We start from the raw sequence: 72,089 nt of genomic DNA, 5'->3' as shown, positions 1-72,089 counted from the left end.
GTGCCACTGCCAGTGTGACTAGTGACCAGTGACCTGACCACCAGTATATAATATTAGTAGTATACTATCTCTTTATCAACCAGTCTATATTAGCAGCAGACACAGTACAGTGCGGTAGTTCACGGCTGTGGCTACCTCTGTGTCGGCACTCGGCAGCCCTTCCATAATTGTATATACCACCTAACCGTGGTTTTTTTTTCTTTCTTTATACATACATACTAGTTACGAGTATACTATCTCTTTATCAACCAGTCTATATATTAGCAGCAGACACAGTACAGTGCGGTAGTTCACGGCTGTGGCTACCTCTGTGTCGGCACTCGGCAGCCCGTCCATAATTGTATATACCACCTAACCGTGGTTTTTTTTTCTTTCTTTATACATACATACTAGTTACGAGTATACTATCTCTTTATCAACCAGTCTATATATTAGCAGCAGACACAGTACAGTGCGGTAGTTCACGGCTGTGGCTACCTCTGTGTCGGCACTCGGCAGCCCGTCCATAATTGTATATACCACCTAACCGTGGTTTTTTTTTTTTCTTTATACATACATACTAGTTACGAGTATACTATCTCTTTATCAACCAGTCTATATATTAGCAGCAGACACAGTACAGTGCGGTAGTTCACGGCTGTGGCTACCTCTGTGTCGGCACTCGGCAGCCCGTCCATAATTGTATATACCACCTAACCGTGGTTTTTTTTTCTTTCTTTATACATACATACTAGTTACGAGTATACTATCTCTTTATCAACCAGTCTATATATTAGCAGCAGACACAGTACAGTGCGGTAGTTCACGGCTGTGGCTACCTCTGTGTCGGCACTCGGCAGCCCGTCCATAATTGTATATACCACCTAACCGTGGTTTTTTTTTCTTTCTTTATACATACATACTAGTTACGAGTATACTATCTCTTTATCAACCAGTCTATATATTAGCAGCAGACACAGTACAGTGCGGTAGTTCACGGCTGTGGCTACCTCTGTGTCGGCACTCGGCAGCCCGTCCATAATTGTATATACCACCTAACCGTGGTTTTTTTTTCTTTCTTTATACATACATACTAGTTACGAGTATACTATCTCTTTATCAACCAGTCTATATATTAGCAGCAGACACAGTACAGTGCGGTAGTTCACGGCTGTGGCTACCTCTGTGTCGGCACTCGGCAGCCCGTCCATAATTGTATATACCACCTAACCGTGGTTTTTTTTTCTTTCTTTATACATACATACTAGTTACGAGTATACTATCTCTTTATCAACCAGTCTATATATTAGCAGCAGACACAGTACAGTGCGGTAGTTCACGGCTGTGGCTACCTCTGTGTCGGCACTCGGCAGCCCGTCCATAATTGTATATACCACCTAACCGTGGTTTTTTTTTTTTTCTTTATACATACATACTAGTTACGAGTATACTATCTCTTTATCAACCAGTCTATATATTAGCAGCAGACACAGTACAGTGCGGTAGTTCACGGCTGTGGCTACCTCTGTGTCGGCACTCGGCAGCCCGTCCATAATTGTATATACCACCTAACCGTGGGTTTTTTTTCTTTCTTTATACATACATACTAGTTACGAGTATACTATCTCTTTATCAACCAGTCTATATATTAGCAGCAGACACAGTACAGTGCGGTAGTTCACGGCTGTGGCTACCTCTGTGTCGGCACTCGGCAGCCCGTCCATAATTGTATATACCACCTAACCGTGGTTTTTTTTTCTTTCTTTATACATACATACTAGTTACGAGTATACTATCTCTTTATCAACCAGTCTATATATTAGCAGCAGACACAGTACAGTGCGGTAGTTCACGGCTGTGGCTACCTCTGTGTCGGCACTCGGCAGCCCGTCCATAATTGTATACTAGTATCCAATCCATCTCCATTGTTTACCTGAGGTGCCTTTTAGTTGTGCCTATTAAAATATGGAGAACAAAAATGTTGAGGTTCCAAAATTAGGGAAAGATCAAGATCCACTTCCACCTCGTGCTGAAGCTGCTGCCACTAGTCATGGCCGAGACGATGAAATGCCAGCAACGTCGTCTGCCAAGGCCGATGCCCAATGGCATAGTACAGAGCATGTCAAAACCAAAACACCAAATATCAGTAAAAAAAGGACTCCAAAACCTAAAATAAAATTGTCGGAGGAGAAGCGTAAACTTGCCAATATGCCATTTACCACACGGAGTGGCAAGGAACGGCTGAGGCCCTGGCCTATGTTCATGGCTAGTGGTTCAGCTTCACATGAGGATGGAAGCACTCAGCCTCTCGCTAGAAAACTGAAAAGACTCAAGCTGGCAAAAGCACCGCAAAGAACTGTGCGTTCTTTGAAATCCCAAATCCACAAGGAGAGTCCAATTGTGTCGGTTGCGATGCCTGACCTTCCCAACACTGGACGTGAAGAGCATGCGCCTTCCACCATTTGCACGCCCCCTGCAAGTGCTGGAAGGAGCACCCGCAGTCCAGTTCCTGATAGTCAGATTGAAGATGTCAGTGTTGAAGTACACCAGGATGAGGAGGATATGGGTGTTGCTGGCGCTGGGGAGGAAATTGACCAGGAGGATTCTGATAATGAGGTGGTTTGTTTAAGTCAGGCACCCGGGGAGACACCTGTTGTCCGTGGGAGGAATATGGCCGTTGACATGCCAGGTGAAAATACCAAAAAAATCAGCTCTTCGGTGTGGAGGTATTTCACCAGAAATGCGGACAACAGGTGTCAAGCCGTGTGTTCCCTTTGTCAAGCTGTAATAAGTAGGGGTAAGGACGTTAACCACCTCGGAACATCCTCCCTTATACGTCACCTGCAGCGCATTCATAATAAGTCAGTGACAAGTTCAAAAACTTTGGGTGACAGCGGAAGCAGTCCACTGACCAGTAAATCCCTTCCTCTTGTAACCAAGCTCACGCAAACCACCCCACCAACTCCCTCAGTGTCAATTTCCTCCTTCCCCAGGAATGCCAATAGTCCTGCAGGCCATGTCACTGGCAATTCTGACGAGTCCTCTCCTGCCTGGGATTCCTCCGATGCATCCTTGCGTGTAACGCCTACTGCTGCTGGCGCTGCTGTTGTTGCCGCTGGGAGTCGATGGTCATCCCAGAGGGGAAGTCGTAAGCCCACTTGTACTACTTCCAGTAAGCAATTGACTGTTCAACAGTCCTTTGCGAGGAAGATGAAATATCACAGCAGTCATCCTACTGCAAAGCGGATAACTGAGTCCTTGACAATTATGTTGGTGTTAGACGTGCGTCCGGTATCCGCCGTTAGTTCACAGGGAACTAGACAATTTATTGAGGCAGTGTGCCCCCGTTACCAAATACCATCTAGGTTCCACTTCTCTAGGCAGGCGATACCGAGAATGTACACGGACGTCAGAAAAAGACTCACCAGTGTCCTAAAAAATGCAGTTGTACCCAATGTCCACTTAACCACGGACATGTGGACAAGTGGAGCAGGGCAGGGTCAGGACTATATGACTGTGACAGCCCACTGGGTAGATGTATGGACTCCCGCCGCAAGAACAGCAGCGGCGGCACCAGTAGCAGCATCTCGCAAACGCCAACTCTTTCCTAGGCAGGCTACGCTTTGTATCACCGCTTTCCAGAATACGCACACAGCTGAAAACCTCTTACGGCAACTGAGGAAGATCATCGCGGAATGGCTTACCCCAATTGGACTCTCCTGTGGATTTGTGGCATCGGACAACGCCAGCAATATTGTGTGTGCATTAAATATGGGCAAATTCCAGCACGTCCCATGTTTTGCACATACCTTGAATTTGGTGGTGCAGAATTTTTTAAAAAACGACAGGGGCGTGCAAGAGATGCTGTCGGTGGCCAGAAAAATTGCGGGACACTTTCGGCGTACAGGCACCACGTACAGAAGACTGGAGCACCACCAAAAACTACTGAACCTGCCCTGCCATCATCTGAAGCAAGAAGTGGTAACGAGGTGGAATTCAACCCTCTATATGCTTCAGAGGTTGGAGGAGCAGCAAAAGGCCATTCAAGCCTATACAATTGAGCACGATATAGGAGATGGAATGCACCTGTCTCAAGTGCAGTGGAGAATGATTTCAACGTTGTGCAAGGTTCTGATGCCCTTTGAACTTGCCACACGTGAAGTCAGTTCAGACACTGCCAGCCTGAGTCAGGTCATTCCCCTCATCAGGCTTTTGCAGAAGAAGCTGGAGGCATTGAAGAAGGAGCTAAAAGGGAGCGATTCCGCTAGGCATGTGGGACTTGTGGATGCAGCCCTTAATTCGCTTAACAAGGATTCACGGGTGGTCAATCTGTTGAAATCAGAGCACTACATTTTGGCCACCGTGCTCGATCCTAGATTTAAAGCCTACCTTGGATCTCTCTTTCCGGCAGACACAGGTCTGCTGGGGTTGAAAGACCTGCTGGTGACAAAATTGTCAAGTCAAGCGGAACGCGACCTGTCAACATCTCCTCCTTCACATTCTCCCGCAACTGGGGGTGCGAGGAAAAGGCTCAGAATTCCGAGCCCACCCGCTGGCGGTGATGCAGGGCAGTCTGGAGCGACTGCTGATGCTGACATCTGGTCCGGACTGAAGGACCTGACAACGATTACGGACATGTCGTCTACTGTCACTGCATATGATTCTCTCAACATTGATAGAATGGTGGAGGATTATATGAGTGACCGCATCCAAGTAGGCACGTCACACAGTCCGTACTTATACTGGCAGGAAAAAGAGGCAATTTGGAGGCCCTTGCACAAACTGGCTTTATTCTACCTAAGTTGCCCTCACACAAGTGTGTACTCCGAAAGAGTGTTTAGTGCCGCCGCTCACCTTGTCAGCAATCGGCGTACGAGGTTACATCCAGAAAATGTGGAGAAGATGATGTTCATTAAAATGAATTATAATCAATTCCTCCGCGGAGACATTGACCAGCAGCAATTGCCTCCACAAAGTACACAGGGAGCTGAGATGGTGGATTCCAGTGGGGACGAATTGATAATCTGTGAGGAGGGGGATGTACACGGTGATATATCGGAGGGTGAAGATGAGGTGGACATCTTGCCTCTGTAGAGCCAGTTTGTGCAAGGAGAGATTAATTGCTTCTTTTTTGGGGGGGGTCCAAACCAACCCGTCATATCAGTCACAGTCGTGTGGCAGACCCTGTCACTGAAATGATGGGTTGGTTAAAGTGTGCATGTCCTGTTTTGTTTATACAACATAAGGGTGGGTGGGAGGGCCCAAGGACAATTCCATCTTGCACCTCTTTTTTCTTTTCTTTTTCTTTGCATCATGTGCTGATTGGGGAGGGTTTTTTTGGAAGGGACATCCTGCGTGACACTGCAGTGCCACTCCTAGATGGGCCCGGTGTTTGTGTCGGCCACTAGGGTCGCTAATCTTACTCACACAGTCAGCTACCTCATTGCGCCTCTTTTTTTCTTTGCGTCATGTGCTGTTTGGGGAGGGTTTTTTGGAAGGGACATCCTGCGTGACACTGCAGTGCCACTCCTAGATGGGCCCGGTGTTTGTGTCGGCCACTAGGGTCGCTAATCTTACTCACACAGCTACCTCATTGCGCCTCTTTTTTTCTTTGCGTCATGTGCTGTTTGGGGAGGGTTTTTTGGAAGGGACATCCTGCGTGACACTGCAGTGCCACTCCTAGATGGGCCCGGTGTTTGTGTCGGCCACTAGGGTCGCTAATCTTACTCACACAGCTACCTCATTGCGCCTCTTTTTTTCTTTGCGTCATGTGCTGTTTGGGGAGGGTTTTTTGGAAGGGACATCCTGCGTGACACTGCAGTGCCACTCCTAGATGGGCCCGGTGTTTGTGTCGGCCACTAGGGTCGCTAATCTTACTCACACAGCTACCTCATTGCGCCTCTTTTTTTCTTTGCGTCATGTGCTGTTTGGGGAGGGTTTTTTGGAAGGGCCATCCTGCGTGACACTGCAGTGCCACTCCTAGATGGGCCCGGTGTTTGTGTCGGCCACTAGGGTCGCTAATCTTACTCACACAGCTACCTCATTGCGCCTCTTTTTTTCTTTGCGTCATGTGCTGTTTGGGGAGGGTTTTTTGGAAGGGCCATCCTGCGTGACACTGCAGTGCCACTCCTAGATGGGCCCGGTGTTTGTGTCGGCCACTAGGGTCGCTAATCTTACTCACACAGCTACCTCATTGCGCCTCTTTTTTTCTTTGCGTCATGTGCTGTTTGGGGAGGGTTTTTTGGAAGGGACATCCTGCGTGACACTGCAGTGCCACTCCTAGATGGGCCCGGTGTTTGTGTCGGCCACTAGGGTCGCTTATCTTACTCACACAGCGACCTCGGTGCAAATTTTAGGACTAAAAATAATATTGTGAGGTGTGAGGTATTCAGAATAGACTGAAAATGAGTGTAAATTATGGTTTTTGAGGTTAATAATACTTTGGGATCAAAATGAACCCCAAATTCTATGATTTAAGCTGTTTTTTAGTGTTTTTTGAAAAAAACACCCGAATCCAAAACACACCCGAATCCGACAAAAAAAATTCGGTGAGGTTTTGCCAAAACGCGGTCGAACCCAAAACACGGCCGCGGAACCGAACCCAAAACCAAAACACAAAACCCGAAAAATTTCAGGCGCTCATCTCTATTTGAAACTAGACAATTTGTGTTCCTATAGGGTGGGGGTGGGGAACGTCCAGCCTGCGGGCCGTATAAGGCCCGCAAAGCCACTTGATCGGGCCCGGCCAGGCTCACCTAACTGAGGGAGATGCTGGGCGCCCGCTGAGATTGTGTTTCCAGCGGGTACCGACGCCTTCCCTCAGCAGCAGCCGAAACCGGGCTTCCGGCTCTTACAGTGTGTGGCTGTGCTCTATGAGAGAGATGTAATGACATCTCTCCCATAGTTCCGAGGAGCGGGCAGTCAGGCGGTGTGCAGTGGTCCGGAAGCAGGAGCAAGGATATTGAGTATTGTGTTTTTTTTAAATGTGTGTGTGTGTAAGCTGTGCTACTATAGGGGGCACATCTAATGGGGCATAACAAGTGACTGGGGCGTATCTAATGGGGCATAACAAGTGACTGGGGGAATATCTAATGGGGCATAACATGTCACTGGGGGCATATCTAATGGGGAATAAAAAGTGACTGGGGGCATATCTAATGGGGCATAACAAGTGACTAGGGTCATATCTAATTGGGCATAACAACTGACTGGGGGCATATCTAATGGGGCATAACAACTGACTGGGGGCATATGTACTGGAGACGTCTCTACTGGGGCATAACAACTGACTGGGGGCATATGTACTGGGGGCATATCTACTGGGGGCACATGTACTGGGGGAATATGTACTGGGGCATAACTACAGGGGCATATGTACTGGATGCAAAACTACTGACTGGGGGCATAACTACTGGGGGCAGGCTATTTTTTTAGTTCATAATTTTTGTATGGCCCCTGAAGGATTTTATAAATATCCAAATGGCCCTTGGTAGAAAAAAGGTTCCCCACCCCTGCTATAGGGTGTCACACACCAGAGGCGGCGTTCGCCGCGCTTACCACTGCATGTCTGCTGGTCGCTGTTGCGGCTTCTGCCTTTGGTGGGCCACGGGCTCCGGCGTCTGGTTGGCACGGCTACCGGCGGCTCTCCGAGGCATGGGCGCCGCCATGACACATGGCGTTGCGTGGACGGGGGGCGGGTGACGTCATCAGACTGCTCTGCCAATCCGGGGCTGGCGGAAGATTCAAAGTCAGACGCCAGACAGAGCTTCAGTGCCTGAGTATCATCTTCCCTGACGTAGATGCCAGTGCTCCTGTTTCCGGCAAGGATTCCTGCAGTCGTACCCCAGTGCCTCCGGCATTTCCAGCTGCCAGATCACTGCTTCAGCTTCGGTGTATTCAGCGGCCGGAAACCTTCCTGCGTTCCAGTCATCCGTGCTCCTAGGAATCAGCGTCTCAAGTCTCTGTTCACAAGTTCCATACTCCCACAGCGTCTCAAACCCCTGCACTTCAATTCCTCACTTCATCAGCGTCTCAGTCTCCGTTCTCAAGTTCTACAGGTCCACAGCGTCAGAAACCCCTGCACTTCAATTCCTCACTTCATCAGCATCTCAGTCTCCGCTCCCAAGTTCTACAGATCCACAGCGTCTAAAACCCCTGCACTCCAACTCCTCACATCCACAGCGTCTCAGTCTCCATTCTCAAGGTCTACAAATTCAAAGCGTCTAAAACCCCTGCACTCCAACTCCTCACATCCACAGCGTCTCAGTCTCCATTCACAAGGACTACAAATTCAAAGCATCTAAAACCCCTGCACTTCAGTTTCTCACATCATCAGCGTCTCTGTCACCATTTACAAGTTCTTCAACCATCCGTGCTAATAATCATCACTCATAAGGTCCACAGATTATCCGTGACTTTCAACTTCACCCACAGTTCTTCAATTACCAGCATCCCCATTACTGCTCACTTAACCCTCCATTGGGTCTGGACTTTCCCTTCATTTATTTCGTTGACATTTGACTTTAAGTTGTTCTCTTTCGCAATAAAGCGCTTTCTTATTTCATCAAATTCCACTGTCAGTGTCCTGTATGAGGAGATCCTATATCAGGCCCTCTCTTTTCCAACTCAGTCGTGGTTCCTCTTCCCAACCATCGGAAGAATCCCTGAGTTCACAACACTCTCAGTCTAGGCCAGTGACAGTATACTCAGGCCACATGGACCCGGGGAATCGGAACCCATAGGCAAGCGCCATGCAGGACCTAGTTTCCCGAGTGCAGAGTCAGGAGGCAGCACAGAATCAGGTGATGCATTATCTCCAGGAGTTGTCTGTTCGGCTGGATCAAATTCAGACTTCACTAGCTTCAGTGGTTCCAGCTCCAGTTCCAGTATCCGCTCCAGTAGTTGTCTCTGGCAAAGTCTCCTCCTTGTCTGGAACCAGGTCACGCCTTCAGCTTCCCACTCCTCCTCGTTATAATGGGAATCCAAAGAATTGCCGTGGATTCCTTAATCAGTGTGAGGTACATTTCGAACTCCTCTCACACAACTTCCCTACTGATCGGTCTAAAGTGGCATATATTATCTCATTACTTGAAGGTTCAGCGTTGGAGTGGGTGTCACCGTTGTGGGAGCGTTCTGATCCGTTAGTTTCCAGCTATACCAACTTCCTGGCCTCGTTCCGAAGGATCTTTGGTGAGCCTGGCAGGACAACTGCTGCCTCAGCTGACTTGCTCCGAGTTCGACAAGGCTCTCGTACTGTGGGACAGTATGTAATTCACTTTCAAACTATAGCTTCTGAACTGAGCTGGAATAATGATGCCCTTCGGGCTGCTTTTTGGAACGGGCTCTCGGATCGTTTAAAAGACGAATTGATTACTAGAGATTTGCCAGATTCCTTGGAACAGTTGATCTCACTCTGTGTAAAGGTGGATCTTCGTATGCAGGAACGAGCTGGTGAACGTAGTCGGTCTGACCGGTCGAGGCTCCGATCTCTTCCTTCTAAGCAGACAGTTAATTCCAGTCCAGACGAACCCATGCAGATTAATCGGTCTCGGCTATCCCCAGAAGAGCGTCAACGTCGGCGTGAGGGTAGACTTTGCCGCTATTGTGGAGCCGCGGATCATTTCCTCAAGTCTTGCAAGTCTCGCCCGGGAAACGGGCAGTCCTAGCCTGTTCCGGAGAAGTCAAGCTAGAAGTGGTTTCTCAATCTTCTCCTGCAGTGGATTGTTTACTTACAGTGTCTTTGTTTTCTGAATCAGGAGTCAAAACCGTTAAGGCTCTGTTGGACTCAGGAGCTGCGGGGAATTTTATTTCCCTTAACTGCGCCCAGAATTTGGGCTTGAAGTTACAGTCGATCGAACGACCTATTACGATAACTGCTATTAATGGTGTCCAAATTCCTAATGCTTTGATTACAAGTCAGACTATGCCAATTAAGCTGCAAGTGGGAGCTTTGCACCAAGAACAACTGGAGTACCTTGTGATTCAGGAGATGTCTCACGATCTCGTCCTTGGTCTTCCCTGGCTCAAGCTTCACAACCCTCATGTCGACTGGAGGTCGACTCAGATAATTTCTTGGAGTCCTTTCTGTCACTCGAATTGTCTTACTCCTGTCTTCCCACTTCGTGCATCAGCTAAATCGGATGTGGAGTCTATTCCAGAGGCTTACCGAGAATTTACAGATGTCTTCTCGGAACAGGCGGCCAATAAATTACCTCCGCATAGACCCTGGGACTATCCTATTGAGCTTATTCTGGGGAAAATGCCACCTCGAGGTCGTACCTATCCTTTGTCAGTTCCTGAGACACAAGCCATGTCAGAATATATCAAGTCTAATCTGCAGAAGGGATTCATCCATCCCTCCACTTCCCCAGCGGGAGCAGGCTTCTTCTTCGTGAAAAAAAAAGTTGGAGGCCTGAGGCCATGTATCGATTATCGTGGTCTAAATGAAGTCACCATAAAGAACAAGTATCCTCTGCCGCTCATCACAGAGCTTTTTGATAGAGTTCGTGGAGCTCGAGTCTTTACTAAGCTCGACTTAAGAGGAGCATATAATCTAATACGTATCCGACAAGCAGACGAATGGAAGACGGCCTTCAATACTAGGGATGGGCATTATGAGTGCCTGGTAATGCCGTTTGGCCTCAGCAACGCCCCCGCCGTCTTCCAGGGAGTCATTAATGAAGTTTTCCGGGACTTGTTGTACCTAAATGTGGTGGTATATTTGGACGACATCCTGATATTTTCGAAGAATCTCTCTGAGCACAGATTACAAGTTAAGGAAGTACTCCTTCGGTTGCAAGAGAACCATCTTTATGGCAAAATTTCCAAGTGCACCTTTGAGGTCCCTTCTATTCCATTTTTGGGCTACATTATTTCAGGAACAGAGTTGCGTATGGATCCGGAGAAACTTTCTTCCATTCCGGACTGGACTCAGCCTCTTACCCTGAAAGCAGTGCAACGATTTCTAGGATTCGCAAATTACTACCGGAAATTTATAAGGGGTTTCTCTACTATTGTGGCGCCTATTACTGCCCTAACCAGGAAAGGGGCTGACCCAAGCCTTTGGTCCTCTGAAGCAGTAGCAGCGTTCGCACAGTTGAAAGCAGCCTTTATGTCCGCCCCGGTACTTCAGCAGCCAGATTTCCTAAAACCATTTTTCCTGGAGGTGGATGCTTCTACGGTAGGCATAGGTGCCGTACTTTCGCAGTACGCCCCAGATGGGAAGTTACATCCGTGTGGTTTCCATTCTCGCAAGTTCTCCCCTGCTGAATTTAATTACTCCATTGGAGACAAAGAGCTGCTGGCAATTAAATCTGCCTTAGAAGAATGGAGATATCTTCTGGAGGGTGCTAAACACTTAATTACAATTTTTACGGATCACAAGAATTTACTGTATCTCAAGACGGCCCAGTGCTTGAATCCCCGTCAAGCAAGATGGGCACTCTTCTTTGCTAGATTTTCGTTTATCATTAAGTACCGAGCTGGAACTCTTAGAACCAAGGCGGATGCCCTATCCCGTTCCGTAATGGCTTCGGATGAGGAGAATACGGTCGAAAAAGCATTAATTCTCAGTCCCGTCTCTATCTCTGCGGCTCCCACTGAGTTGGGTCCTCCTCCTGGAAGAATGTCTGTGCCAGCTAAATTTCGACCAAGACTGTTGCAGTGGGCTCACATTTCTAAGTTTTCTGGTCATCCGGGAGTTCAAAAGATGTGGGAATTTCTGCGAAGATCTTACTGGTGGGACACTATGAAGAAGGACGTCCAAGAGTATGTCAACTGGTGTCCTCAATGTGCTCAGCACAAAACTCCACGTCTGCCGCCTGCGGGATTGTTGCATCCACTGTCCATTCCTAAAAGGCCTTGGACCCATATCTCTATGGACTTTGTTACTGATCTACCTCCCTCTAAGGGTCATAACACCGTCTGGGTGATTATTGACCGATTCTCTAAGATGGCACATTTTGTTCCGTTGACCGGATTACCATCAGCTTCTAAATTGGCTTTGTTATTCATTCAGGAGCATTTCCGCCTGCACGGGTTACCTCTAGAAATAGTCTCGGATCGAGGAGTACAGTTCACGGCGAGGTTCTGGAGAGCCCTCTGCTCGGCTCTACAAATAAAACTCAAGTTTTCATCTGCCTATCATCCGCAGACCAATGGGCAAACTGAACGCGTCAATCAAGATTTAGAGACTTTTCTCCGTGTTTACCTCTCTCCCTCACAAGATAACTAGGTGGAGTTGTTGCCTTGGGCCGAGTTCGCCCATAACCATCTATATCACTCTTCGTCTGGTGAGTCTCCATTTTTTATTAATTACGGATTTCATCCCCAAGTTCCGGAATTACTCATTTGTCCTCCAGAAGAAGTTCCTGCTGCAGCCTCTACTCTCCGGCATTTCAGCCAAATCTGGAGTCGAGTTCATGCCAATCTCAAGAGAGTTTCCGGTCGCTATAAGTTCTTTGCGGATAGGAAGCGACAGGCAGCTCCTCAATACAAGGTTGGTGACAGGGTATGGCTCTCTACCCGCAATCTTCGTTTAAAGGTGCCCACTATGAAGTTCGCTCCAAGGTTCATCGGTCCTTATCCCGTGTTACAAGTCTTGAATCCGGTTGTCTGCAAATTGGGATTGCCTTCCCATCTCCGGATACCAAATGCCTTCCATGTCTCTCTTCTTCGGCCTCTTGTTTTGAACCGGTTTCATTCCAAGTCCCCGAGGCCAACCTCTGCAGAGGCTGAGGGGGGTACGGACTTCGAGATCAAAGCTATTCTTGATTCCCGCTATCTTCACAAGAATCTACAATATTTGGTGGAATGGAAAGGTTTTGGCCCCGAGGAAAGGAGCTGGGTCAAAGCTACCGAAGTTTCGGCTCCTCGACTGGTGCGGATGTTCCATTCCAGACATCCAACAAAACCTGGAAAGTGTCCAGGGGCCACTCTTGGAGGAGGGGGTACTGTCACACACCAGAGGCGGCATTCGCCGCGCTTACCCCTGCGTGTCTGCTGGTCGCTGTTGCGGCCTCTGCCTTCGGTGGGCCACGGGCTCCGGCGTCTGGTTGGCGCGGCTACCGGCGGCTCTCCGAGGCATGGGCGCCGCCATGACACCCGGCGTCGCGTGGACGGGGGGCGGGTGACGTCATCAGACTGCTCTGCCAATCCAGGGCTGGCGGGAGATTCAAAGTCAGATGCCAGACAGAGCTTCAGTGCCTGAGTATCGTCTTCCCTGACGTAGATGCCAGTGCTCCTGTTTCCGGCAAGGATTCCTGCAGTCGTACCCCAGTGCCTCCGGCATTTCCAGCTGCCAGATCACTGCTCCAGCTTCGGTGTATTCAGCGGCCGGAAACCTTCCTGCGTTCCAGTCATCCGTGCTCCTAGGAATCAGCGTCTCAAGTCTCTGTTCACAAATTCCATACTCCCACAGCGTCTCAAACCCCTGCACTTCAGTTCTTCACTTCATCAGCGTCTCAGTCTCCGTTCTCAAGTTCTACAGATCCACAGCGTCTAAAACCCCTGCACTCCAACTCCTCATATCCACAGCGTCTCAGTCTCCATTCACAAGGACTACAAATTCAAAGCATCTAAAACCCCTGCACTTCAGTTTCTCACATCATCAGTGTCTCTGTCACCATTTACAAGTTCTTCAACCATCCGTGCTAATAATCATCACTCATAAGGTCCACAGATTATCAGTGACTTTCAACTTCACCCACAGTTCTTCAATTACCAGCATCCCCATTACTGCTCACTTAACCCTCCATTGGGTCTGGACTTTCCCTTCATTTATTTCGTTGACATTTGACTTTAAGTTGTTCTCTTTCGCAATAAAGCGCTTTCTTATTTCATCAAATTCCACTGTCAGTGTCCTGTATGAGGAGATCCTATATCAGGCCCTCTCTTTTCCAACTCAGTCGTGGTTCCTCTTCCCAACCATCGGAAGAATCCCTGAGTTCACAACACTCTCAGTCTAGGCCAGTGACAGTATACTCAGGCCACATGGACCCGGGGAATCGGAACCCAGAGGCAAGCGCCATGCAGGACCTAGTTTCCCGAGTGCAGAGTCAGGAGGCAGCACAGAATCAGGTGATGCATTATCTCCAGGAGTTGTCTGTTCGGCTGGATCAAATTCAGACTTCACTAGCTTCAGTGGTTCCAGCTCCAGTTCCAGTATCCGCTCCAGTAGTTGTCTCTGGCAAAGTCTCCTCCTTGTCTGGAACCAGGTCACGCCTTCAGCTTCCCACTCCTCCTCGTTATAATGGGAATCCAAAGAATTGCCGTGGATTCCTTAATCAGTGTGAGGTACATTTCGAACTCCTCTCACACAACTTCCCTACTGATCGGTCTAAAGTGGCATATATTATCTCATTACTTGAAGGTTCAGCGTTGGAGTGGGTGTCACCGTTGTGGGAGCGTTCTGATCCGTTAGTTTCCAGCTATACCAACTTCCTGGCCTCGTTCCGAAGGATCTTTGGTGAGCCTGGCAGGACAACTGCTGCCTCAGCTGACTTGCTCCGAGTTCGACAAGGCTCTCGTACTGTGGGACAGTATGTAATTCACTTTCAAACTATAGCTTCTGAACTGAGCTGGAATAATGATGCCCTTCGGGCTGCTTTTTGGAACGGGCTCTCGGATCGTTTAAAAGACGAATTGATTACTAGAGATTTGCCAGATTCCTTGGAACAGTTGATCTCACTCTGTGTAAAGGTGGATCTTCGTATGCAGGAACGAGCTGGTGAACGTAGTCGGTCTGACCGGTCGAGGCTCCGATCTCTTCCTTCTAAGCAGACAGTTAATTCCAGTCCAGACGAACCCATGCAGATTAATCGGTCTCGGCTATCCCCAGAAGAGCGTCAACGTCGGCGTGAGGGTAGACTTTGCCGCTATTGTGGAGCCGCGGATCATTTCCTCAAGTCTTGCAAGTCTCGCCCGGGAAACGGGCAGTCCTAGCCTGTTCCGGAGAAGTCAAGCTAGAAGTGGTTTCTCAATCTTCTCCTGCAGTGGATTGTTTACTTACAGTGTCTTTGTTTTCTGAATCAGAAGTCAAAACCGTTAAGGCTCTGTTGGACTCAGGAGCTGCGGGGAATTTTATTTCCCTTAACTGCGCCCAGAATTTGGGCTTGAAGTTACAGTCGATCGAACGACCTATTACGATAACTGCTATTAATGGTGTCCAAATTCCTAATGCTTTGATTACAAGTCAGACTATGCCAATTAAGCTGCAAGTGGGAGCTTTGCACCAAGAACAACTGGAGTACCTTGTGATTCAGGAGATGTCTCACGATCTCGTCCTTGGTCTTCCCTGGCTCAAGCTTCACAACCCTCATGTCGACTGGAGGTCGACTCAGATAATTTCTTGGAGTCCTTTCTGTCACTCGAATTGTCTTACTCCTGTCTTCCCACTTCGTGCATCAGCTAAATCGGATGTGGAGTCTATTCCAGAGGCTTACCGAGAATTTACAGATGTCTTCTCGGAACAGGCGGCCGATAAATTACCTCCGCATAGACCCTGGGACTATCCTATTGAGCTTATTCTGGGGAAAATGCCACCTCGAGGTCGTACCTATCCTTTGTCAGTTCCTGAGACACAAGCCATGTCAGAATATATCAAGTCTAATCTGCAGAAGGGATTCATCCATCCCTCCACTTCCCCAGCGGGAGCAGGCTTCTTCTTCGTGAAAAAAAAAGTTGGAGGCCTGAGGCCATGTATCGATTATCGTGGTCTAAATGAAGTCACCATAAAGAACAAGTATCCTCTGCCGCTCATCACAGAGCTTTTTGATAGAGTTCGTGGAGCTCGAGTCTTTACTAAGCTCGACTTAAGAGGAGCATATAATCTAATACGTATCCGACAAGCAGACGAATGGAAGACGGCCTTCAATACTAGGGATGGGCATTATGAGTGCCTGGTAATGCCGTTTGGCCTCAGCAACGCCCCCGCCGTCTTCCAGGGAGTCATTAATGAAGTTTTCCGGGACTTGTTGTACCTAAATGTGGTGGTATATTTGGACGACATCCTGATATTTTCGAAGAATCTCTCTGAGCACAGATTACAAGTTAAGGAAGTACTCCTTCGGTTGCAAGAGAACCATCTTTATGGCAAAATTTCCAAGTGCACCTTTGAGGTCCCTTCTATTCCATTTTTGGGCTACATTATTTCAGGAACAGAGTTGCGTATGGATCCGGAGAAACTTTCTTCCATTCCGGACTGGACTCAGCCTCTTACCCTGAAAGCAGTGCAACGATTTCTAGGATTCGCAAATTACTACCGGAAATTTATAAGGGGTTTCTCTACTATTGTGGCGCCTATTACTGCCCTAACCAGGAAAGGGGCTGACCCAAGCCTTTGGTCCTCTGAAGCAGTAGCAGCGTTCGCACAGTTGAAAGCAGCCTTTATGTCCGCCCCGGTACTTCAGCAGCCAGATTTCCTAAAACCATTTTTCCTGGAGGTGGATGCTTCTACGGTAGGCATAGGTGCCGTACTTTCGCAGTACGCCCCAGATGGGAAGTTACATCCGTGTGGTTTCCATTCTCGCAAGTTCTCCCCTGCTGAATTTAATTACTCCATTGGAGACAAAGAGCTGCTGGCAATTAAATCTGCCTTAGAAGAATGGAGATATCTTCTGGAGGGTGCTAAACACTTAATTACAATTTTTACGGATCACAAGAATTTACTGTATCTCAAGACGGCCCAGTGCTTGAATCCCCGTCAAGCAAGATGGGCACTCTTCTTTGCTAGATTTTCGTTTATCATTAAGTACCGAGCTGGAACTCTTAGAACCAAGGCGGATGCCCTATCCCGTTCCGTAATGGCTTCGGATGAGGAGAATACGGTCGAAAAAGCATTAATTCTCAGTCCCGTCTCTATCTCTGCGGCTCCCACTGAGTTGGGTCCTCCTCCTGGAAGAATGTCTGTGCCAGCTAAATTTCGACCAAGACTGTTGCAGTGGGCTCACATTTCTAAGTTTTCTGGTCATCCGGGAGTTCAAAAGATGTGGGAATTTCTGCGAAGATCTTACTGGTGGGACACTATGAAGAAGGACGTCCAAGAGTATGTCAACTGGTGTCCTCAATGTGCTCAGCACAAAACTCCACGTCTGCCGCCTGCGGGATTGTTGCATCCACTGTCCATTCCTAAAAGGCCTTGGACCCATATCTCTATGGACTTTGTTACTGATCTACCTCCCTCTAAGGGTCATAACACCGTCTGGGTGATTATTGACCGATTCTCTAAGATGGCACATTTTGTTCCGTTGACCGGATTACCATCAGCTTCTAAATTGGCTTTGTTATTCATTCAGGAGCATTTCCGCCTGCACGGGTTACCTCTAGAAATAGTCTCGGATCGAGGAGTACAGTTCACGGCGAGGTTCTGGAGAGCCCTCTGCTCGGCTCTACAAATAAAACTCAAGTTTTCATCTGCCTATCATCCGCAGACCAATGGGCAAACTGAACGCGTCAATCAAGATTTAGAGACTTTTCTCCGTGTTTACCTCTCTCCCTCACAAGATAACTAGGTGGAGTTGTTGCCTTGGGCCGAGTTCGCCCATAACCATCTATATCACTCTTCGTCTGGTGAGTCTCCATTTTTTATTAATTACGGATTTCATCCCCAAGTTCCGGAATTACTCATTTGTCCTCCAGAAGAAGTTCCTGCTGCAGCCTCTACTCTCCGGCATTTCAGCCAAATCTGGAGTCGAGTTCATGCCAATCTCAAGAGAGTTTCCGGTCGCTATAAGTTCTTTGCGGATAGGAAGCGACAGGCAGCTCCTCAATACAAGGTTGGTGACAGGGTATGGCTCTCTACCCGCAATCTTCGTTTAAAGGTGCCCACTATGAAGTTCGCTCCAAGGTTCATCGGTCCTTATCCCGTGTTACAAGTCTTGAATCCGGTTGTCTGCAAATTGGGATTGCCTTCCCATCTCCGGATACCAAATGCCTTCCATGTCTCTCTTCTTCGGCCTCTTGTTTTGAACCGGTTTCATTCCAAGTCCCCGAGGCCAACCTCTGCAGAGGCTGAGGGGGGTACGGACTTCGAGATCAAAGCTATTCTTGATTCCCGCTATCTTCACAAGAATCTACAATATTTGGTGGAATGGAAAGGTTTTGGCCCCGAGGAAAGGAGCTGGGTCAAAGCTACCGAAGTTTCGGCTCCTCGACTGGTGCGGATGTTCCATTCCAGACATCCAACAAAACCTGGAAAGTGTCCAGGGGCCACTCTTGGAGGAGGGGGTACTGTCACACACCAGAGGCGGCATTCGCCGCGCTTACCCCTGCGTGTCTGCTGGTCGCTGTTGCGGCCTCTGCCTTCGGTGGGCCACGGGCTCCGGCGTCTGGTTGGCGCGGCTACCGGCGGCTCTCCGAGGCATGGGCGCCGCCATGACACCCGGCGTCGCGTGGACGGGGGGCGGGTGACGTCATCAGACTGCTCTGCCAATCCAGGGCTGGCGGGAGATTCAAAGTCAGATGCCAGACAGAGCTTCAGTGCCTGAGTATCGTCTTCCCTGACGTAGATGCCAGTGCTCCTGTTTCCGGCAAGGATTCCTGCAGTCGTACCCCAGTGCCTCCGGCATTTCCAGCTGCCAGATCACTGCTCCAGCTTCGGTGTATTCAGCGGCCGGAAACCTTCCTGCGTTCCAGTCATCCGTGCTCCTAGGAATCAGCGTCTCAAGTCTCTGTTCACAAATTCCATACTCCCACAGCGTCTCAAACCCCTGCACTTCAGTTCTTCACTTCATCAGCGTCTAAGTCTCCGTTCTCAAGTTCTACAGATCCACAGCGTCTAAAACCCCTGCACTCCAACTCCTCACATCCACAGCGTCTCAGTCTCCATTCTCAAGGTCTACAATTTCAAAGCGTCTAAAACCCCTGCACTCCAACTCCTCACATCCACAGCGTCTCAGTCTCCATTCACAAGGTCTACAAATTCAAAGCGTCTAAAACCCCTGCACTTCAGTTTCTCACATCATCAGTGTCTCTGTCACCATTTACAAGTTCTTCAACCATCCGTGCTAATAATCATCACTCATAAGGTCCACAGATTATCAGTGACTTTCAACTTCACCCACAGTTCTTCAATTACCAGCATCCCCATTACTGCTCACTTAACCCTCCATTGGGTCTGGACTTTCCCTTCATTTATTTCGTTGACATTTGACTTTAAGTTGTTCTCTTTCGCAATAAAGCTCTTTCTTATTTCATCAAATTCCACTGTCAGTGTCCTGTATGAGGAGATCCTATATCAGGCCCTCTCTTTTCCAACTCAGTCGTGGTTCCTCTTCCCAACCATCGGAAGAATCCCCGAGTTCACAACACTCTCAGTCTAGGCCAGTGACATAGGGGCTGCTTCAGTAAGGCTTAGCACTGGTTTTGCCTATTATATTGACCATAAATAATTTGAATTGGTCCTAGACCACCAACCCAGGACACCACTACAAGTGCCTAGAGACAACCCAGTTTGGGAACCACTGAGGGAATAGATGTTTGTATGAAGCTCATTTTGCAATAATCCTTCTGCTGTTCCAGGACGTTAGCGCTGATTTATTTTTTGGTCCAGTCATGTGCTGCGGCTCTCAGGACTCTGCAGGTCAGTCGTTGGCAAGTCCTTGGAAGCAGGTCAGATTCTGTACTGCATATCACATCCAGCACTGCTTCATCTCTTTTTCTTTATTGATACTGGTTTTTAAGTGAAAATAGATTAAAACTGTATGATATTATCTCCACTGTAGTTGTTTAGGTGGTCTCATAGCACTTGTATTTGTCTATTTGTCTATTTGTCTATTTTGCACAGAAACAAAGTCTGTGTCATTGGAACCCTTACCGCAGCCCAAAGTTATCACATCCCTCCTGAGGTGTCAGTAATCCTTGTGGGCTTCATATAAATATTTTATGCAATTAACAATATGAGCTTACTATCTTCGGAGTGTTAGATAATTAATATAACTTTTTATTTTTTTCTTATTTTTTGGTCAGATAATTATAATTTTTTGTAAATTATTTCAAAATCTAACTGGACCCTTTTTTGTTATTTTCCCCTTAGCTCACTTTCAAATTTTACTAAAGGAGAACATTTTCTAAAAGCAATTACAGAGTAAGACCATTTTCCTTACTATGTAAGCTGCAGCTCTAGGTGTCCTGTTAGTTGCTTTTCTTTGTACCCTTGTATGCTTTACTGCCATGTTTTGCTAATCGCACAGTGTAACCTATGTACTGTGCCCAACATGGCTGCCTCGCCTGGTACTCTCTTGTGTAGGATAAACATTACATGGTTCTGAACTCTCCTAATATTTTTGTCTCCCCAAATATGTGTAATTTCTTCACCTTTTGAGAGGATTTATTAATAAAATAAAGACAACTTCAAGCAAAATATATTTAAAAAATAAATGTCTATTTTTATTTTTATTGAAATGCTGCCTGTTTTTTTCTTCTTCTACTACTTCTTCTTCGTCTTCTTATTATTACTATTATTATTTGTAATTATTATTTACTCTGCATAATAGAATAAGAATTTTCGGACTAAGATTGGTCCAGTAATCTTACAAACTTGTCCTATAAGAGGAACAAGATGGTGGAAGCCTCATGACTCATGAAGAGTCATCCTTTAGCACTCAGGAGAGGAAAAACCCCCTTGTGGAGGAAACCTCTGGAGACCCATGGCTGAAGGACTGCCCGTCCCTCTAGGCATTACGAGACTATGCAGAGTTTGCCCAGACCACCCACCTATCCACCCACTAACCTTGCTTAACCCAGTTATCCCTTCTGTCACCTCAAATCTGCTACTTTGACCTTTTACCCGGCCCGCAGAAGAACGCACCTACACGTCAATGGTGAGAGAGTGAAAAAAGAGAGCAAGAGATAAATGGGAGTGAGGGGGGTGGGAGGGGGACAGTCATAACCACCATAGCATTCATTTCCGACGCTAACAGGGATTACAACTGTACAAATGTAGCCATTCTCAACGTGGTTACATCATATCGCGATTGCGCCTTATTAGGTGCGACTGCACCGCATACGTCTGGATGTCTAAGACGTGTGTGCCCCATACACATGGATGGGAGTGGCAAATGCCGCGGCTCAGCACAGCTAGGCACAGGTGCGCATAGCCGAATTGAGGGTGCACGTTTACCTCAGATGTAGCCATGACCAGCATGGCTACATCTGTATATAGTATTGGATAAAAAGTAATGATTAAAGCACAATATAATTCTCTTACACCTCTGCACATTAATAATAATGGATCAGCCTACAATACTGGCACACTGGGATTTAGGCAGGCAGAGAGAGAGTAAAGGATTTAATTTGCAACATTGTAGGCTCACCAAACAACTCCAAGGAGATGTCATAGGTGCGGCTGCACATAAAGAATTTACCTGTAATTAGGAACATTATAGGTCCATCTAGACAGCACGCTTCAAATTTCTCCAATGGCCCATTTGCAGGTGCTTGTGGTCGTTAAGTATCGGTGCTGTCCCAGTAGGTGTGAGATTTTATTTTAATCCAATACTATGCTATCCCCAAGGTCATAAGTCATATATTATAATAGTCATGCTAAAAGTCTGCAGACGATTCAAACTAAGCTGCCCTTATCTTTGTCCAGTCACTAACCTTCTGCCAGTGTGCTATGCCATCTCAGGCCTCTGAAGGCATATGTGTGATAATGCTGATTATCTAACAGGAATGAAAAGCTATACCTTCTATACACTCTAAACACACTTTAAACCTTTAGCCGCTGCGGCCGCTATACTTGGTACACACGCTACGTACTTTTTACGCTAATAGCGTACAAAGTCCCGTACAATGTACGGACTCTGTGTACAAACGCCACGCTGACGGTACAATGCACCTGCAGCACATACACACCCAATGAATACGCTTTAACCTTATACAGCAATGCAATGCGTTACTAATACACTTTTAAACCTTAGCGGGGAAAGGAAGACACAACACCGATTTGTAGTTAAATCACTGGGTTCCGACACCACAGCGTAATATTGCTGAAAGGGGGTTACAATATATACAATACAATATAAGACAATATAACAGAATAATGGCTACAGTCAATGGTACATACCTGAGTGGACAAGCTTGCGCAACACGGCCGGTCCCCGGTCATCTGATAGATAACTTTGTGAGTCTTGTGTCTGACCAGGCCAGAAGCAGGCTCTCTTTATACACTTCTTCCAAAAGCAATACAATAGATACTGTAATCCCTTTGTCCATTGGACACAGGAATACACTTTTACAGTACAGGAGAGGTCATAGGTCTGTTTGAATAGGTGGGCGGTGTCTATTTTCACTGCTCTTGTGGGTTGTCTCCTCTGGATTCCCGCCGCATACATAATGTACAGTAAATACAGTTTATATCTATATTCTGCTCCTGCACATAACTATCTGCAGGAACATGCGATCTTCCTCAAACCAACACCGGAATGTTTCCCTTAAAATACCCTACAGCTGGATACCAAACACCACCTTATGACCTTGTTCTGTCCCCTCCTATTCTGTAAAGGTGAATCCCTTTGTTCTGAAACCATTTAAACTGTTGTTATTTTCTGGTGTGGTGCAGGGGGACTATGTGTACATTGTGCACTATTTGGATTAAATATGTAATGTGTTTTGATAGCTCTCCATGCGTTCACAAACTCTACCGTAAATACCCATACCACACACTGATGCGCACGACCGCGGGAGCGACCATATGCAAATTGCGAATATGTGCACGCACGGCAGAACAAGTACATGCGTGGAGGCCATCTGTGTGTAGTTCGTATGTGATTTATGTACTGCAATATTTTTCGACTTTGACAGTCCACCCTTTGGCAGTCACCAATAACTGCCACTATCTAATCACTAAACAGAAAAATATCTACACAATATCTACAGAAGTTTTGGATGGTCGGGGGAGAGTGGTAGGTAGGAAATGTATGACCTAGTGCAGCATTTTTCAACCGCTGTGCCGCCAGCGGTTCTGAGATGTGCCGCCAGAGATGCCCGCTGCATAACCCTGCCGCTGCCTCACTTGAAATCATATTGTCCGATGTCGGGCTCGGGCAGCGCTGGGCTCTTCCGGGTAGCCCAGACGCAGCCTGGCCTGTAACCTGTATGGAGCAGTAGCGTGACTCAGCGTGCTCCTCCACATCACCTGCGCGCCCAGTGCTCCTCCACGTCACCTGCCGGCCGAATGCTGCTCCTGTGTCCTCGCTCCTCGCTCCTCACCGCTGGCTGCAACGCTGGCTGCAACGCTGGAGGGAGACAGTAAACCGCTCCTGCCTCCTCCACAGCTACAGAACTAACCTACTCAAGTACAGTAGGTTCCTGTAAATTTTTATTTATTGTTACTGCGGTGGCCAATGTGTGGTGTAACTAATATAGGGGCAAGTATGTTCTGCATTTACCATGCAGGCCAATTTGTGCAGCAATTACCGTGGGGGCCAATGTGTCCTGCAATTACAGTGGGGGGCCATTGTGTGCTGCAATTACCATGGGGGGCAATATTTTCTGCAACTATTGTGGGGGCCAGTGTGTGCTGCAATTACTGTGGGGGCCAATGTGTTTAAATGGCTGAGGGGGCCAATATGTGTTTTGTTCCTGTTTAGGTCAATGTGTGTTGACCCTCCCCCCCCCAAAGTCCCCCCCCCCTTCCCCATAGTGGTTGTGGGGAACTGATGGTGTGCCTTGGCAATTTAAAAATCCTGTTCGGTGTGCCATAAGTTGAAAATGGTTGAAAATCACTGACCTAGTGGGATAGTAAAAAGCATGTATGTATGAAATCCATGTCTGAGGGGCATGTATCATTGTGCTGTATATGTTCTAAATAAGCTTCAAGGTATTGCGAAGTATACATTAAATCATTCTCATCCCGTATTAAGGGTCTGTAAATGGGCCAACAAACACTACCGAGCTCTTTTCGGCTTCTTGTTCCAACAAATGGGGGTGCACATTTAGTTGATGATACATGGAGGGTGTCACACACCAGAGGCGGCGTTCGCAGCGCTTACCCCTGCGTGTCTGCTGGTCGCTGTTGCGGCCTCTGCCTTCGGTGGGCCACGGGCTCCGGCGTCTGGTTGGCGCGGCTACCGGCGGCTCTCCGAGGCATGGGCGCCGCCATGACACCCGGCGTCGCGTGGACGGGGGGCGGGTGACGTCATCAGACTGCTCTGCCAATCCAGGGCTGGCGGGAGATTCAAAGTCAGACGCCAGACAGTGCTTCAGTGCCTGAGTATCGTCTTCCCTGACGTAGATGCCAGTGCTCCTGTTTCCGGCAAGGATTCCTGCAGTCGTTCCCCAGTGCCTCCGGCATTTCCAGCTGCCAGTTCACTGCTCCAGCTTCGGTGTATTCAGCGGCTGGGAACCTTCCTGCGTTCCAGTCATCCGTGCTCCTAGGAATCAGCATCTCAAGTCTCTGTTCACAAGTTCCATACTCTCACAGCGTCTCAAACCCCTGCACTTCAATTCCTCACTTCATCAGCGTCTCAGTCTCCGTTCTCAAGTTCTACAGATCCACAGCGTCAGAAACCCCTGCACTTCTGTTCTTCACTTCATCAGCGTCTCAGTCTCAGTTCCCAAGTTCTTCAGATCCACAGCGTCTAAAACCCCTGCACTCCAACTCCTCACGTCCACAGCGTCTCAGTCTCCGTTCTCAAGTTCTACAGATCCACAGCGTCAGAAAACCCCTGCACTTCAGTTCTTCACTTCATCAGCGTCTCAGTCTCCGTTCCCAAGTTCTACAGATCCACAGCGTCTAAAACCCCTGCACTTCAACTCCTCACATCCACAGCGTCTCAGTCTCCATTCACAAGGTCTACAAATTCAAAGCGTCTAAAACCCCTGCACTTCAGTTTCTCACATCATCAGCGTCTCTGTCACCATTTACAAGTTCTTCAACCATCCGTGCTAATAATCATCAATCATAAGGTCCACAGGTTATCAGTGACTTTCAACATCATCCACAGTTCTTCAATTACCAGCATCCCCATTACTGCTCACTTAACCCTCCATTGGGTCTGGACTTTACCTTCTTTTATTTCGTTGACATTTGACTTTAAGTTGTTCTCTTTCGCAATAAAGCTCTTTCTTATTTCATCAAATTCCACTGTCAGTGTCCTGTATGAGGAGATCCTATATCAGGCCCTCCCTTCTCCAACTCAGTCATGGTTCCTCTTCCCAACCATCGGAAGAATCCCCGAGTTCACAACACTCTCAGTCTAGGCCAGTGACAGTATACTCAGGCCACATGGACCCGGGGAATCGGAACCCAGAGGCAAGCGCCATGCAGGACCTAGTTTCCCGAGTGCAGAGTCAGGAGGCAGCACAGAATCAGGTGATGCATTATCTCCAGGAGTTGTCTGGTCGGCTGGATCAAATTCAGACTTCACTAGCTTCAGTGGTTCCAGCTCCAGCTCCAGTATCCGCTCCAGTAGTTGTCTCTGGCAATGTCTCCTCCTTGTCTGGAACCAGGTCACGCCTTCAGCTTCCCACTCCTCCTCGTTATAATGGGAATCCAAAGAATTGCCGTGGATTCCTTAATCAGTGTGAGGTACATTTCGAACTCCTCTCACACAACTTCCCCACTGATCGGTCTAAAGTGGCATATATTATCTCATTACTTGAAGGTTCAGCGTTGGAGTGGGTGTCACCGTTGTGGGAGCGTTCTGATCCGTTAGTTTCCAGTTATACCAACTTCCTGGCCTCGTTCCGAAGGATCTTTGACGAGCCTGGCAGGACGACTGCTGCCTCAGCTGACTTGCTCCGAGTTCGACAAGGCTCTCGTACTGTGGGACAGTATGTAATTCACTTTCAAACTATAGCTTCTGAACTGAGCTGGAATAATGATGCCCTTCGGGCTGCTTTTTGGAACGAGCTTTCGGATCGTTTAAAAGACGAATTGATTACTAGAGATTTGCCAGATTCCTTGGAACAGTTGATCTCACTATGTGTAAGGGTGGATCTTCGTATGCAGGAACGAGCTGGTGAACGTAGTCGGTCTGACCGGTCGAGGCTCCGATCTCTTCCTTCTAAGCAGACAGTTAATTCCAGTCCAGACGAACCCATGCAGATTAATCGGTCTCAGCTATCCCCAGAAGAGCGTCAACGTCGGCGTGAGGGTAGACTTTGCCTCTACTGTGGAGCCGCAGATCATTTCCTCAAGTCTTGCAAGTCTCGCCCGGGAAACGGGCAGTCCTAGCCTGTTCCGGAGAAGTCAAGCTAGGAGTGGTTTCTCAATCTTCTCCTGCAGTGGATTGTTTACTTACAGTGTCTTTGTTTTCTGAATCAGAAGTCAAAACCGTTAAGGCTCTGTTGGACTCAGGAGCTGCGGGGAATTTTGTTTCCCTTTCCTGCGCCCAGAATTTGGGCTTGAAGTTACAGTTGGTCGAACGACCTATTACGATAACTGCTATTAATGGTGTCCAAATTCCTAATGCTTTGATTACAAGTCAGACTATGCCAATTAAGCTGCAAGTGGGAGCTTTGCACCAAGAACAACTGGAGTTCCTTGTGATTCAGGAGATGTCTCACGATCTCGTCCTTGGTCTTCCCTGGCTCAAGCTTCACAACCCTCATGTCGACTGGAGGTCGACTCAGATAATTTCTTGGAGTCCTTTCTGTCACTCGAATTGTCTTACTCCTGTCTTCCCACTTCGTGCATCAGCTAAATCGGACGTGGAGTCTATTCCAGAGGCTTACCGAGAATTTACAGATGTCTTCTCGGAACAGGCGGCCGATAAATTACCTCCGCATAGACCCTGGGACTGTCCTATTGAGCTTATTCCGGGGAAAATGCCACCTCGAGGTCGTACCTATCCTTTGTCAGTTCCTGAGACACAAGCCATGTCAGAATATATCAAGTCTAATCTGCAGAAGGGATTCATCCGTGCCTCCACTTCCCCAGCGGGAGCAGGCTTCTTCTTCGTGAAAAAAAAAGATGGAGGCCTGAGGCCATGTATCGATTATCGTGGTCTAAATGAAGTCACCATAAAGAGCAAGTATCCTCTGCCGCTCATCACAGAGCTTTTTGATAGAGTTCGTGGAGCTCGAGTCTTTACTAAGCTCGACTTAAGAGGAGCATATAATCTAATACGTATCCGACAAGGGGACGAATGGAAGACGGCCTTCAATACTAGAGACGGGCATTATGAGTACCTGGTAATGCCGTTTGGCCTCAGCAACGCCCCCGCCGTCTTCCAGGGATTTATTAATGAAGTTTTCCGGGACATGTTGTACCTAAATGTGGTGGTATATTTGGACGACATCCTGATATTTTCGAAGAATCTCCCTGAGCACAGATTACAAGTTAAGGAAGTACTCCTTCGGTTGCGAGAGAACCATCTTTATGGCAAAATTTCCAAGTGCACCTTTGAGGTCCCTTCTATTCCATTTTTGGGCTACATTATTTCAGAAACAGAGTTGCGTATGGATCCGGAGAAACTTTCTTCCATTCGGGACTGGACTCAGCCTCTTACCCTGAAAGCAGTGCAACGATTTCTAGGATTCGCAAATTACTACCGGAAAATTTACAAGGGGTTTCTCTACTATTGTGGCGCCAATTACTGCCCTAACCAGGAAAGGGGCTGACCCAAGCCTTTGGTCCTCTGAAGCAGTAGCAGCGTTCGCACAGTTGAAAGCAGCCTTTATGTCCGCCCCGGTACTTCAGCAGCCAGATTTACTAAAACCATTCTTCCTGGAGGTGGATGCTTCTACGGTAGGCATAGGTGCCGTACTTTCGCAGTACGCCCCAGATGGGAAGTTACATCCGTGTGGTTTCCATTCTCGCAAGTTCTCCACTGCTGAATTTAATTACTCCATTGGTGACAAAGAGCTGCTGGCAATTAAATCTGCCTTAGAAGAATGGAGATATCTTCTGGAGGGTGCTAAACACAATTACAATTTTTACGGATCACAAGAATTTACTGTATCTCAAGACGGACCAGTGCTTGAATCCCCGTCAAGCAAGATGGGCACTCTTCTTTGCTAGATTTTCGTTTACCATTAAGTACCGAGCTGGAACTCTTAACACCAAGGCGGATGCCCTATCCCGTTCCGTAATGGCTTCGGATGAGGAGAATACGGTCGAAAAAGCATTATTTCTCAGTCCCGTCTCTATCTCTGCGGCTCCCACTGAGTTGGGTCCTCCTCCTGGAAGAATGTCGGTGCCAGCTAAATTTCGACCAAGACTGTTGCAGTGGGCTCACATTTCTAAGTTTTCTGGTCATCCGGGAGTTCAAAAGATGTGGGAATTTCTGCGAAGATCTTACTGGTGGGACACTATGAAGAAGGACGTCCAAGAGTATGTCAACTGGTGTCCTCAATGTGCTCAGCACAAAACTCCACGTCTGCCGCCTGCGGGATTGTTGCATCCACTGTCCATTCCTAAAAGACCTTGGACCCATGTCTCTATGGATTTTGTTACTGATCTACCTCCCTCTAAGGGTCATAACACCGTCTGGGTGATTATTGACCGATTCTCTAAGATGGCACATTTTGTTCCATTGACCGGATTACCATCAGCTCCTAAATTGGCTTTGTTATTCATTCGGGAGCACTTCCGCCTGCACGGGTTACCTCTGGAAATAGTCTCGGATCGAGGAGTACAGTTTACGGCGAGGTTCTGGAGAGCCCTCTGCTCGGCTCTACAAATAAAACTCAAGTTTTCATCTGCCTATCATCCGCAGACCAATGGGCAAACTGAACGCGTCAATCAAGATTTAGAGACTTTTCTCCGTGTTTACCTCTCTCCCTCACAAGATAACTGGGTGGAGTTGTTGCCTTGGGCCGAGTTCGCCCATAACCATCTACTGTATATCACTCTTCGTCTGGTGAGTCTCCATTTTTTATTAATTACGGATCTCATCCCCAAGTTCCGGAATTACCCATTTGTCCTCCAGAAGAAGTTCCAGCTGCAGCCTCTACTCTCTGGCATTTCAGCCAAATCTGGAGTCGAGTTCATGCCAATCTCAAGAGAGTTTCCGGTCGCTATAAGTTCTTTGCGGATAGGAAGCGACGGGCAGCTCCTCAATACAAGGTTGGTGACAGGGTATGGCTCTCTACCCGCAATCTTCGTTTAAAGGTGCCCACTATGAAGTTCGCTCCAAGGTTCATCGGTCCTTATCCCATGTTACAAGTCTTGAATCCGGTTGTCTGCAAATTGGGATTGCCTTCCCATCTCCGGATACCAAATGCCTTCCATGTCTCTCTTCTTCGGCCTCTTGTTTTGAACCGGTTTCATTCCAAGTCCCCGAGGCCAACCTCTGCAGAGGCTGAGGAGGGTACGGACTTCGAGATCAAAGCTATTCTTGATTCCCGCTATCTTCACAAGAATCTACAATATTTGGTGGAATGGAAAGGTTTTGGCCCCGAGGAAAGGAGCTGGGTCAAAGCTACCGAAGTTTCGGCTCCTCGACTGGTGCGGATGTTCCATTCCAGACATCCAACAAAACCTGGAAAGTGTCCAGGGGCCACTCCTGGAGGAGGGGGTACTGTCACACACCAGAGGCGGCGTTCGCCGCGCTTACCCCTGCGTGTCTGCTGGTCGCTGTTGCGGCCTCTGCCTTCGGTGGGCCACGGGCTCCGGCGTCTGGTTGGCACGGCTACCGGCGGCTCTCCGAGGCATGGGCGCCGCCATGACACCCGGCGCCGCGTGGACGGGGGGCGGGTGACGTCATCAGACTGCTCTGCCAATCCAGGGCTGGCGGGAGATTCAAAGTCAGACGCCAGACAGTGCTTCAGTGCCTGAGTATCGTCTTCCCTGACGTAGATGCCAGTGCTCCTGTTTCCGGCAAGGATTCCTGCAGTCGTTCCCCAGTGCCTCCGGCATTTCCAGCTGCCAGTTCACTGCTCCAGCTTCGGTGTATTCAGCGGCTGGGAACCTTCCTGCGTTCCAGTCATCCGTGCTCCTAGGAATCAGCATCTCAAGTCTCTGTTCACAAGTTCCATACTCTCACAGCTTCTCAAACCCCTGCACTTCAATTCCTCACTTCATCAGCGTCTCAGTCTCCGTTCTCAAGTTCTACAGATCCACAGCGTCAGAAACCCCTGCACTTCTGTTCTTCACTTCATCAGCGTCTCAGTCTCTCCGTTCCCAAGTTCTTCAGATCCACAGCGTCTAAAACCCCTGCACTCCAACTCCTCACGTCCACAGCGTCTCAGTCTCCGTTCTCAAGTTCTACAGATCTACAGCGTCAGAAAACCCCTGCACTTCAGTTCTTCACTTCATCAGCGTCTCAGTCTCCGTTCCCAAGTTCTACAGATCCACAGTGTCTAAAACCCCTGCACTCCAACTCCTCACATCCACAGCGTCTCAGTCTCCATTCACAAGGTCTACAAATTCAAAGCGTCTAAAACCCCTGCACTTCAGTTTCTCACATCGTCAGCGTCTCTGTCACCATTTACAAGTTCTTCAACCGTCCGTGCTAATAATCATCAATCATAAGGTCCACAGGTTATCAGTGACTTTCAACATCATCCACAGTTCTTCAATTACCAGCATCTCCATTACTGCTCACTTAACCCTCCATTGGGTCTGGACATTCCCTTCTTTTATTTCGTTGACATTTGACTTTAAGTTGTTCTCTTTCGCAATAAAGCTCTTTCTTATTTCATCAAATTCCACTGTCAGTGTCCTGTATGAGGAGATCCTATATCAGGCCCTCTCTTTTCCAACTCAGTCGTGGTTCCTCTTCCCAACCATCGGAAGAATCCCCGAGTTCACAACACTCTCAGTCTAGGCCAGTGACAGAGGGGGAACATATGTGAGTGTTAGTATATGTGGATATCACCTGTTGACTATGTGTGTCGTTAACTGAAGGTTGTAGAGATGAAGATAAGACACATATCTAAAATACATTCACATAAACATTTACATAAACATTCTTGGGTAGGGCTGATGTCTTTTCCGAATGGGTGTATCTGGGTAGAGGGGGAGACAAAAGAAAAACAGGTGAACGAAACAGGCCATGAAATTCATTTGCAATCCTTATCATATCACTGTCTCTATGGAAGGGTCATGAATGAAATCTGCTGCTATAACAGCGCCCTTGCTCCTGAGACTCATCAACTTTGTGCCGTGCTTGCGCCGCGTCAGAATTCGAACACACCTAAATATCAAACCAATAATTATGACGACTCCCAGGATACAAAGGAGAAACTTCCCTACACTCATAATGACATTTTGAGCCCACTTTCCTATACCTGAGAACCAATTGCGTGGTATCAGTTCCTGCTTGTAAGCTTGTAACTCCCTTCCCGTATACCTGAAGGTGTCGTCATACATCTCAGTGATATTATCTATCAAGTTTGCTAGCGCATGGATATACCTATAATTTATAATTCCTCTGGCAGTACGGGTGATGTCTAATGCGAGAAGGAATTGAATCCTGGTGGATTCGTGGATCAAATCAGAGGCTGCGTGCTCTGTCCTATCTATGAGGTGTCTCTTGACGATGTGTTCATAGTGAGTATGAGTATAAGGAGCCTGAGCACTGCGGTGAACGTCTTTCATCTTATCATGGGTTATGGTCATGACCTCTGGCAGTACTCTCCCAATATAACACAATCCCTCTGAGCTCGGGGCAAGCCACTTGTACGCCTTCCTCCCACATATGAAATAGGCATCATCTGGGAGAACATAGGGGACAGAATATTACATTACCATATTACAAACTTTCCAAGTGAAAAACCCAATCCCTAGTTCTCCCATCTGCTCAGTACAAGTATCAGGATGGATGATATGAGCACAATACCCTGGCGATACTTTTCCAACGCACATGGTCTTGCTTCCACGAGTATACCTATATCGAAAATACCTCCCACTGTTTGCTATTTGGCGTACAAGTTCAGAGTCTATGGGTATCCTATCAGCTCTGTGTGAAAAAGTCATTGGTTATTCCACGTCACTTCCCAATTTCCCGGTTTTCGGTAATTGGAAATATTAAAACACAATAAGGACCTCTCTACATGATACTGGTGGAGCTTCAAACTAGGGGACCTAGAGATATTGAATTTCTTGTCCACCGGTCTCCCACCCCGCAATTCAAGTACCTCATCTATTGCTAAAGGGTACGGTACTAATCCTGACTTGCTCTGACCTTGAGGTACTTGTGAGCACACCCAGCATTCTGTCTGGTTTAAGACCTTACCCACTAGTGAGTGGTAATCACTCAACGGATGACGGTCCATGTCGATATTAAGGTTGGACTGACATCTCTGGATGCACCCATCCTCAACTATATTCTCATAATTCCTACAAATACAATATTCATCAGACAATAACCCCTCACTGTGCCTCCGAGCTCCCTGACTACCAGAGTGCTTACTGATGCTAGCCTTTACTTGAGCGATGTGCCGCTCCTGAGATTCTACAAATTCATACTAGTCATCAGAACCCATTCCAGATCCCTGCTCGACCTCTCTGGGACCCTCACCAAAACAAACTGTCTTGATCAAAACCAGAATTACTAATAGAACCCTAAACGCAGTCTCTTGTGATCGATCCATTTCGTTTAGGGAAAGGAGGAAAATAAGAAGGGGAAAAGACAGGAAAATGCAGGGGGAGGTGATAACAAAGAATGATACTACAACCGTTCTAGATCTGTGCTCGGATGCCCTTCAACAGTCCTGCCTCTCAACCTTCCCGGAACAGACGCTCCAGTGATACGAGGTTCTCTACACTCTGCTCTTTGTCACGAGTTCTCTCCGGGTCAGCGGCCTTTCTGTAGGGAACATAAATCTTGCATTTCAATGTGTTTAACTGTTGTGTATTATCAGTTGTGTGAAGTAAACCATCTGTGGAAAGTGAAAAGAGAAAGGAAATAATAAAAAGAAAATTTTTCAGATTTGCGTTCACCATCAGGCTGTCACGCCATCATGCATATCGGTGTCTATGCACAGTCTCCCTTCACCAGTATTCTCATTCTCCACCCTTTGTGCATGACCAGGCACACTGCGTTAATACTGGTGTCCCTATGCTGGTGAGATATACTGGATTTGGGCAGAACTCTGAAAGACCGAGTAGGCCTGTGGCGTCTGAATTGTAACCCTGTCGGTGGACGTAAGAGATGAAGAGGAAGCTTTGAAGACAAATCACATAGAGTTTAGTAACAGATAAGTTGGTAGAGGCAAAGAAGATTTTACAAAGTTTGACATCTGGATTGGGCACTAAGGGGAATGATTCTCTACTCGGTCTGCTCGCCCCCCCAAAAAAAAAAATCTATGTGTGTTATATCTCTACTGGGACTATCCCAGCCATCAATCCAGTGTCCTGTCCATTCTAAATTCATAGGGAACCCGGTATATTTGAGATAATTTCCTCTACCTGTGATGGACATGTATCTAGAACAGTGAAATGCAACCTTAGTCTTCGTGGGTATCCCACATAATTCGTACTTCCTGGGCGGGAGCACGCTATATGTATACCATCTCTAACAAAACTTCTGCTAAATTAATTAGAGGTTATTTCTGCTAGAGAAAGAAGCAGAAGTTTAGAGACCTCCTCCTAACCCCAGTAAGTTCTGTCAAAAGGGTAAAGTTGCATTTATTCCATTCTTCCCATTAACGGAATCTGTGTTTTCTATATGGCTCGTGACTCCTTACTATACGTCCCTTGATCCCGTCTATGTGTTTAATAACGTGGCTTGTTTTCTCTGTCTAGGGGTCTATATTGGCTATGTGCTCTACTACTCTTGCAATCTCTAGCAAAATGTTCTTTATTTTTATTTTTTTACAAATGTAACAATTTCTCGGTCTTTTCTTACCACCAGGGTTTTTGGGGTTTAGGCTGATGAGACTCTGGTGTAAGAGCCTGTGTACTTTCAATCCCCAGCCTCTCCTCCTGCAGTTCTCTACGCCTAGCAATATTCTTATGGTGTTCAATCGCGCACTCTCTACGACAAGCTATCCAATCAGGCAAAAAATGTTTGTACCCTGTCCCTTACTGTCTGATTGAGTCCGTCCATTAATACAAAAACAGCTACCTCCCTGTAATTCGCATTGTTCCCTGTATCTGATACCCCCATGTATCTATCTATTATTTGCAGGTCCTGATGGAAGTATTCAGATGTCATTTCATTTTCCCTCTGTTTTATGGAGAATTTTTTTTTTTTTCTCCACTTAACAGTTGTGGGGAAATACAACTCTAGTTGCATGTTAATTTGCTCTAAGTTCTCCTGATTGTGTTTTGTCAGTCATAAGACTATCCGACTCTAATCTACAATCAGTGATACATTTTTGGGTGTCAATATTAGGAGGTAGGCACGCTTTCAAAAATATCCGCCAGTGTTTGTTTGTCGGTTCATACGCATTACCCAGATCTCTGAAAACATTTCTGACATCTGGCTAAATTCTTCCGAGGGTCGGGGAATTCTGAAATGATTGATCGCAGCTCATCTCTGGGCCACGGGCAATACATTGCATTATTCCTGGTGAGGATTATTCCCTGACTATCGGTTCCCCCATTGGGGGTTACTATTTCCAAGACAGGGTGTAATCCTACTATTCCGTTCCTAATCTGTTTACAAATCGGTGCTGTGTCTTCCTTTCCCCGCTAAGGTTTAAAAGTGTATTAGTAATGCATTGCATTGCTTTATAAGGTTTAAAGCGTATTCATTGGGTGTGTACGCGCTGCGGGTGCATTGTACCGTCAGCGCGGCATTTGTACACAGAGTCCGTACATCGTACGGGACTTTGTACGCTATTAGAGTAAAAAGTACGTAGCGTGTGTACCAAGTATAGCGGCAGCAGCGGCTAAAGGTTTAAAGTGTGTTTAGAGTGTATAGAAGGTATAGCTTTTCGTTCCTGTTAGATAATCAGCATTATCAATTGGGGGCTCTCAGGTTTTCCACATACTTACTACCTAACAGGTCACAGCAGACGTACTCTATCAGAAAAGGGTGGGAAGTTATCCTACGTATCCTTTTCTTAGTCGATGTGTGTAGTTCATACGTGATGTGTGTACTGCAATATTTTTTGACTTTGACATGTGAGAGACAGCAACATCACAGCTCTGATATAGGCAGTTGTCATTATGACATCAGCATGACCTCACACACCCCACCAGACCGACCAAGACTGGTTATTTCTGGTTTGAGGCCCCTGTTATCTTTCACTTGACTGACCTAATAATGACCTAATATCTTGTTTAATAATGAATGTTATTCATTATTAAACAATCATTGGGGGGAATTCAAATGTTTGAAAAGTCGGTTGGGTGTCTGTTTTTTCCTGTCTATGAGATAGGAAAAAACAGACACCCAACTGACTTTTCAAACAATTGAATCTCCCCCATTGTATCACAGTATTGGAATGGTATCATCAATTTAGCGGCCTAAGATCTGTATGTTATATTTATATTTATTAGAGATGTGCACCGGAAATTTTTCGGGTTTTGTGTTTTGGTTTTGGATTCAGTTCCGCGGCCGTGTTTTGGATTTGGACGCATTTTGGCAAAACCCTCCCTGAAAATTTTTGTCGGATTCGGGTGTTTTTTTTTTCTCAAAAACCTCAAAAACAGCTTAAATCATAGAATTTGGGGGTCATTTTGATCCTATAGTATTATTAACCTCAATAACCACAATTTCCACTCATTTCCAGTCTATTCTGAACACCTCACAATACTATTTTTAGTCCTAAAATTTGCACCGAGGTCATTGGATGACTAAGCAAAGTGACCCAAGAGGGCGGTACAAACACCTGGCCCATCTAGGAGTGGCACTGCAGTGTCAGACAGGATGGCACTTAAAAAAATTGGCCCCAAACAGCACATGATGCAAAGAAAAGAGAAAAAGAGGTGCACTGTGGTTGCTGGACGGCTAAGCTAAGCGACACAAACACCTCAATATCACAGGAATTATTCGTTCTAATCAATGGTATTATTGGTCCAAATCACTAGAAGAAAATGACAAAATCACTGGAATTATTTGTTCTAATCAATGGTATTATTGGTCCAAATCACTGGAAGAAAATGACAAAATCACTGGAATTATTCGTTCTAATCAATGGTATTATTGGGTATGATTGGTCCAACTCACTGGAAGAAAATGGAATGGATGGATACAGAGCTGCAAGATACAGCAATGGCCTACTGTACACAACTATATACTGTTGGGTCACCAAAATGCTGCACTGTAATTAGAGATGAGCGCCTGAAATTTTTCGGGTTTTGTGTTTTGGTTTTGGGTTCGGTTCCGCGGCCGTGTTTTGGGTTCGAACGCGTTTTGGCAAAACCTCACCGAATTTTTTTTGTCGGATTCGGGTGTGTTTTGGATTCGGGTGTTTTTTTCAAAAAACACTAAAAAACAGCTTAAATCATAGAATTTGGGGGTCATTTTGATCCCAAAGTATTATTAACCTCAAAAACCATAATTTACACTCATTTTCAGTCTATTCTGAATACCTCACACCTCACAATATTATTTTTAGTCCTAAAATTTGCACCGAGGTCGCTGTGTGAGTAAGATAAGCGACCCTAGTGGCCGACACAAACACCGGGCCCATCTAGGAGTGGCACTGCAGTGTCACGCAGGATGTCCCTTCCAAAAAACCCTCCCCAAACAGCACATGACGCAAAGAAAAAAAGAGGCGCAATGAGGTAGCTGTGTGAGTAAGATTAGCGACCCTAGTGGCCGACACAAACACCGGGCCCATCTAGGAGTGGCACTGCAGTGTCACGCAGGATGGCCCTTCCAAAGAATGCACAGTTCTTTGCTGTGCTGCTTTTGCCAGCTTGAGTCTTTTCATTTTTCTAGCGAGAGGCTGAGTGCTTCCATCCTCATGTGAAGCTGAACCACTAGCCATGAACATAGGCCAGGGCCTCAGCCGTTCCTTGCCACTCCGTGTCGTAAATGGCATATTGGCAAGTTTACGCTTCTCCTCCGACAATTTTATTTTAGGTTTTGGAGTCCTTTTTTTTCTGATATTTGGTGTTTTGGATTTGACATGCTCTGTACTATGACATTGGGCATCGGCCTTGGCAGACGACGTTGCTGGCATTTCATCGTCTCGGCCATGGCTAGTGGCAGCAGCTTCAGCACGAGGTGGAAGTGGATCTTGATCTTTCCCTAATTTTAGAACCTCAACATTTTTGTTCTCCATATTTTAATAGGCACAACTAAAAGGCACCTCAGGTAAACAATGGAGATGGATACTAGTATACAATTATGGACTGCCTGCCGAGTGCAGACACAGAGGTAGCCACAGCCGTGAACTACCGTACTGTACTGTGTCTGCTGCTAATATAGACTGGTTGATAAAGAGATGTCTATGTAACTATGTATGTATAAAGAAGAAAGAAAAAAAAACCACGGTTAGGTGGTATACAATTATGGACGGACTGCCTGCCGAGTGCAGACACAGAGGTAGCCACAGCCGTGAACTACCGTACTGTACTGTGTCTGCTGCTAATATAGACTGGTTGATAAAGAGATGTCGTAGTAGTATGTATGTATAAAGAAGAAAAAAAAACCACGGTTAGGTGGTATACAATTATGGACGGACTGCCTGCCGAGTGCAGACACAGAGGTAGCCACAGCCGTGAACTACCGTACTGTGTCTGCTGCGACTGGATGATAAATGATATAAAAAATATATATATATCACTACTGCAGCCGGACAGGTATATATTATATATTATATAATGACGGACCTGCTGGACGCTGTCTGTCAGCAGAATGAGTTTTATTTTTATAGAATAAAAAAAACAACAACACACAAGTGAAGTCACACGACGAGTGTTTAACTTTTTCAGGCAATCACAATATAAGTATACTACTAACTATACTGGTGGTCAGTGTGGTCAGGTCACTGGTCAGTCACACTGGCAGTGGCACTCCTGCAGCAAAAGTGTGCACTGTTTAATTTTAATATAATATTATGTACTCCTGGCTCCTGCTATAACCTATAACTGGCACTGCAGTGCTCCCCAGTCTCCCCCACAATTATAAGCTGTGTGAGCTGAGCAGTCAGACAGATATATAATATATATAGATGATGCAGCACACTGGGCTGAGCCTGAGCAGTGCACACAGATATGGTATGTGACTGAGTCACTGTGTGTATCGCTTTTTTCAGGCAGAGAACGGATATATTAAATAAACTGCACTGTCTGGTGGTCACTCACTATATAATATTATGTACTCCTGGCTCCTGCTATAACCTATAACTGGCACTGCAGTGCTCCCCAGTCTCCCCCACAATTATAAGCTGTGTGAGCTGAGCAGTCAGACAGATATATAATATATATAGATGATGCAGCACACTGGGCTGAGCCTGAGCAGTGCACACAGATATGGTATGTGACTGAGTCACTGTGTGTATCGCTTTTTTCAGGCAGAGAACGGATATATTAAATAAACTGCACTGTCTGGTGGTCACTCACTAGTAAACTCTCTGCACTCTCTACACTTCTACAGTACTCCTCCTAGTCCTAAGCTCCAGTAAATCTCTCTCTCTTATAATCTAAATGGAGAGGACGCCAGCCACGTCCTCTCCCTATCAATCTCAATGCACGTGTGAAAATGGCGGCGACGCGCGGCTCCTTATATAGAATCCGAGTCTCGCGAGAATCCGACAGCGTCATGATGACGTTCGGGCGCGCTCGGGTTAACCGAGCAAGGCGGGAGGATCCGAGTCTGCTCGGACCCGTGAAAAAAACCATGAAGTTCGGGCGGGTTCGGATTCAGAGAAACCGAACCCGCTCATCTCTAACTGTAATACTATATATACTGCTCACAAAAATGCTGCACAGATATGGAATGGATACTTGCAGTGACACATAGCTGCATGATACAGCAATGGCCTACTGTACACAACTATATACTGTTGGGCCACCAAAATGCTGCACTGTAATACTATATATACTGCTCACAAAAATGCTGCACAGATATGGAATGGATACTTGCAGTGACACAGAGCTGCAAGATACAGCAATGGCCTACTGTACACAACTATATACTGTTGGGTCACCAAAATGCTGCACTGTAATACTATATATACTGCTGACAAAAATGCTGCACAGACGGAATGGATACTTGCAGTGACACAGAGCTGCAAGATACAGCAATGGCCTACTGTACTGTAAGTATAATTATATACTGGTGGTCCTCAGTCCCCACAATGCAGCACACTGAGCACAGATATTTGAAGCACATTGAGCACAGATATGGAGCGTTTTCAGGCAGAGAACGTAGATATTTTCAGCACACTGAGCACAGATATTTGCAGCACACTGAGCACAGATATTTGCAGCACACTGAGCACAGATTACGGAGCTTTTCAGGGAGAGAACGCAGCCACGTCCTCTCCGTTCAATCTCCAATGCACGAGTGAAAATGGCGGCGACGCGCGGCTTTTTTTTTATTTTTTTTTATAATTCTCTTTATTAGACAGCCATAAAGTCACATCATAAGTTACAAGGGATCAATTTACAAAAACATTCAGCAGTGACAGATAATCAAGTTCAAAATGCATCAAATGCAGAATATTGAAGGCTGTGCAATTTTTTTTCAGGAAGAGAAGAAAGAAAGATAGAAATATTTCACATCAAGTAATACAAACACAGCTGTCTAGCAACAATAGAAAGGGGCATAAGTCACCTAGGTGCATTACTGCCCCAAACAATAAAAACAACAATTATAGAAAATAAACCAAGCATCACAGCTAATAGGGAAAAGGAGAGACAGGAAAAGAAAGAAATAAAGATAGAAAGAAAAGAAACAGAAATAGTATAGAGATACAATGAATAGATGGAATATATTGCCGGGGGGGGGGGGGGGGGGGGTCAAACATACATTCTGGAGGAGAAAATTAAATTGTGGTTTTGGATTGAACGCAGTAGTATGCAGTGTCAGGAAGTAGAGAGCCGATGCTATAAGAAAGGTCTACAGAACAAACCAACACCTCAGATCACAAAAAGTCAATTAATAGTTCCCGCCATACAGTTAGTCAAAAACCACGTTGTATCCCGAAAAACCTTCCAGATACAGTCACGTCTGTCCAGGGGTAAACTATCTATATAGGTTCCGGTTCCCCACTTTTTATGGAAAAGTATCACCCCAGTTTCAATTTGGAAAGTGGCCATTCGCCTCTCACAAAATAGTACGTCTAATAAAGCTGATTCCCATTCTCCTACCGATGGGGCTGTTTTGTATATCCAATGTCGCAGTATCACCTGCTTCGCTACCGTGGCCATCACAGTCAGCAAAGGAATCACAGGAGCGAGGTCAGACCGCAACATCCAGGGCGAGAAGTCCGCGAGCAGCAACGGGCCCACTACTCTAGGAAGAGTTAATTTGAGTAAACGGGATACATACTGGAGGATCTTACACCAAAACCGTTTAATTTTCCCACAGAACCAGAGATTATGTGCAAGAGAAGCTCCACTCACTCCACATTTAGGACAAATTCCCGATTCACCAGGGCGGAAATGTTGTCTTTGGGAGGGGGATACATACATCCTGTTCATAATCCGTAAATTTATTTCTTGTAGTGTAGCGGATTTTAGAGCCTTCAAGACCAACTCGGTGTTCGCAGAAATCTCGTCCATCGTGGGCGCCTCTGGGAGTTCCCGCTGCCATGAAGCAGAGAGTGGGGACCAAGAGGGGGCTGACACTTCAATCAGGTCATTGTAAAGATAACGAATCTTGAACGGATTATATCTACAAAACGTGAGAGTGTCGAGTATTGCTCGAGTAGAGGCCGTCTTACCCAAGGGGTCACCAAGGGAGTTAATATAATGGCGCGCTTGGAGGTACATAAAGAAATTGGAGTGGGGTAAAGAAAACCTGTCCCGTAGTTGCGTAAAGGAGAGCATCTGTCCACCAGGATCAAAGACGTCCTTGATTGTGTGTATTCCCTTACATTTCCATGTATAAAAATGACGAGTATCTAAAGAAGAGGGGAAATTGGGGTTACCCCACAAGGGTATATATGGTGACTCAGAAGGATCAGTACGAAACATCTTATGAATGGAGATCCAGGCCCTATAAGTATCCCAAAATAAAATATTAGTCCTAAATTCCTGGGGAAGTTTAGACAGTGGGGTGTGAAGCAATGCTGCTGGGGAGTAAGGGAAAAATAGTGCCTCCTCCAGTTCCAGGTTCGTAAATAAATCTGACCGAAGCAGCCAGTCTGAGGCAAACTTAAATAATGCAGATCTAGCAAACATCGTCACATTAGGCATACTCAGTCCACCCTTTCGTTTGTTAACATAAGTTCGGGCTTTGGGCATGCGAGGCTTAGCATTTTTCCAAATAAATTTTGAAAATATTTGCGAGCAGAGTAGGGAATCCTGTTTAGTGATCGTGACGGGGAGCATTTGAAGCAAATAAGCCAGTTTGGGGAAGATAACAGCCTTTATCACTGCTATCCTGCCCAACAGAGAAAGTTTGAGGTCCTTCCAAGTTTCTAAACGTGTTTTAATTTGTTGAATAATGGGGGTATAATTAAATAGATATAACCGAGAGAGTTCCGAAGGAATATAAATACCTAAATATTTTAGCTTAGTAGGGGTCAGTGTAAATTGGGAAGAGAAATCAGCATAGAGAAGGGGGTCATTTATGTTAGTCAAAGGGAGTAATTCGGATTTATGGGCATTTATGCGATAACCAGCGAAGGTGCTAAAACAGTGTATAGTGTCAAAAATAGCCGGAATCGATGTACGGGGATTGGAAACAAATAAAATCATATCGTCAGCAAATAGTCCAAGTTTGACCACCCTCCCTCCCACTGGGAGCCCTGAAAAAGCCGGCAACTGTCTTAGTGCTATAGCCAGTGGCTCTAAAGCTGCCGCAAAAAGCAAAGGGGATAAGGGGCAACCCTGCCTAGTCCCCCTATGAATCATTAAGGGTTGAGATAGAAATCGATTAGTGAAAATTTGTGTAGACGCATTATGATATATGGTGTGTATTATGGCCACAAATCGGTCGGGAAATCCAAAACGTCAGAGTGTCTCAAACAGGTGATCCCACGTCACCAAATCAAACGCCTTTTCAGCATCTAGTGATAATAGGAAAGTGGGATCACCTGCCTCCACACCCCCCAAGGACTGGAGGACTGTCAGAACTTTACGGATATTAGTCACCGAGTGTCTGCCTGAGATAAAACCGGTTTGATCCTCGTGGATTATTTCAGGCAAGATAAATTTCAACCGGTCCACCAGCAATTTAGTAAACAATTTGTAGTCCACATTAAGCAAGGAGATATGGCAGTAAGATGATGGGAGGAGAGGGTCCTTACCAGGTTTGGGTAGAACCCGAATCAGAGCCGAGTTAAAGTAATGTGGGATAGTAAGATTAGAAAAAATAGAATTAAAGAAGGCTGTTAGGGAGTCCACTATTTTAGGGGAGAGCAATTCAAAGAATTCCCCAGATAAGCCATCAGGGCCCGGGGTCTTCAGAGGTTTAAGGGCTTTAATAGCCTCTGTCACTTCAGTGACAGTAACAGGAGCAGTAAGGGAATCCGATTGAGCAGAGGAGATCCGAGTCAATTGTGATGTCTCCCAGAAGGAGCTTTTGTTAAGCTGGTCAACATCGCTATGTGAATAAAGATCGCTAAAAAAGGAGTAAAAAATATCAGTTACCGCTTTCCCCTCAGATTGTACAGTAGAGGCAGAGTCCTTCAGAGCCGTCACATGTTGGGGGCCCTTATCGGATTTAAGTAAATTGGAAAGCATTCGGCTAGGCTTATCTCCATACTGAAAGAATTTATATTTACCCGCAATAAGGAATCTATTATCCATATGTGTTAGAGTATGTTCAAATTGGGTCTTAGCATCCCTATAGTTCTGCTTGTTAGCTAACGTAGGTAAGGATATAAAATTTGGAAATGAGGAGGTAAGTGTAGATTGTTCCGCCCTATATGCGGCATCTTGGTCCCGTCTATATTTCGACATGTATGCAATTATGTCCCCTCGCAAAACAGCTTTAGCAGTCTGCCAAAACAAGGCAGGGTCAGATATATGGCCAGAGTTGTTAAGAAAATAAGAGTCCCAGGAAGCCAGCAGCATAGACTTAAAGTCTGGAGAAGCCGCCATTTTTGGCAGGGAATCTCCAATGTGAACTAGTACCCAACGTGAATCTACCCTGTAGTACAATCGATATAGGGGCATGGTCCGAAATAGTTATGGGGTTAATAGCTGCCTCAATGATCCTGGGGGACAGATCGGTGGATACAAAAAAATAATCAATACGGGAGAAAGAATTATGAGTTGAAGAGTAATAAGTATATTCCAATTCCACAGGGTTGTGTAGACGCCATACATCCACCAGGCCCAGCTGTGTAGATACGTAATCCAGATTGATCTTGGGAAGTCAGGTCCTTTGAGATGAAGTACCCTTCCTATCCAAAACCAAAGAGGACACCAAATTCATATCCTCTCCAACAATAAGAGAGGCATGAGCAGGGCTGTTTCTAGCCAATTTGGCTCCCAGTGCGAGATTTAAAAATGCGCCCCCCCATGACATAAACAAATGTGCACCCCCACACACACACACACACCTAGATGGGGGAAAAAAATGTGCGCGCGCACCCTGCAAGGGGGCGTGGCCTCGTCTAAATAAGTGTGGCCTCATTTAAATGGGCATGGCCTCGTCTGAAAAGACTACCTCACAATACAGTTTTTGACCCTGCTCCAACAGATCACGACCACCACAAGAAAAAAAAATTCTACCATATTAAGCCCCACACAGTAATGCCCCCTGCACCATATTATGCCACACACCGCAATGCCCTTGATACATTAAATCCCCACACTACGGCAGGCAAGAGTCCCCATTTCACGCATTACGGCAGGTGTCCCCATTTTACACATAGAGAGAGAGAATACTTACAGAGGCAATTACCGCTCTTCGGACCACCTCACCAGTCGCTCCTCGCGACGGCCTTTCCCTCTTCCTAACTTGGATCCCCCTCTGTACTCCGCTCGGGGGGGAGTTTCGCGGAGTGACGGGGTTGCGTCGTGACATAACGTCGCAGCAATGTCATTCCGTGAAACTCCGCACCCCAAGCGGGTGACTCGGGGAGAAATAGGAGGGGGATGCAGGGAGCCACAGTTAGTGCCGCGGCGGGTGCCCAGTGCAGTTGCACTGCTCGCCTGCCCCAAGAAACGGCCCTGGGCATGAGAATAAGGTTGGAGAAGATTCGTTATCTCCAAATAAAACGATTTATCATAAACAGCCGGGGCATAGACATTACATAAGGTTAATCTGGTTCCCTCCAAGGTGACGTCTAAAACAATGTATCTACCTAAGGGATCAATAATCTGATGATGAATGTCAATCTTAACCCCCTTATGGATGAGGATCGCAACCCCCCTCACCTTAGAAGAAAATGAAGAAAAAGCTACAACCTCTTGTTTAAGCATGGTAAGTTTAACATGTTCAGCAGGGGTCAGGTGTGTTTCCTGGAGCATAGAGATATCCGCTTTTATCTTATTTAAATAGGTAAGGATACGTCTTCGTTTGATAGGAGAATTGATACCCCTAACATTCCACGAAATTATATTAAGGTGTGACATCTATACCATCAGCGGGGGAATACGAAGAGAAAGTAACAGGTCTCGAAATGGGAAACATTAGTAGATAAGTAATCCAGGGTATCAAAAACATAAACAATCCCCACCCCATCTGGCTAGGCAGCTGCAAGTAAGAAGGAATAGAGAAGAAAGCAGAAAAAGTCAGAAAAGAGAAAGGAAAGTAGAAACAAAAACAAAGACAAAAACAGTATATGAGAACATCTACAACAGTATACATCAATATAGACATTCAGCATGGTCCAGCTGCAATGTAGAACAAAAGGAAACGAAACAACAGGCAATACCAAGATAATGAACTCAAGAAAACAACACAATGACCCTTACATAAAGAGAATGAAGCGCCATCAAAACTATCATGTTAGGAGTTAAACCAAACCCACCCCGCAATAAAGAAGAAATATTAGCAATATCAACCAGCAGGAGAATAAGGGCTAAGTCCCGGTATCAGGTGTCAATCATTATCAGCCCTGGATGGAGAGGACGGATGTGAAGCCGAGGGCGACCGCATGGGTCCCCCGAGCCCCGTTACAAAGTCCTTAGCAGAGTCCACTGAAGTGAAATCCTTCGGACCTTGTGGAGTGAAGATGCGCAGCCACGCAGGGTAAAGGAGAGCAAATCGGGTATCGCTTTTCACCAGCTGAGAGCATATTGGAGACAATTCCCTTCTGGCCCTAGAGACTTCTGCGGAATAATCTTGGAAGAGAAACAGCCGTTGGCCATCCCATTGAAGAGGACATTTGTTCCGAGCCGCAGACCATATCAGTTCTTTGTGTCTGAAGTTTAAGCATTTGAAGATAACCGGGTGGGGTCTAGATTGGTTAGAGTCACGTGGCGGACCCAGTCTATGAGTCCGCTCAATTTCCAACGAAGAGAGCTCTTCAGGGATACCCAGGAGATCTGGCAAGTCGGAGAGGAGAAATTTTAGAAGGTCGGGGCCTTTCAGCGATTCTTTAAGGCCCACAATTCTCAGGTTTTCAAGGTCGTCCATCTTCATCATCATATGATGGCGTGAAGATGTTAAGGATACAACCTGTTCTCTAAGATCTTCAATTTCCTTGAAGTTAACTCCAATCCTATTCTCATTCACTGAGATTCTGCGCGACATAGACCCAAGTTCCGATTTCAGGTCCGATTCTGCAGTCATGAATTTATCCGCCTGAGCTTGTAACAGAGGTTCCACAGTTTCCTTAATCGCTTTCACTATTTCCGAATAGGAAGGAGAAGCGGGAGGAGCCTTTGGAGGCATGATAGGCGATGAGTCAACCGCGGTGTCCAGGCAGTCAGGATTAGATGACGGTGGCGGGGATTCAGGGCTTGGTTCACCACGTTTACTACCACTTCTAAATCTTTGAGGTTTCGGTGTAGAAGAACTTAAGAATTTGTCAATAATAATAATTATGAGCTCATGGGGGTCGAGCAGATGAGACGGTATGCCGTTAGTTATAAAAGCAGGAAGAACTTTACATCACAGCTGCGGGTGGTGAGAATTCACATAACGCTGTCAAAAGTGTTCATTTAGGGAAAACTGAGAGCAGGCATAGTCCACCAAGTCGTCAGAAGGATGCAACTGTGTTCACCAGGTATAATAATAACACCGCCAGTATATATGGGAGAGTAATCAGTGAGATTTAGAGAGCGTGGTAAACAGTAACGGTAGTGCAGTATTTCAATGACCTCGGCAATCAGACCAGCGGCATCGCCGTGCAAGCACGCCAACTGAAGACAAATTAATAGGTATTGAGATAATCACACTCACCTCCCACACATGTGGTGACGGGGAAGGGGGGTAGGAGATATTATTCACTTTGTGGCAACGGACTGAAGAAAAAGTCACTGGCCCTGGGGATCAACAATAAGGGAATTGGGGATGCCCAGTCCCACAATATTACGGTCCAGGAAATATCCAGTGTAGGGCAAAGAATTAATCAACAAGAGGTAAAGAGAGGAAGGATTCAGTATGTCTGTGGAGCCCCTGTAGATGGTCTTATGCAAGATACCAGGAGTGTCGGTTGATCACCCTTATTCCCTCATATAATTATAGTACCTGCATTCTTCCTCACCTCCAGGTCCTTCTCCCTCTTCCCCCAGCTCCAGTATATGATATATTCAGGGGGAGAGAGGTGCAGGGAAGGTGCAGCCGTTTCAGAGGGAGTCCGTGACAGGCAGAGCTGTGCTGGTGCAGTGCCGGAAGTGCGGTCCCGCGGCTTTCCCCGGCTGCGACCGCCGGGTCCTGATTCCTGCTCCACGGGGCACCAGCGACGGTGCAGGGGGGGTCCCAGAGGTCACTCAGCAAGCCCTGAGGTGGGCGAGGGGGCTCCAGCAATCGTGGGCGGCTCCGGTGTCAGCGCGCCCCACGGAGCTTCTCGGCGGGCCGGATGTGTAAATTTAGCCCGCGGCTCCGGCTCCCGGCGCAGGCCACAACTTGCAGAGGCCGAACAAACGGTCTCCCGGCTCCGTGGACAAGCACACAGGCACCCAGAGCCACAGGGGGTACAGTATGGGCAACAAGGGGCTAATTTCTCCAGCGGCAGCTGTTGTGTGAATGTTAAGGAGCAGGAGCCCTGAACTCCTGCATCCAGCTGCTTCTCCAGTCAGGCCACGCCCCGACGCGCGGCTCTTTATAGAGAATACAAATCTCGCGAGAATCCGACAGTGGGATGATGACGTTCGGGCGCGTTCGGGTTAACCGAGCAAGGCGGGAAGATCCGAGGCTGCCTCGGAACCGTGTAAAATGGGTGAAGTTCGGGGGGGGGGGGGGGGGGGTTCAGATCTCGGAGAACCGAACCCGCTCATCTCTAATATTTATATACATATATAGCATATATATATTTATATATGTATATATATATTTATATACAGTGTCGGACTGGAGCGCATGAAGGGCCCACCAGGGAATGTTTGGGGGTGTGACCAGTCTTCAGTGGGGCGTGACCAGCTGCCACAAAGTTTTGGCTGATCATTAGAGAGTAAATAGTATAGTAAAGTATAGTAAATACTGCTAGTGCATGCATGATAATGTACCAGATTAATAATGGCAATGCACTGTAGAAAATACACCATAGTCCTGTGCAATATGAGGTAACATATGTATAATGTATAATACAAGTGCACAGTATGGAACCTGATCCCTAGAAAAGGAGGTGGGGCCTCAGGCAGCGGGGCCTACCAGGGGTTTCCCGTGTACCCCTGCGGGCCAGTTCAACGCTGCACTTTAGTAGATATACCCATTGGACAGAGATAAAGTGGACAGAGATAAAGTATAAGCCAATCAGCTCCTAACTGCCATGATACAGGCTGTGTTTTAAAAATGACAGTTAGGAGCTGTTTGGTTGGTACTTTATCTCCGTCCACTTGATCTCTACATAGACCCTCACAGTCACAATCATATAGGGATTGCCCCATGATATTGGGATGATAGGAAGGTTATAGAGTAAGGGGGAGATTTATGAAACATTCTACAGTGGACAAGTGGAGAAGTTCCCTATAGCAACCAAGCAACCCATCAATGAGCTTCTGGCTATAATTTATCTAATTCATTCAATAAATGATAGCTAGTATCTGATTTGTTTTTATGGGCGGGTTAGGGCTGAAATGCTGGTGGTCATAATACTGACCGCGGCATCTTGTTGTTTAGAATCCTAACAGCCTGACGCTAACCCCCCTTCCCGCAGCCTAACCCTTACCCCCCCTTCCCGCAGCCTAACCCTTACCCCCCCTTTCCGCAGCCTAACCCTAACCCTCTGCCCGCAGCCTAATCCTAACCTCCCACCCCACCGTGGCTTACCTCTCCAACATCTCGGCAGTCAGTCGATCGGGATCCCGACTGTTAAGATGCCAGCATCAGAATTGGGATCCTATTCGGGATGCTGGCGCCGGTATTCTGATCAGTGTCAGCGTCTGTCTCTTGACAGCCGGGATCCTATTCGGATCCCCTATGGACAACTTGTAAACTTTTCCACTTTAGAAGGTTAGCTTATCTCCCCCTAAAAGTGGTATAGAAAGGGCAACAAAGAATGGTGTAATGGTTGATCTGGTGTATTGGAGTTGCCAGTGTTTTATAGGTCTGGCCAATAAAAATGGGGCTCAGTGGCAATTAGGAAGTAAAAAGAGAAACAAAAATTGGAAGTTTCCATTATTTCCTTTCCCAAGAAGATGGTACTTTATACCTGACCCTCTTGGTGCCCCTGCTATGGGACCTATTTAATATTGTGGTGCAATCGGAGCAAAAAGACGGTAACACATAGCAAATGATCACTTGGTAAGTTTAATTTTCAAAACCCTGCTTGATAAAGTGCAGCTATAATCTGATTTATTTTGGTACCATATGCTGCCTTTTTATCTTTTTTTCTTTTGTAAATATTTCCCTTTTTTTAATATATGTAATTTGTATTGTTTTGTATCATAATATTAACATAACATTTGTTCCACATTTTCTTACCTAATCCCAAGCGCACTGGACATGGGGCCCTATTCAGACCAGATGGCTGCTGTGCGTTTTTGCACAGCGGGCGATCAGGTAATAATTGTCCATGCGTATGCACCGCAACTCACCCGCGCGTCAGCAAACAACAGGCATAACCGGTCAGCGGCAGGCTGATGTGAAAATTCTAATAGCTCCGCCATTCGCCATGCTGATTGACAGGAAGAGGCCGTTTCTGGGTGGTAACTGACCCTTTTCTGGGAGTGTCAGGGAAAACGCAGGCGTTCCCAAGCATTTTCAGGGAGGGTGTGTGATGTCAGCTCCGGCCCCGATCAGCCTGTTCTCATCGCACTGTAGGAGTAAGTCCTTGGCTGCGTGCACCACACCCAGTTAGATTTGGGTGTGGTGTGTTCAATCTGCAATCTAATTTGCAGTGTAAAAATAAAGCAGCCAGTATTTACCCTGCACAGAAACAATATAATCCACCCGAATCTAACTCTCTCTGCACATGTTATATCTGCCCCCCCTGCAGTGCAAATGGTTTTGCCCAACTGCTAAACAATTTCCTTCTGCGATCAACTTGGAATTACCCCCGTTATGCATAACTTCAAAGCCTATTTCCTTAGTGATAATTATCAAAGCTACCTTATAGTCACCCAGAAACACCCACTTCCTGTCAATCACTCACCGATCAGCAGTACGACTGAAAAGTGCAGCACGAACACCAGCAAATCTACTACGTTTTGTGTTAAATAACTTAGCGCATGCGCGCTGCATACCATGCGCATGCGCATTTTCCACCTAATTGCTGCATTGCGAAAAACGGCAACGAGCAACTAACTCAGAATGACCACCCATGTACAATGCAGGGGGGGGGGGGGGGGGCAGATATAACATGTGCAGAGAGAGTTAGATTTGGGTGAGGTGTGTTCAAGCTGAAATCTAAATTGCAGTGTAAAAATAAAGCAGCCAGTATTTACCCTGCACAGAAACAATATAACCCACCCAAATCTAACTCTCTCTGCAAATGTTATATCTGCCCCCCCTGCAGTGCACATGGGCCCTCATTTTCGAGTTGATCGCTCGCTAGCTATATTTTTGCAGAGCAGCGATCAGATAGTCGCCGCCTCTAGGGGAGTGCATTTTCGCTTTGCAAGTGTGCGAACGCTTGTGCAGCCGAGCGGGACGAAAAAGTGTTTTGAAGTTTCTGAGTAGCTCTGGACTTACTCAGCCCTTGCGATCACTACAGCCTGTCCGGTCCCGGAATTGACATCAGACACCCGCCCTGCAAACGCCTGGACACGTCTGCGTTTTCCCAAACACTCCCAGAAAACGTCAGTTGGCACCCATAAACGCCCTCTTCCTGTCAATCTCCTTGCGATCGGCTGTGCGAATGGATTCGTCGCTAAAAGCATTGCACAGCAACGATGCTGTGTGCGCGCGCATTGCTGTGCATACACATGTGCAGTAGTAACCCGATCGCTGTGCTACAACTCAGAATGACCCCCATGGTTTTGCCCAACTGCTAACAAATTTGCTGCTGCGATCAACTCTGAATTACCCCCTTTATACGCTGTGCCTACTAGATTCTTAATTCATCAGCACCACCTCAACTATCTAGCCATCTGTCTACTGCCACATATGTTCTGTATTGCACCGCTTGCCCAGAGATAATCAGCCCCCACCACTACTACAAGTGGAGTCCTAGGGGCTTCCAAGTACCTGTGAGACATAACGCTGTACAGGAATGGTGGATGCTGATAAAAGTAGTATATTGTTGTGGTATATGTATTAATAACTTTTCAGTTACGTTAGCAGTGTGATAATGTTCTGCTCTTGTTTGTCCCTGCTAGTGCTTGTGATAATAGAAATAATTTAGAATTAGCCGGTTATTGCTGTCAACCAGAGACAGCTGCAGACTGCCAACGATTGTACTGGACAAGCACTAGTCGGGTCTTGGAAAGGCCAGGATAACAGATTGCTGCAAATGATATGATCAATGACTCTTAAATAGCATCTATCAATGTGTCAGTCAGGGCCAGCCTCGTCCGCAGTATGCCAGTGATTTTGTTGGACAAGCACTGAACGGTACTGGGAAATTTTAGGTCAACAGGTTGCTCCAAATGACATGATCTATAATTACTTACTAACATCTATCATTGTGGCTGCAATCTTCTGCCTGTCTGCAAGTGGCGAGTCCGATTCCTCAACACTGTGCAATCAAAGCAGCCAGGGTGAGTGATATTAAATATATAAGCATGGCACTCTATTGCATTATTTTATACTACCATGGAAATGATGTAATATACCGCGCCCCCTAAACGGCTGCCAAACGCCGCCAGCCCGCCCCCTCCCGCCCAGCGACCGCCTCTGCCTGTCAATCAGGTAGAGGCGATCACAGAGCTGAGACAGCCGCCGGCTGTCTGGCATGCGCCAGTGCACTGCGGCACCTGCGCATGCGCAGTTCAGACCTGATCGGATGCTGTGCAGGCCTAATTCAGACCTGATCTCTGTGCTGCAAATTACACTGTCCTGCGATCAGATAGTCGCCGCCCAGGGGGAGTGAAAATTTGCCCCGTGCAAGTGTGCGAATGCATGTGTACGCCGTGCAAAAATTCCTCTCAGTCAGCGGACATTACACTCACCATCGAATGTTTTTCCCATTCTGTGCAGTGTGTGCAGTCTGTGCGTAGCTCAATACTTACTCCTCCAGTGCAAGGACATCAGGCTGATCAGGGCCGGAGCTGGCATCACACACCCAGTGCCGTTTCTTGCAGTGGGCGAGCCGTGCAACCGCACGGGGCACCCGCCGCGGCACTTCCTGAGCACTTTTAAACCCCCCTCCCCTCTCCTCCCGAGTGCCCAGCTCGGGGGGCGGGATTTCGCGGAATGGCGCGTTTGCATCGCGTCATTCCGCGAAACCCCGCCCCCCGAGCTGGGCACTCGGGAGGAGGGAGAAGGGGGAGCCAAGACGGGCAGCGCTGCGCAGACGAGGTAGAGGCGGCTGAAGAGCGGGAAGAACCGCTTCAAATGTAAGTCAGCCCCTCTCCCTCTCTCTCTCTCCCTCCCCCCCCCCCCCACCTGCCGTACTGTGTAACATGGTGACACTTTCCTGCCGCAATGTGTAAAATGGGGGCACGTGCCTGCCGCAATGTGTAAAATGGGGACACGTGTCTGCCGTACCATGTAAAATGGTGACACTTTCCTGCCGCAATGTGTAAAATGGGGACACTTTCCTGCCGTACTGTGTAAAATGGTGACACTTTCCTGCCGCAATGTGTAAAATGGGGACACTTTCCTGCCGTACTGTGTAAATTGGTGACACTTTCCTGCCGCAATGTGTAAAATGGGGACACTTTCCTGCCGTACTGTGTAAATTGGTGACACTTTCCTGCCGCAATGTGTAAAATGGGGGCACGTGCCTGCCGCAATGTGTAAAATGGGGACACTTTCCTGCCGCAATGTGTAAAATGGGGACACTTGCCTACCGTGCTGTATAAAATGGGGACACTTGCCTGCCGTGCTGTGTAAAATGGGGACACTTGCCTGCCGTGCTGTGTAAAATGGGGACACTTACCTGTCGTGCTGTGTAAAATGGGGACACTTGCCTGCCGTGCTGTGTAAAATGGGGACACTTGCCTGCCGTGCTGTGTAAAATGGGGACACTTTCCTGCCGCGGTGTGTAAAATGGGGACACTTGCCTACCGTGCTGTGTAAAATGGGGACACTTGCCTGCCGTGCTGTGTAAAATGGGGACACTTGCCTGCCGTGCTGTGTAAAATGGGGACACTTGCCTGCGTACTGTGTAAAATGGGGTCGCGTGCCTGCTGTAATGTGTAAAATGAGGACTTTTTTTTTTTTTATCCTGTGGTGGCCGTGATGATGAGATCAGATGAGGCCACACCCATCTTAACAAAGCCACGGGCATTTTAACGAGGTCACGCCCCCTTGCTTCGGCGCGCGCATACTTTTCCTCTTTATATCTATGGGGGGGCGCATTTTTTCTTATGTGAATGGGGGGGCGCATTTTTAAATCTCGCACTGGGAGCCAAATTGGCTAGAAACGGCCCTGCACACACCCTCCTACAAAACACTTGGGAGCGCCTGCGTTTTTCCAGACACACCCAGTAAACGTCCAGTTAACACCCACAAACAGGCTCTTCCTGTCAACCACCTTGTGTACGCCGTGCAAATGAAATTTTCACCCAGAATCATCGCTGCTGTCCGTCGTGCATGCGCATTGCGGTGCATATGCGTGCGCAGTAGTTCGATAATCGCGCACTGTGGGGAAATACACAGCAGCGATCAGGTCTGTATCGGGCCCTATATTCCAGACAGACTGCAGGATTTATAATTACATTGACCATTTTGGGCTAAGAAGAGTATTGCCCAGATATACTATTAATCACCCACAGGGACAGGGACTATGAAATGAGCCCATCCCTGAGTTGTGTATGAAGTGAAAAGATTGCAAAGGCAATCCGTTCACTTCTTCTTCAGGCAGGGGCGGATTGGGAGGGAAAACCAGCCCGGGAAATTTATGGAAGCAGTCACAATGGGGCGGGGTCTATAGATGAGTGGGGTCTCCTCATAGGGTCTGATTCTGAGTTGGACTCAGTTGCAGACTTAGGGCCTAATTCAGACCTGACCGTCGATGTGCACATCTACGATCAGTCACACAGACTTGCGGGGGGACACCCAGCACAGGGCTAGTCCACCCCGCATGTCAGGCCCGATCCCCCCGCACAAGAACAAAAGCATCGCACAGCAGCGATGCTTTTGTACTCTAGGAGTAGCTCCCTGCCACTCGTCGCTGTGAGGGTCGCAGCGGACCACGTTGCCCAGACCGCGTCCGCTAAATGGCTGCCAAATGCCGCCAGCCCACCGCCCAGCGTCCGCCTCTGCCTATCAATCAGGCAGAGGTGATCGCAGAGCTGAGACAGCCGTCGGCTGTCTGGCATGCGCCGGTGCACTGCGGCGCCGGCGCATGCGCAGTTCAGACCTGATCGGATGCTGCGCAAAAACGCACAGCAGCGATCAGGTCTAAATTAGGCCCTATCTTGCTTCTTTTGCTGTAGTTGCGTCTATGACTTCAGGCTAATGACACTACAGTGCACTTCCCTGGTGTACATCCACATACCTCCCAACTTTTGTGATACTCGAGGAGGAACAGCAACATGCGCCGGAGGTGTGCACGCTAAATTGGGGGCATGGCCTCTCAGTAAGGGGTGTGGCCTCGCAACAAGCGCTGCTATCGCAAGCCACGCCCCCAATTTTGTCATTATGGGGGCATGGGCAGCGCTCAGTGAGCTGCTGGCCATGCCCCCTGTCCCTCTCTGCCGTGAATAGATGCTGTGCACATGCGCACAGCATCTATTCACTGCTGCTCTGTTTAGAGCAGCGAGTGACAGGGGGAATCTCCCAACTGCCCCCCCACCCACGGGACACTGCGACCTGTGAGTGGAACAGTAGAACAGACCGTGAAAAACGGGACTGTCCCGCCAAAGTCGGGACAGTTGGGAGGTATGCATTCATGCTTCTAAATAATCAAGGACTGAGATGCCCACTGTCAGTGTCTACAGACGCTGCAGTTATGCTTTCTCAGTCATGCTTTTTCATGTGTCTTCAGACGGACCATTGAAACTTTCACCAGTCCTTTTCTAGGTGCAGATCATCTGCCTGGGTATGGCCTTCAATGTGAGCAATTGGACGTCTCTATACGTAATCACTTTCAGCAACATGCCCACACTACGTTACATCTGCGTCTGATTAGCCAATCCCCTGTAACCACACAGGAATGTCCAACACACTTCTAATACACGTCTTGGTATATGTGTGTCTGACTCTGTACTGCAATTCTGTACGAACACCATCGTTGTGCATGCATGCACGGTGCAATTTAGACGCAAGAAAAACATTGCAAATGAAAATAAACAAAAACATTGGCCCCCACAGGAAAAAAAACACACAAGCTGGCCCCCACAGGAAACAATAAAACAAACTGGCCCCAAAGAGGAAAAAAAAATGTATAACATAGCTTTTGGTATGACAATTTGTTTGAAAGGCCCAGTGACACAAAGAAGTTTTATAATTCTTGGCTGTAACATCTATATATTCATTTATTTATTAACATTTATGTAGCGCTAGCATATTCCATTACACTTTGCGTGGGCAGGGGCAGATTGGGAACTGAAAGTGGGCATGGAATAATTTGTAGACGTGGCCTCACATAGGCAGCACCAGAGGTATAGCGTGTAACCATGGCAGCAGCACCACCCCTCACATGTCAACAAACAAAGAAGGCCCTACACTTAACTCCCAAAGTCTAAGCAGGGACATTTCTGTGTGCGCCCACAAAAATGGGAAGTGGCCTTGCGTAAAGTGGGCATGGCTTCACTGGACTGTCTGCTATTGAGAGCCACGCCACTGTTTTTCATCACTATGGGGGTATGCCCAGCGCTCTGAGAGCTGCTGGCCATGCCCCCAGCCTCTCTGCCTCCTGTGAATAGATGCTGTGTGCATGCGCACAGCATCTATTCACCAATGAAGAACAGCAGCTTAATGTGTGACAAGAGCCTTCCAACTGCCTCGCCCCCTCCCCCGCCATGGCCTGTGGGTGAGACAGCAGGACAGTCCAAAAAAAACAGAATTGTCCCACAAAAATCTGGGACAGTTGGGAGGTATGCCTTACATGCAGAATTTGCAGTCCTTTTTTTATTGCATGCTGGGGGGTGCCCATCGCAGGGCAAGGCATCCAGCATGCTACCCGCCGCCTCCCCCCTGCGACCACACAGAAATTGCGGTCGCACTGCAATTTCAGCATGATCACAGAAAGTAGGGTAGCCATCTTTATGATAGGAGTGATTGCCCTGATCACGCCCATGCCACCAGTCCGACTGCTGCCGCCCCGTTTTCATGAAACCACCCCCGTATTGTTCCGTGTTCGCCTAGGAAATGGAGCGTTGCTGCCCCCCTACCGCCGCATCATCTTACTAATTTTTGCGGTTGGATCACTAGTTTAGATCTAACCTGAATGAGGTCCTTTGACCAGACCACCTTGAAGCTCATGTAATATTTATCTGTTCACAGTGTCGGACATGGGCATGAAGGGCCAACCAGGGAATGCCGTTATAGGGGCCTATGTTTGGGGGTGTGGCCAGTCTTCAGAGGGGGCATGGCCAGCTGCCACAAAGGTTTGGCTGATCATTAGAGAGTAAATAGTATAGTAAAGTATAGTAAATACTGCTAGCGCATGCATGATCATTTACCAGATTAATAATGGCAATGCACCGTGAAAAATACACCATAGTCCTGTGCAATATGAGGTAACATAAGTATAATGTATAATACAAGTGCACAGTATGGAAACTGATCTCTAGAAGAGGAGGTGGGGCCCCAGGCAGCCGGGTCTACTGGGGGATTCCCCTGTGTGCGTATAACTTTAATTTTGAAGGACTCCCTGATAAACTAATTAGACTTACAACAGGACATGCTCCGTCCGCCGCTGCCAATATTTGTCAGGCCGCAACCTCCAGGCGGGCCTACTCCGGATTGATGCTATCAAAAGGCTGGCGCTAAGGAGAATAATCCGCCTCCTTCTCTGCCCCGTCCTGCCTCTGATCCTGCCAGCTCAGTGCTGTAAATGCTGGGATGACAGGTCAATCTCTGCCCGCTGTATGTTAGATATGTAAGATTTGCAGGGATAGGCTGACTCTATTCCAAAGGGCTCTAGGTCTCCTTCCTTAGCTTCTCACTCTCCTTAGGGCTCCTCCTTTGAGGTAAAAATGTAAAGATTTTCGCATAACACTTAAGGTCACTGGGAGAGCTGTCGGTAGCCTTTACGCAGCCAATAAGCAGTTGCTGACTATCAAGCTTTCCTTTAATGCATTTAAGAGTCAAAATATCTATCTCTCCTTTCCTCCTATTGCTCTCTAAGAGGTTCGGCTATCTGAGAGGTTCGGCAATGTTTAGTTCAAGTGACAGGTTAACCTCTGATAATTGAGACACTATCCTCTCCTGACTGGAAGTAGGTTGGTTAAGTACTTATGGGGTACATTTACTAAGCAGTGATAAGAGCGGAGAAGTGAGCCAGTGGAGAAGTTGCCCATGGCAACCAATCAGCACTGAAGTAGCATCTATAATTTGCATACTATAAAATGATACAGAGCTGCTGATTGGTTGATGGGGAAATATCTCCACTGGCTCACTTCTCCGCTCTTATCACTGCTTAGTAAATGTACCCCTATATCTGAATCTATATATATAAAGGGTAAATACGACTGACTCATCACAAAATCTCCTGAACCATAAGGCTGCACTTCCTTGTCAGTGGCAGTTTTAGTGTAGTCCATTATTCAAATAGGGGAGCCACACTCAGCAATGTTTGATAATGTTTAGGGATGGCACTTAATGTGGCTCCCCTATTTGAATAATGGGTTGCTCTGCAACTGCCACTGCAAGGAAGTCCAGGCACAGAGAGAGCATTGTGTCTCCCCCACTCCGTGACTTGGTATCGCCAGCACTATGCATCCTTTATAGCCCCAGCTGGGTGGGCAGTCTTAACTCTCCTCTGTGTGGGGGAGGCGGAAAATTATCTCAACCCTTTTAACCCCTTTGTGGGTGGAACTTTGAAAAATTGCTGCCTACATCACAAAAGCAAGCTGCTGTCCAAATGTCAAGTTCCTAGTCCTTATGGTTCTGGAGATTTTGTGATGAGGCAGTGGTATTTGCCATATATATATATATATATATATATATATATACATAACAAAATGTGGGAAGAGGCATCATAGGCATTTCTGTGCAATAAAATTTGTCATGCCCCTTCCCACGAGATATACATCTTATGTACCTTATAGAAAAATGGGGGGGAGGGGGCGGCAATTCTCTTTTTGGCACAGGGCACCAAAAAGTTTAGTTACGGCTCTGATTGCCAATGCCTTCCCCAGCTGGTATCAACTCTTTTATTTTATTTAAATATTGTTCCCTTATCAATCCAGTGTAATCCAAACATTGGATCTCACAGGTAGGAACTTGTCTGCATGTAATGACTTGCAAGGTGATCGCTCCATGCATGTCACCCTTCCAGTTTATGGAGTAATGTCAAAAAGTTGAGTGTGTGAGGAAGCAGACAAGACGTGTAAAATAGTATATTTTTTCTACATTGACATCAGCTTTTTCTCTTTAAACAGAGCAGCACATACTGATAAATCTGTAGGACAATGTACATTACCCATCTTTGTGGATCGTATTATACACTGCTCAAAAAAATAAAGGGAACACTAAAATAACACATCCTAGATCTGAATGATTGAAATATTCTTATTAAATACTTTGTTCTTAACATAGTTGAATGTGCTGATAACAAAATCACACAAAAATTATCAATGGAAATCAAATTTATTAACCCATGGAGGTCTGGATTTGCAGTCACACTCAAAATGAAAGTGGAAAAACACACTACAGGCTGATCCAACTTTGATGTAATGTCCTTAAAACAAGTCAAAATGAGGCTCAGTAGTGTGTGTGGCTTCCACGTGCCTGTATGACCTCCCTACAACGCCTGGGCATGCTCCTGATGAGGTGGCGGATGGTCTCCTGAGGGATCTCCACCCAGACCTGGACTAAAGCATCCGCCAACTCCTGGACAGTCTGTGGTGGATGGAGCGAGACATGATGTCCAAGATGTGCTCAATTGGATTCATGTCTGGGGAACGGGCGGGCCAGTCCATAGCATCAATGCCTTCGTCTTGCAGGAACTGCTGACACACTCCAGCCACATGAGGTCTAGCATTGTCTTGCATTAGGAGGAACCCATGGCCAACCGCACCAGCATATGGTCTCACAATGGGTCTGAGGATTTAATCTCGGTACCTAATGGCAGTCAGGCTACTTCTGGCGAGCACATGGAGGGCTGTGTGACCCCCCAAAGAAATACCACCCCACACCATTATTGACCCACTGCCAAACCGGTCATGCTGGAGGATGTTGCAGGCAGCAGAACGTTCTCCTTGGCGTCTCCAGACTCTGTCACGTCTGTCACATGTGCTCAGTGAGAACCTGCTTTCATCTGTGAAGAGCACAGGGCGCCAGTGGCGAATTTGCCAATCTTGGTGTTCTCTGGCAAATACTAAACGTCCTGCACGGTGTTGGGCTGTAAGCACAACCCCCATCTGTGGAAGTTGGGCCCTCATACCACCCTCATGGAGTCTGTTTCTGATCATTTGAGTAGACACATGCACATTTGTAGCTTGCTGGAGGTCATTTTGCAGGGCTCTGGCAGTGCTCCTCCTGTTCCTCCTTGCACAAAGGCGGAGATAGCGGTCCTGCTGCTGGGTTGTTGCCTTCCTACGGCCTCCTCCACGTCTCCTGATGTACTGGCCTGTCTCCTGGTAGCGCCTCCATGCTCTGGACACTACGCTGACAGACACAGCAAACCTTCTTGCCACAGCTCGCATTGATGTGCCATCCTGGATGAGCTGCACTACCTGAGCCACTTGTGTGGGTTGTAGACTCTGTCTCATGCTACCACTAGAGTGAAAGCACCGCCAGCTTTCAAAAGTGACCAAAACATCAGCCAGAAAGCATAGGAGCTGAGAAGTGGTCTGTGGTCACCACCTGCAGAACAACTCCTTTATTGGGGGTGTCTTGCTAATTGCCTATAATTTCCACCTGTTGTCTATTCCATTTGCACAACAGCATGTGAAATTGATTGTCAATCAGTGTTGCTTCCTAAGTGGACAGTTTGATTTCACAGAAGTGTAATTGACTTGGAGTTACATTGTGTTGTTTAAGTGTTCCCTTTATTTTTTTGAGCAGTGTATATCTATAGCAGGGGTGGGGAACCTTTTTCCTACCAAGAGCCATTTGGATATTTATAAAATCCTTCGGGGGCCATACAAAAATTATCAACTTAAAAATTAGTCTGCCCCCCAGTAGTTATGCCACCAGTAGTTATGCCCCTTAGAGGTAATAAAGCAAAAAATGGGTGTAGCCAATTAAAATGGGACGTGATACACATATCCTCCCAACACTGCAGTGCCAGATACACATATGCAGGTGCAGTGCCAGATACACATATGCCAGTGCAATGACAGATACATATATGCCAGTGCAATAACAGACACACAAATGCCCCCACAGTGCCAGATACACAAATGCCCCCACAGTGCCAGATACACAAATGCCCCCAGTGTCAGATACACAAATGTCCCCACAGTGCCAGATACACAAATGTCCCTACATTTCCAGATACACAAATGCCCCCACAGTGCCAGATACACAAATGCCCCCACAGTGCCAGATACACAAATGTCCCCACAGTGCCAGATACACAAATGTCCCCACAGTGCCAGATACACAAATGCCTCTCCCCACCCCACTGTGCTGCTCACCGCTGCTGCTGCTCCGTCCGGCGGCAGCGTGTCTCAGCTGTCAGGGGTCAGGGCAGGGAGGAAAGCTTGGCTATGTCGAGCAGCGGCGGCGTGTAGGACCTCAAGCCATCCGCCGGTTCGTGAGCCAATCAGAGCTAGCGGACCGGCAGCAGTGGCTCCTGATTGGCTGCCGGTCCACGACCTCTGATTGGCTCACGAACCGGTGGCTGGTTTGAGATCCTACCCGCCGCTGCCGTCTGACATAAGCGTGCTCTCCTTCTTGCCCCTGATAGCTGGGACATGCCGCCACTGGACTGAGCGGCAGCGTGTCTCGCTGACACACAAGCGGGTGGGCCGGAACAAATGGCTTTGGGGGCCTTATACGGCCCGCGGGCCGGAGGTTCCCCACCCCTGATCTATAGGATATCAGCATGGGCATTATAATGGGCCAGACTAAAAAAAAAAAAGATGAAAAAAAAGATAATACCTCCCTGCGCTGGAAGTGTTACAGCTGCAAATATGTATACTGTTCCGGAGTTATCGACCGGAAAACAAGCAATACCACAATACAAAAATTATATACAAAAATGCGCTTAAACACTAAATTAAATGAATATAGAGTTAAAAACCAGTTTGTTTTCAGAAAACCTCAAAGTCTCTGACAAATGTCTCGTGGATTTTTCTCCGATCCGAAGGCACATAGAGGAAGGAAACAGAAAGAGATTTCCAATGTGTAGTAGTTCTTTAAGCCACAACCGGAGTTATACAGCGGGAATATAGGATATAAAATCTCCCCTCCTCCGTGTCTTTGTATGATATTCTGGGACCACCCGGAAAGTGTATCAGTCAGAAATAACCAAATGCTCACTTTCTTGCTTACTTCAACAAACGTATGCGGACTCCTATAAAGGTATCTTTCAAACTTCTAAAGGGAGCTTCGCTCTCAAGGATTCCTGGTTTATGTGATTATTCTCCGAGATACGGAACATGAGAAAGAAAGCACATAAAAACAAATCCAATGTGTAGTAATTCTCATCAACCTTATGTTTGGGGTATGATAGATGAGGGAATGAAAATAAGTCCCTTTTTGCTCTGTGTCTTTATATCACTTTAGGGGACCACCCGAAAACAGTGATAGGTCACAAGCACAAGATGCTCACTTTTAGGCTTACATATAGATGGATAAATGGACACACATAAAGGTATCTTTCAAACTCTAAACGAATGAAGTTGTTCAAATAACTCTTGATATAACATGCTTACACGTGAGCTTACTTGAGGGGTGCGATGTATGTTCACGTAGCGGTTTCTTTCAAAAATATATCTGTAGTAATTCTCCACCAATAGCCGTACTCATAATCAACAAACGGATTTTATTCCATAAAAATGAATAAAAATATATACATTAAAAATTGCGAACCTGGGTCACTTTGCCTCGGCAGTTGTAATGATCCCAATAGAGGGCAAGAAACATGTATGGGGCCCAAACAAATAAGCATGCCACCAACGCGTTTCGACTACTCTGGTCTTCCTCAGGGTGATAATCTTTTCATTATCACCCTGAGGAAGACCAGAGTAGTCGAAACGCGTTGGTGGCATGCTTGTTTGTTACCTTGAACTTGGTGACCTTTGTGTTTGGCGTCTCCCAGCAGATTTGGTAAGATCATTTGGGCCCCATACATGTTTCTTGCCCTCTATTGGGATCATTACAACTGCCGAGGCAAAGTGTATTTTTCGCTGTGCACGTGTGCGATCACATGTGTAGCAGAGCTGCACAAACTGATTTTGTGCAGTCTCTGCGCAGCCCAGGACTTACTCTTCCAGTGCAATTGAATCCTGTTGATCGGGGCCAGAGCTGACGTCAGACACCCTCCCTGAAAATGCTTGAGCCCGCCTGCATTTTTCCGGACACTCCCTGAAAATGGTCAGTTGCCACCCACAAACGGCCTCTTCCTGTCAGTCTACTTGCGAACGCCGTGCGAATGGATCCTTCACACTATCCCATCGCTGATCGGCAAAGCCCATTGTAGCCGTCCGACACAACGGCGCATTGCGGTGCATATGCATGCGCAGATCAGATCTGATCGCCCGCTGTGCAAAAGCGCACAGCAGCGATCAGATCTGAATTAGGCCCTATATCAAGGTTACAGATACATGTTAGTTTTCTTTTGTGTTATAATTATGTGAAATAGTTCTCTTAGAATGACCTTGGTAATACACTTTTATAGAAAGAGAAGCTTATGCTCTTTGAAACTAGACAATTTGTGTTCCTATAGGGCAGGGGTGGGGAACGTCCGCTCCCCGGGCCATATAAGGGCCGCAAAGCCAATTTATCCGACCCGTCCAGGCTCACCTAACCGAGGGAGATGCTTGGCGCCTGCTGAGATTGTGTTACCAGTGGGCACCAGCTCCTTCCCCTCAGCGGCAGCCGAAAGCCGGAGCTCACTCCTGAGCTCCGGCTTCCAGCTCTGACAGTGTGCGGCTGTGCGCTATGAGAGAGATATCATGACGTCTCTCCCATAGTTCCGAGGAGTAGGTGGCCAGGTGGTGTGCAGCGGTCTGGAAGCAGGAGTGGGGCTCGTGTGTATTGTGTTTTTTTTTTATGTGTGTGTGTAAGCGGTGCTACTAGAGGAGGCACATCTAATGGGGCATAGCAAGTGACTGGTGGCATATCTAATGGGGCATAACAAGTAACTGGGGCAAATCTAATGGGGCATATCAAGTGACTGGGGGCATATCTAATGGGGCATAACAAGTGACTGGGGGCATATCTAATGGGGCATAACAACTGACTGGGGCATATGTACTGGAGTATAACAAGTGACTGAGGGCATATGTACTGGGGCATGTCTACTGGGGCATAACAACTGACTGTTGATACATCTACTGGGTCTTATGCACTGCGGCATAGCAACTGACTGGGGGCATATGTACTGGGGGGCATATCTACTGGGGACACATGTACTGGGGGCATAACTACTGGGGGGCAGGCTAATTTTTAAGTTGATAATTTTTATATGGCCCCCGAAGGATTTTATAAATATCCAAATGGCCCTTGGTAGAAAAAAGGTTCCCCACCCCTGCTATAGGGGCTGCTTCAGTAAGGCTTAGGGTGTGTACACACGGTGAGATTCTTGCTATGGACGATTGTCACTTGCGATTTCCCTTGAACTCCCTGGAGCACAGATAGCACAGATTTTGACTAACTTTTCTTGAGATATGGACTTTGTGTGCTTACGATTTTGGCTTATGTGAGATTTTGGCTTATGTGAGATGTCATTGACATGTGAGATGAACTAGATAGTACACCGATCTAGCAAGGATTGACTTGCCTGCACAGTCTATCTTTTCTTGCGATGCCGACCTGGCGGGACCGCGCATCGGGATCGCAAGGTGACTTTCACCTTGCGATCTGCACTAACTTTTCTTGCGATTTTGACTATATAGTCAAAATCGAAAGAAAATATCTCACCGTGTGTACACACCTTTAGCCCTGGTTTTGCCTATTATACTGACCATAAATAATTTGAATTGGTCCTAGACCACCAACCCAGGACACTGTGGGAATGTGTCCTGTTTTACAGGACACATTCCAGCTGCAGCAGCCAGGGCGCCTGTGTCCCCTGCGGGACAATGTCTCTGACAGCGCTGGGACAGCTTGTCTGTCCCCAGCGCCTGTCAGTGTGTGGCGGCGGCGGGTGTCCGGTGCAGGGATTACCCTTTTCCCTGCACCGGACCAGAGGCTGCAGGGGCATTTGAATGTTGGCGCCCCCCGGGAGCCAATCGCGGCTCCCGGAGCGGCAGCCAATCAGAAAGGGGCGCGGCGAGCCAATCGGCGCTCGCCACATCATAGGCCCCGCCCCCGGCGTCTGACGTCAGACGCCGGGCGGGAGCAGCGGAGAAGTCGTCAGCGCGCCGGAGCGCAGAAGATAGTCTGGCGCGGAGGAGAAGACGACGGCCGTGGGAAGAAGAGCTCCGGTGGCCGCTGAAGAGGCCGGAAGACGTCAGGCTCCTGGAAGAAGATGTCCAGCGGTGGCTGGACGCGGTGAGGAGACGGCGGCGCCGCTGGCCAGGACGGGCCAGCGGCAGAAGAGTTCATCCAGGCCGAGAAGCGCTGCAGTGGTGGGAAGCAATTGAGTTGTGCAGTTCCCCACTGCAGCCTTCTCCACCGCAGGTAGGCCCTTCTAAGGTGCCCCCTTCTCTCCTCCCTAGACCACCGGGTGTTCGGGCATTAGGCCCGTGGGCACAGTCAGGCCCTCCCGGCCTGTGGGCACGTAGTCGGGCCCTCCCGGCCCGTGGGGCATTTAGTCGGGCCCTCCAGGCCCGTGGCCACGAGTAGCCGGGAAACCCCCCCGGCCCGGATAGGCAGGCACTAGGCCTGGGGCACAGTTGGGCACTAGGCCCTTAGGAATAGTCAGGCCACAGGCCTGTGGGGCATTAGAGGGCATTAGGCCCTAGTGTATTCTGGCCGAATAGGGTAACATAAGGTGACCCTGGGCGCTAGGCCCAGGTCACCCAACGGGTGACAAGTTAGGCGGGCACTAAGCCCGTGGGTGAAGTCAGGCCTCCGGCCTGTGTGCAGTCAGGGGGCGCTAGGCCCAGGGAATAAGTTCCCCCGAGGTGTATATAGGTGGCACTGGGCGCTAGGCCCAGGCCACCCTGAGGTATTTAGGTAGGCAGGCCTGAGGCCCACATAAGGGAAGGTACAGGAGGTGGGTAGGCTGTGCGGCGTCCACCCCTCCAGAGTGTAGGTAGGGATCTAAAGGGACAGCACCGTGTGATCTTGTATTCCGATATTGTGATGTATGTTGTTACCGTGCAGGGCAAAGTGTCTGTTTGTTTTAAGTTTGTGCATAGTTGTGTTGCACCACTCACACGAGCTAGTTTGAGGGCTCTGTTTATGTAGCTAGTGTAGCGGACGCACACTAGTGTAGTTCTAGGCTCTGCACGGCTGTTTGTTTGTTTGCCTCCTTACAGGGACCTGTAAGTGGAGAAGATCGGAGTGCAAGACTTGTGACGGTGAGTAGCATCCGTGTACGTTTGTCCCTTTGTCTGTCCCCGAGCGCCGGAATAGGGATTGCTCACGGACGTGAGAATCCCCTTCATCACACTACGCGCGTGAGTGCGAGTGTGTGAATTCTGGGTGGCTGAGGCTTTGTGCCTGTGATGACCTTTCACCCAACCGGTGAAGGTCGCCGTCACCCCTGGGGTATCCCCTTTTCCGGTGGAAGAAGGGTTGATACCCCCCTTGAGGTAACCTATTCTCTCCTCAGCTCGGTCGTCGGTCAGCTCCGAGAGGGAATCGCCATGTCCGGATCCGATTGAAGATTGCCAGGTCCGTTGAAGGTTCCGGTACCTGAAGGTGAGAGAGAGAGAGCGGCTCCTGGTGAGTACTGACTCTACACCTGCACGGCAGCAGGCACCACCACACGCAGCCGCACCTCTTACAACACCACTACAAGTGCCTAGAGCAGTGGTTCGCAAAAATTTTTGAATCATGGCGCCCTAGAGTATCAGAATTTTTTTCACGGCACCTCTAGGCCAAATTTTCTGATTGAGAAATTTAGAAAGAAATATTAAATGAAGTAAATTGTGTTTATATGTCATCCTTAGGGTCAGTTATGTGGTGAGGGACAGGATATGCTTGTGTTTGTCCACATATTCTATGATTGACAGCCACCAGCACTGGTTTTACCTATTACATTAATCATAAATAATTTGAATTGGTCCTGGACCACCAATCCAAGGCACACCTGCAAGTGTCCCGAGGCATCCCAGGGTGCCTAGGCTCACAGTTTGGGAACTACTAGCCTAGAGACAACCCAGTTTGGGAATCACTGAGGGAATAGATGTTTGTATGAAGCTCATTTTGCAATAATCCTTCTGCTGTTCCAGGACTTTAGTGTAGATTTCTTTTTTGGTCCAGTCATGTGCTGTGGCTCTCAGGACTCTGCAGGTCAGTTGTTGGTCAAGTCCTAAGAAGCAGGTACCACAGATCACATCCAGCACTGGTTCATCACTTTTTCTTTATTGATACTGGTGTTTAAGTGAACATAGATTAAAACTGTATGATATTATCTCCACTGTAGCTGTTTAGAATGTAAGTAACATTTGTTTAGGTGGTCTCATAGCACTTGTATTTGTCTATTTTGCACAGAAACAGTCTGTGTCAATGAAACCCTTACCACAGCCCAGAGTTATCACATCCCTCCTGAGGTGTCAGTAATCCTTGTGGGCTTCATATAAATATTTTATCCAATTCACAATATGAGCTTACTATCTTCGGAGTGTAAGAGAATTAATATAACTTTTTATTTTTTTCTTATTTTTTGTAAATTATTTCAAAATCTAACTGGACCCTTTTTGTTATTTTCCCCTTAGCTCACGTTAAAATTTTTTATAAAAGAGAATATTTTCTAAAAGCAATTAACCAGTAAAACCAATTTCTTTACTATGTAAGCTGCAGAACCAGGGGGCTAATTCAGACCTGATCGGTGCTGTGCGTTTTTGCACAGCAGGGATCAGGCGCATGGCAGACAGCCAACAGCTGTCTTAGCCTTGCGTTCTTCTCTGCCTGATTGACAGGCAGAGGTGGTCGCTGGGCAGGAGGTGGCGGGCTGGTGGCGTTTAGCCGCCGTTTATGGGGGGGGGGGCGCGGTCCAGGCAACGCAGGCGTGCCCAGACCATTTGGGGGTGGGCCGCGGCGGCTGCGTGATGTCACATGCAGCCGCTGAGACCCAGGCTGTGACGAGTAACTCCCTGCCAGCGCGCAGGAGCTGCGCTGGCTGGGAGCTACTCTTCCAGTACAAAAGCATCGCACTTTTGTCAGGGAAGCTGATCGTATATGTGCTAAATTTATATGATCAGGTCTGAATCACCCCCTAGGTGTCCTGTTAGTAGCTTTCCTTTGTACCCTTGTATGCCTTACTGCCATGTTTTGCTAATTGCACAGTGTAACCTATGTAGTGCGCCCAACATGGCTGCCTCGCCTGGTACTCTCATGTGTAGGATAAACAATACATGGTTCTGAACTCTCCTTATATTTTTGTCTCCCCAAATATGTGTAATTTCTTCACCTTTTGAGAGGATTTATTAATAAAATAAAGACAACTTCAAGCAAAATATATTTAAAAAATAAATGTCTATTTTTATTTTAAGTAAAATGCTGCCTGTTTTTTTTTCTTTTCTTCTTCTTCTTCTTCTTCTTCTTCTTCTACTTCTTCTTCGTCTTCTTATTATTACTATTATTATTATTTGTCATTATTATTATTATTTACTCTGCATAATAAAACAGGGAATTTCGGACTAAGATTGGTCCAGTAATCTTACAAACTTTTCCTATAAGAGGAACAAGATGACATAAGCCTCATGACTCATGAAGAATCATCCTTCAGCACTCAGGAGAGGAAAAACCCCCTTGTGGAGGAAACCTCTGGGGACCCATGGCTGAAGGACTGCCCATCCCTCTAGGCATTAAGAGACTATGCAGAGTTTGCCCAGACCACCCGCTCACCCACTAACCTTGCCTAACCCAGTCATCCCTTCTGTCACCTCAAATCTGCTATTTTGACCTTTTACCCGGCCGAAGAAGAACGCACCTACACGTCAATGGTGAGAGAGTGAAAAAAGAGAGCAAGAGATGAATGGGAGTGAGGGGGGTGGGGGAGGGGGACAGTCATAACCACCATAGCATTCATTTCTGACACTAACAGGGATTACAACTGCACAAATGTAGCCATTCTCGTCAAGGCTACATCATATCGCGATTGCGCCTTATTAGGCGCGCCCGGACCGCGTACATCTGGACGTCTAAGACGTGTGTGTACCCCATATGCATGGATGGGAGCAGCAAATGCTGCAGCTCGGCACAGCTAGGCACAGGTGCGCATAGCCGCGTTGAGGGTGCACGTTTCCCTCAGATGTAGCCATGATCAGCGTCGCTACATCTGTATATAGTATTGGATAAAAACAAAAGTAATTATTAAAGCATAATATAATCCTCTTACACCTCTGCACATTAATAAAAATGGATCAGCCGGCAATACTGGCACACTGGGATTTAGGCAGAGAGAGAGAGAGTAAAGGATTTAAGTTGCAACATTATAGGCTCACCAAACAACTCCAAGGAGATGTCATAGGTGCGGCTGCACATAAAAGATTTACCTGTAATTAGGAACATTATAGGCCCATCTAGACAGCGCGCTTCAAATTTCTCCAATGGCCCATTTGCAGGCGCTTGTGGTTGTTAAGTAACGGTGCTGTCCCAGTAGGTGTGAAATTTAGTTTTTATCCAATACTATGTTATGCCCAAGGTCATAAGTCCTATATTATAGTATGCTAAAAGTCTGCCGACGCTTTGAACTAAGCTGCCCTAATCTTTGTCCAGTCACTAACCTTCTGCCAGTGTTCTATGCCGTCCCAGGCCTCTGGAGGCATATGTAAAAGACAGCAACAGCACAGCACTGATATAGGCAGTTGCCATTATGACATCAGCATGACCTCACACACCCCACCAGACAAGCTGAAACTGGTTATTTCTGGTTTGAGGCCCCTGTTATCTTTTACTTGACTGACCTAAGGGAAGTGTGATTCATTGTTAAACAATTATTGTATCACAATATTGGAATGGTATCATTAATTTAGCGCCCTCAGATCTGTATGATATATATATATATATATATATATATATATATATATTCTCATACAAATAAGATAAATAAGTGCAGTATAGAGTACTTAGAATACTTGTGACTTTCATTTGCTGCCTGTCAGCTCCATGATGAGAGCCGGTAACACTGTCCTTGAATGTGTAGACGTGTTCAGTGAGAAAAGGAGAAAAGGAGAGGACTCCTCTCCTTTTCTCACTGAACACCTGCACATTCAAGGACACAGCCACTTCTGCCTGAAATTTTCTGGCATTAGCAGTAAGCAGCCAGCATTTCATACGGAACCAAGCCGTGAGCTCTGTGCGACAACTGTGACCAGCCCTTATCATCCTCCCTCCCGCTGACCACCGGCGGACGGTGCACGTCCAGGTAGTCTAGGAAGAGACTCTAGAATACAGACGGATTTGCGTGGCAGTTTTCCATCAAACAGCCTCACACCTGCCTTCTCTACAAATCCTTACAGCACTTATTGGGTGAAGCACCCGCAGGGCAATTGAGCTCGAATCAGTGGTGTTCCGTACATCCATACACGCTACGTACCCTCCAGTTCTACACTTCACTGGGCAAGTTTTGGACTCACCCGGGGACGCTCGGGTTTACCAGCCCACATGGAGAGGTGATCTTTTACACACAACCGATATATGCCGGTCATCCGTATTGAAGTCGCTTATTTCAACGTGCAGTAACTGTGTCTTATTTATGAATCACATTCAGCAGCTGTGGCAACAGTGTTTCCCAAGGATTGTAACACATTGTTACATCTGAACTTTTTATCAGCCAGTTCAGTGAGTTCCATTGATACAGCAATCATTGCAATAGCTTAGATAATTCATGTGTTTTTATATTTATATATGCGGTAAATCAGTAAGTTACGATCAATATTACCTATGAATTGTTTCTATCAAGTGGCATTTTTATTGGATCATTGTGAACATTAAATATATATTTTATAAATTCATCTGACTCTTTGGTTGTAATAGAACCTGGGAAATTATGGTGTTCGGATGCCATGAGCGCCTCTATTAATTTCTCTCTCTGGTAATGCAGAGATATAACCCGTGTGTTTTGCATACAGTACCGCACAACATTAGCTTTTGTAAAACAGGCAAATTAAGTCTGGCTACAGATATACATTATAAAAAACAAACAAAGGGCACTTTCTGGAAAGATGGAAGTGATTTATTGTTTGCTGTTGTATGTGTGGGAAGCAGTATGGTGTGTAACGGAGAAGCAGGCTGATGTGACTCACATACACAGTGGGAAACATCATGTAGACATTTACTAAAGCTGCAATTGTTCTGTTTTATGGTCTCTGTTCTTTATTGGCCACTCACGTAGGAAAACCACAAAGCCTGTTATAGTCACATAAAACAGCGTCTCATACCTTGGGTACCCACTACGGTATAGCTTTTATGATGGGTGAAACCATTGGAGGAGTTTGTGCGTGTGACTGTAAGAATAATACACCAGTGCAGCTAAGAAAATTACAATCAGGCTGCGGCTTAGGGGGCACTGCGAGCGATCTTGTAGACAGAGATCATGCGCAGATCTGGAAACATCGGAGATGTATGTAAACCATCGGCTTTACGTACGTCTCTCAGTCTGGCCCATAATACATACAAATGCCTAAAAAACAACAGAAGTGGCGCATCATTTAAAAGCATGAATAGAATACATGGAACTGTTGGCTGTAGCAATCAGGATGCCGGCAGTCAGAAGACCAGCATCGGAATCCTGACACTGCTCAGAATCTCAGCGATGGAATCCTGATGGTCACAAGCCCGAACGTAAGTATGAGGCGGAGGTTAGGCTGTGGAAGGGGAGGTTAAGGTTAGGCACTAGGGGGACGGTTAGGGTTAGGCTACGAGAACGGAGGTTAAGGTTAGGCACTAGGGGGACGGTTAGGGTTAGGCTGCGAGAACGGAGGTTAAGGTTAGGCACTAGGGGGAGGGTTAGGGTTAGGCTGCAGGAGGGGAGGTTAAGGTTAGGCACTAGGGGGAGGGTTAGGGTTAGGCTGCGGGAGGGGAGGTTAAGGTTAGGCACTAGGGGGAGGGTTAGGGTTAGGCTGTGGAAGAGGAGGTTAAGGCTAGGCACTAGGGGGAGGGATAGGGTTAGGCTGCGGGAGGGGAGGTTAAGGTTAGGCACTAGGGGGAGGGTTAGAGTTAGGCTGTGGAAGGGGAGGTTAAGGCTAGGCACTAGGGGGAGGGATAGGGTTAGGCTGCGGGAGGGGAGGTTAAGGTTAGGCACTAGGGGGAGGGTTAGGGTTAGGCTATGGAAGGGGAGGTTAAGGTTAGGCACTAGGGGGAGGGTTAGGGTTAGACTGCGGGAGGGGAGGTTAAGGTTAGGCACTAGGGGGAGGGTTAGGGTTAGGCTGTGGAAGGGGAGGCTAAGGTTAGGCACTAGGAGGAGGGATAAGGTTAGGCTGTGGGAGCGGAGTTTAAGGTTAGGCCCTATGGGGACGGTTAGGGTTAGGCTGTGGGAGCGGAGTTTAAGGTTAGACACTATGGGGACGGTTAGGGTTAGGCTTCGGGAGGGGAGGTTAAGGTTAGGCACTAGGGGGAGGGTTAGGGTTAGGCTGCGGGAGCGGAGTTTAAGGTTAGACACTATGGGGACGGTTAGGGTTAGGCTTCGGCTTCGGGAGGGGAGGTTAAGGTTAGGCACTAGGAGGAGGGTTAGGGTTAGGCTGCAGGAGGGGAGGTTAAGGTTAGGCACTAGGGGGATGGTTAGGGTTAGGCTGTGGAAGGGGAGATTAAGGTTAGGCACTAGGGGGACGGTTAGGGTTAGGCTGCAGGAGGGGATATTAAGGTTAGGCACTACGGGGAGGGTTAGGGTTAGGCTGTGGAAGGGGAGATTAAGGTTAGGCACTAGGGGGAAGGTTAGGGTTAGACTGCGGGAGGGGAGGTTAAGGTTAGGCACTAGGGGCAGGGTTAGGGTTAGGCTGCGGGAGGGGAGGTTAAGGTTAGGTACTAGGGGGAGGGTTAGGCTGCGGGAGGGGAGGTTAAGGTTAGGCACTAGGGGAGGGTTAGAGTTAGGCTGTGGAAGGGGAGGTTAAGGCTAGGCACTAGGGGGAGGAATAGGGTAAGGCTGCGGGAGCGGAGGTTAAGGTTAGGTACTAGGGGGAGGGTTAGGCTGCGGGTGGGGAGGTTAAG

This window comes from Pseudophryne corroboree, chromosome 5 (assembly GCF_028390025.1).
Source record: "Pseudophryne corroboree isolate aPseCor3 chromosome 5, aPseCor3.hap2, whole genome shotgun sequence".
In the NCBI taxonomy this organism is placed as follows: domain Eukaryota; kingdom Metazoa; phylum Chordata; class Amphibia; order Anura; family Myobatrachidae; genus Pseudophryne; species Pseudophryne corroboree.
Note: the sequence above shows the minus strand (reverse complement) of the source record.